At 45.5% G+C, this 59,909-nt stretch overlaps 4 protein-coding genes and 3 long non-coding RNA genes across 8 annotated transcripts; 1 reads left to right on the forward strand and 6 right to left on the reverse strand.

The window, feature by feature from the left end:
* Window positions 1-964: 964 nt before the first annotated feature.
* LOC121552328 lies at window positions 965-1,966 on the reverse strand. The gene is made up of 2 exons (XR_006659365.1): window positions 1,871-1,966; window positions 965-1,154 (listed from the first exon to the last, which is right to left on the reverse strand). It is a non-coding gene; the product is annotated as an uncharacterized LOC121552328 (long non-coding RNA).
* Window positions 1,965-3,791, reverse strand: LOC121552118 (mitoguardin 1-like). The gene is made up of 7 exons (XM_041864855.2): window positions 3,779-3,791; window positions 3,493-3,551; window positions 3,013-3,082; window positions 2,836-2,925; window positions 2,293-2,391; window positions 2,078-2,165; window positions 1,965-1,975 (listed from the first exon to the last, which is right to left on the reverse strand). Exons 3-7 carry the CDS (start codon window positions 3,016-3,018, stop codon window positions 1,965-1,967), a joined length of 294 nt encoding a protein of 97 aa, XP_041720789.2. The 5' UTR covers window positions 3,019-3,082; window positions 3,493-3,551; window positions 3,779-3,791.
* A 168-nt stretch (window positions 3,792-3,959) lies between these two features.
* On the reverse strand, window positions 3,960-6,183 carry LOC121552117. Its single transcript, XM_041864854.1, has 11 exons — window positions 6,152-6,183; window positions 5,953-6,033; window positions 5,753-5,839; window positions 5,473-5,550; window positions 5,270-5,356; window positions 5,090-5,188; window positions 4,851-4,955; window positions 4,502-4,600; window positions 4,332-4,379; window positions 4,129-4,209; window positions 3,960-4,013 (listed from the first exon to the last, which is right to left on the reverse strand). The coding sequence occupies exons 2-11, from the start codon at window positions 6,013-6,015 to the stop codon at window positions 3,960-3,962; spliced, it is 801 nt and encodes a 266-aa protein (XP_041720788.1). The 5' UTR covers window positions 6,016-6,033; window positions 6,152-6,183.
* Window positions 6,184-6,187: 4 nt separating this feature from the next.
* Window positions 6,188-6,659, reverse strand: LOC123486373. Its single transcript, XR_006659366.1, has 3 exons — window positions 6,616-6,659; window positions 6,397-6,495; window positions 6,188-6,229 (listed from the first exon to the last, which is right to left on the reverse strand). It is a non-coding gene; the product is annotated as an uncharacterized LOC123486373 (long non-coding RNA).
* A 626-nt stretch (window positions 6,660-7,285) lies between these two features.
* Window positions 7,286-8,366, reverse strand: LOC123486374. Its single transcript, XR_006659367.1, has 4 exons — window positions 8,278-8,366; window positions 7,817-7,860; window positions 7,500-7,577; window positions 7,286-7,354 (listed from the first exon to the last, which is right to left on the reverse strand). It is a non-coding gene; the product is annotated as an uncharacterized LOC123486374 (long non-coding RNA).
* A 4,590-nt stretch (window positions 8,367-12,956) lies between these two features.
* On the reverse strand, window positions 12,957-14,303 carry LOC121552666 (E3 SUMO-protein ligase ZBED1-like). 2 transcript variants are annotated; one of them, XM_041865664.1, is made up of 4 exons: window positions 13,976-14,303; window positions 13,550-13,653; window positions 13,317-13,395; window positions 12,957-13,224 (listed from the first exon to the last, which is right to left on the reverse strand). In XM_041865664.1, the coding sequence occupies exons 1-4, from the start codon at window positions 14,274-14,276 to the stop codon at window positions 12,971-12,973; spliced, it is 738 nt and encodes a 245-aa protein (XP_041721598.1). In that variant the 5' UTR covers window positions 14,277-14,303; the 3' UTR covers window positions 12,957-12,970. The 2 variants fall into 2 exon arrangements, with proteins under 2 accessions (XP_041721598.1, XP_041721599.1); XM_041865665.2 differs by lacking the exon at window positions 13,317-13,395.
* A 33,568-nt stretch (window positions 14,304-47,871) lies between these two features.
* Window positions 47,872-55,864, forward strand: LOC121552714 (splicing factor 3B subunit 6). The gene is made up of 4 exons (XM_041865727.2): window positions 47,872-48,015; window positions 53,332-53,450; window positions 53,620-53,758; window positions 55,436-55,864. Exons 1-4 carry the CDS (start codon window positions 47,986-47,988, stop codon window positions 55,523-55,525), a joined length of 378 nt encoding a protein of 125 aa, XP_041721661.1. The 5' UTR covers window positions 47,872-47,985; the 3' UTR covers window positions 55,526-55,864.
* Window positions 55,865-59,909: the final 4,045 nt, after the last annotated feature.

The raw sequence follows: 59,909 nt of genomic DNA on the forward strand, positions 1-59,909 counted from the left end.
AGAACGATACGATCCGAAACGATTCAGTGACTTGAAATCGATTCAGTAACCTTTTAGCCAAAAAATTCAACCAGTGTGACTGAAATAAATACCTGGATACTGGACAGTGCAGGTGAAGTTTCCTAGATTCCTGTTTCTTGTAAGGACCGCAATGGTGGCTTGATAATTTCTCGCTCGTCGGCTTCTCCTCTGTCATCCGCCATGCTATGCTTTGTTGTCTTGGCGCTTTGCGCTGCTGCTGGCGCAATGACATCACGGATAGGCAGACTGAATCGAGTAATGTTTAAAGCCTTTATCATTAAAAGTGCTAAGAAAAAACATCCATATAAAGTCTGACGTGCTTAAATCCAATGGGTTATTTCCTAGTATCGATACAATCGATTTATTACATTTTAAAACGATGTTAGATCGATATATGTTGTCCAAAAGGCCAACTCGCGAGCACAGATCGATGTAGTTGGATCATAGGAATATAAATCGATACATCGATGTAGTAGATGGATCGTTACACCCCTAGTAAAAACACTCCAGTGCGCAAAATAGGGGCACTGGAAAATACAAGGCACACAGGGAATATTCCCGGCGATACAAAATACATGGAGCTCCACCGAGCTTCTCTCTCCTCCACAATAAACAATCACACACAAAGACAAGGGGGCAGAGGGAACACTTATACAGGTACTAATGAGGGGATATGAACCAGGTGTGTGTAATAAACAAGACAAAACAAATGGAATGATGAGATGAGGAGCGGCAGTGGCTAGAAGGCCGGTGACGACAAACGCCGAAGCCTGCCCGAACAAGGAGAGGGGCAGCCTCGGAGGAAGTCGTGACAGATACTGTATATTTTTGAAAGAATACTATATTTCCCTTGACAGAGTAATGCTGAATGTAAAAAATGGCTCAACTTACCCCACTCTCCCCTACACATGATGTAACATTTGTTTACGATTGACAGATAATGTTTAAATGCAAAACACTTTATTTTGTGATGGGGCCCTCAGCTCAGTTTGGGAACCTTAATCCAGGCTGGACAGCAGGAACTCAACCTGTATTTCTAGATTCCCCATCACCTCCCCCGAGAGCCTCTCTGGGCTTTCATAGATTGACTCATTGAGGTTGAAGATGGATTCTAGCCATGCCTTCATCTGGCCCTGTTGACAACAGACACATCATCAACTATTATAGAGAGAGAGAGAGAGAGAGAGAGAGAGAGAGAGAGAGAGAGAGAGAGAGAGAGAGAGAGAGAGAGAGAGAGAGAGAGAGAGAGAGAGAGAGAGAGAGAGAGAGAGAGAGAGAGAGAGAGAGAGAGAGAGAGAGAGAGAGAGAGAGAGAGAGAGAGAGAGAGAGAGAGAGAGAGAGAGAGAGAGAGAGAGAGAGAGAGAGAGAGAGAGAGAGAGAGAGAGAGAGAGAGAGAGAGAGAGAGAGAGAGAGAGAGAGAGAGAGAGAGAGAGAGAGAGAGAGAGAGAGAGAGAGAGAGAGAGAGAGAGAGAGAGAGAGAGAGAGAGAGAGAGAGAGAGAGAGAGAGAGAGAGAGAGAGAGAGAGAGAGAGAGAGAGAGAGAGAGAGAGAGAGAGAGAGAGAGAGAGAGAGAGAGAGAGAGAGAGAGAGAGAGAGAGAGAGAGAGAGAGAGAGAGAGAGAGAGAGAGAGAGAGAGAGAGAGAGAGAGAGAGAGAGAGAGAGAGAGAGAGAGAGAGAGAGAGAGAGAGAGAGAGAGAGAGAGAGAGAGAGAGAGAGAGAGAGAGAGAGAGAGAGAGAGAGAGAGAGAGAGAGAGAGAGAGAGAGAGAGAGAGAGAGAGAGAGAGAGAGAGAGAGAGAGAGAGAGAGAGAGAGAGAGAGAGAGAGAGAGAGAGAGAGAGAGAGAAATGTACCTTAACGAGGAGGTAGAAGTTCCCAGCAGCTTCTGTCCAGGCTCCTCCAGGAGGGTGAATCCTCATTATGACTTCCAGGAGCAGATAAAGGAAGCTACCAGGCTTCTGGAGAAGGAACAGGGGACATGACTGAGTGTCTACAGATCTGATATGACAACAGTGTGTATAGCATAGATAAACAACAGGATGTTCCATTCTTAGGGCCACTTACAGATATAGGAAGAAATGTCTTTCCTTCTAGAAGGATTAGTAGAACGAATTCATAAAAAACATCTGCGAAGTTGATGCGGTCGATCTGAAGTCAAACAAATAGGATAATTACATAATCTTCATTGACAAGCACTTTAGAAAGTCTCATTGAGTAGATGTTAGATGAGAAGACGGTGCCTGCAGCTAACGCTCAAGCTTGTATGTAGACCTACTCCTACGAGAGCCATCTCCTGCTCTAGTTGCTCCCTGTTTGCTGGCTCATTAATGAAGTTCACCAGTAGGTCGTAGGCCTGCTGAAACTGCCTCACATCCTCAAAACAAAACAATCATAAAATTCCTTAAAACTTAGATCATAAACTCAAAGATTCAGGTCTGTAATTCAAAGGGCCTCCGATTGTTTGGCTAGTATGACGTTGAAACTTTTCAACTAAACCCTATGAATCACTGTTGCCTAAAGGTAACCCACTGTGCAAGAACTGGTTGAATCAATGTTGTATCAATAAAAAATGTCAATGTGATGATGTTGAATCAAAGTGGGAAACTGATTGGATTTGAAAGAAGTCATCAACGTAAGGGAATTTCGTCTTTTAACCTAAATCCAATTACGTTAATTTTTGGGGGATTTCACATTGAATTCACATTAGTTGACAACTCAACCAAATGTAAATCAAAACGAGACGTTGAAATGACATCTGTGCCCAGTGGGAACTATATATCTGGTCTGATGAACGTTGCACAATTATGTAATTGGTTACCTGCTGGTTGAGCTCGGATAGTCCACTCAACACCATCCTCCCAGCGTGGGTGAGGTAATTGAGGGAGGTACTGTCTGAGGATGTCAGAGCCTGTGAGAACAAGACAGTACATTTACAAATAGTCCAGAAATGTTCATGAAGTGAAATACAAAAGGTGCTAAATTCACATTTTCTCACCTCCATAGCACGTCTGATACCGGCCAGCCTCAGAGAGAAGTTGGTTGTCCCTTGGTTTTCAAAGTAACGCCTGTAAATAGAAATGTTCAATAACAAATGTTCAACCTAAGAAGCTAAAACATCAGTGCCATGAAATTAAGAAATAATTTTATGTTAGCCTATATTATAACTGCAGGATTCAGAAAGACCATACCAATGTAGGATCTTAATTTGATCACTCTTTTGTTGCTGAGAATTTTCCTGCACGGCAGGAAATGCAAACTTGTAGCGTATTTGGAATTTTCAAGTTTGTAATTTCCACTTTGAAATTTTAGACTCGATTTGCCCTAACGAAAAATGTATCCTGTTGCTGCAGGATTATTTTCCTGCTGTAGCAAACTGTCTCAAATTAAGATCCTACATCTGTATAACTACAATATTGGGCAGATTATTTCAAAGCAAAGGTTTTTACTATAGATGAACACATGAAAGCGAACCCACCGCAACTGGGGCACATCTGCAGCATTATTTTGCTCCTCCACAAACTCCTCCTCAAACTCCTAAAACAGACATCACATTAACTTAAACTCTACTAAACTGCATTTCACCTGCAACATCAACTGAAGCAGACAAAACATTCAGTGACATCATAACAATACTTTCATCTTGACCTAACAACTTGACCCTTGACAGACAACACAAACCTATCGATACCAAAACAATGACACACACCTGTACACACAAGTACAAATGAAATAAGAATTATTGACTGTAGAAAGAGTTTTACCTGAGGAGTGCTGTCAGGGTCTGGTCCTGGTCCTGGGTGGAGTGGTAAGGTGGAGGGGGACTGGGAGGGGAATCGGAAGGGAAAGGGGGAGGCGGAGAATTCTGGGGGAACTGGTGAGAGGAGCCAGAGGACGGCTCATGAGGGGTGGTGATGATGTCAGAGGTGGAGAACTGATATGCCATCATCTCATCCCCCTCTCCTGGTACCCCTCCACTGTGGTGGAGATATCCACCTGCTGTTTAACACACAACATGTGACACTGTCAGCCCAACACTGAAAACCACCATATTGAAAACCCCTCAACCAAACACTGAAATAAATCATAACACAGAGAAACAACGGGGGTGTACCTGGGCATCCTCATAATAGGTGAACTCAGACCTCCTCTTGACAAGGCAGGACATGAGTCCATGGATCCTTCTACCAAGGAACTAAAAATGAGGCAAGAGATTAGAACGTGTAATTTCATTTTCTGTCAACATGTATTTATTCAAATAGGTAAATGGACATTTGCCACTTTACATTTTTTCTGTGAAAAATTGCCTGACTGTACCTTAATACCAGTCAGCTTCTTGTTGGTGAGGACCACCTGGACGAGACCCTTTAAAAGAGACAGAGAAACATTACATTTCATCCAGGAAATATAAGTAGACCTATAGCATGTGCGTCATTTGACACAAATCAGGTGCATTTGAGACGAAAGACCAGTTGAGAATCTCTCACCCATGGGTCCAGGATTTTTTCCTGGATGACTCTGCTCCACCACAGCTGCTTCTCCACTCCCCTCACAATGCACAGGTGATGCATGTCCTCTTCATTTTGCTATAAAGAAAAAACTCCTTCAGTCTCCAGACCTCTCTCTATATGTTAGCTGTAGATGTCTATAACATTTGGCAGGCGATTTCAGTTCTGAGTATAATCCCTGGCAGTGATATAGAGCCCACATGATGTTCGTACGACAAGTTTCCCCTAGGTTTCAATTAGGGACAGACATACAAAAGAAAACCCAGAGACAATTGGGAGTTCAAATACACAGGTGTGTTCATAAATGTTAAGAATATGTCTGAAGTACCTGCACTCGTCCATAATGGATATTCCAGTAATGGAAATGAAACGAACCCCAGTTCCCAACCAGCTGCAACTTCTCATAGGGAAAACCAGAGTCTTCCCTATTTGGCTGAAAAACAAAGACATCCCCTAATTATACAGATTGCTCTGTGATTAATAAGACACACAATTGTGGAGATAGAGGACATGGTAATGTGTACTATTACTAATCAGCTATGACTGTCTAATAATGTGATTGACTACCTGTGAATGGCTATCTGAAGGTGCTGACAGTTCGTCAAGCACTAGCCTCCCAGCTTCAGTGAGGTGAATGGTAGGCTCCTCAATAACCAATTTGGAAGTCTGTGAAAAAAAGGGAACAGGGTAAAGTAAATTCTCCCCTATAAGATCAGATGAGCTTTGGTTAATAATGTGTTTGGTTACCTGTGTGTTTAACACTGCAAGCTCTGTTACCAGCATTCTCCCAGCACGAGTGAGGTAGTAGACTGGTTTGGCCTTGGAGAAGACAGGCTATGAAGACAAGGGAATATGTTTTTTCATTATGTGGTTTTATAGAAAACTAGTGACTTGATGTTAATCTTTAATATCCTCTAAAGACCAGAGAGTATCAGAATGGATAGACTCACAAAGATAGGAACACACAAGGGTCCAGACCAAGGGATTAAAGCCAGACAGGACCGGTGCCCAACCTCCTCATCCACATACTAAGGAACAAGACAGGATTAAATTAAGAGTCAGTTTGAATTAAGAGTCAGTTTTAGCCTATAGGACTGACAGACTGGAATAGGGAGGATCGCAAGAGGAGGCCACTGCATGATAGATTCTAAGACAATTGGCAGTTGAAATACACATGTCTGTGTTCAAAGGTTAAGGAAACATCTGAGGTACCTGCCTATGAATGGTTACCTGTTCATTTTGAGAGGACAGTTCCTCCCATACCATCCTCCTAGCAGGAGTGAAACTGATGATAATGGGCTGCTCCATTGTGAAAATCTGAGAAAATGAGGGAACAGCTTTAAAGATATCAAAGTATTCTACTAGTGGATACTGAAGGTAATTATCCCTATTAGATCAGATGAGTAATGGTTAATAATCTGAATGGTTACCTGTGTGTTTAACATTGCCATCTCTCTCACCAGCATCCTCCCAGCGTGGGTAAGATAATACATTGGCTGCAGTTTGACAGGCTATAAAAAAAGGGAATATGTTTACAGAAATGTATTTCCTGAAGTTTCTTTTAGAAAAAGTTATGTTTATGTTTAAGCCCCCCTAAAGACCAGAGAGTATCAGAATGGATGGACTTACAGCGTTTGAAACCCACAGAGGTCCAGACCAAGGGATTAAAGCCAGACAGGGCTGCTGCCGAACCTCCTCATCCACGTACTAAGGAACAAGACAGGATCAATTTAAGAGTCAGTTTGAATGATAGACTGGTACTGTATAGGAGTAAAATATTGGCATAGGGAAGATTGCAAGAGGAGGCCACTGCAATGATAATAGTTGAAATACACAGGTCTGAGATATAAATGTTAAGAACATGTCTGAAGTACCTGCAGATGAATGGCTACCTCTTCAAGCTGAGAGGACAGTTCATCCAATACCATCATGCCAGCACGAGAGATGAAAATGTGCTGCTCAATCTTGCAAATCTGTAAGAAAATGAGGGAACAGTTTTAAGGGCATCAAAGTATCCCACTACCATTGTAGATACTGAAGGTAATCCTGCCAATTAGATAAAATGAGTTTTGTCCAATAATCTGCATGGTTACCTGTGTGTTTAACACTGCCAGCTCTCTCACCAGCATCCGTCCAGCATGGGTAAGGTAATAAGTTGGCTGCAGTGTTACAGACTATTACAAAAATAGGGAATATGTTTACAGAAATGTATTTTCATATTGTTCTACAGAAAGCATCATGTTTATGTTTAAGTTACATAAACCAGTCTAAAGACCAAAGAGTATCAGAATGGATGGACTTACAGAGCTGGGAACCCACAGAGGACAAGACCAAGGGATTAAAGCCAGACAGGTCCGCTGCCCAACCTCCTCATCCACATACTAAGGAACAAGACAGGATCAAATTAAAAGTCAGTTTGAATGATAGACAGGTAGCCTATAGGTCTGACAGACTGCTATAGGGAGGATCACAAGAGGAGGCTACTGCATGATAGATTCTGAGACACTACACAGGTCTGTGTTGAAAGGTTAAGGAAACATCTGAGGTACCTGCATATGAATGGCTACCTGTTCATTTTGAGAGGACAGTTCATTCCATACAATCCTCCTAGCAGGAGTGAAACAGATGAAAATGGGCTGCTCCACTGTTAATATCTGTGAGAAAATGAGGGAACGAACATCAAAGTATTTCACTACCGTAGTGGATACTGAAGGTAATCCTGCCTATTAGATCAGATGAGCTTTGTCCAATAATCTGCATGGTTACCTGCATGTTTAACACTGCCAGCTCTCTCACCAGCATCCTCCCAGCATGGGTAAGGTAATATGTTGGCTGCAGTTATAAAAAATAGGGAATATGTTTACAGAAATGTATTTCCATATTGTTCTTCAGAAAACGTCATGTTTATGTTTAAAGTACATAAACCAGTTTTAAGACCAGAGAGAAGACCAAAGAGTATCAGAATGGATGGACTTACAGAGCTGGGAACCCACAGAGGTCCAGACCAAGGGACTAAAGCCAGACAGGGCCGGTGCCCAACCTCCTCAACCACATACTATGGAAGAAAATCAGGATCAATTTATGAGTCAGTAAAATGACAGTTTGAATGACAGATTGTTATTGAACCAATCCTGCTAATGAAGCAGTATTGTTATAACCTGGGTGCCAGTCTGTTTCAGCTCTCTGTCCACTCCTTATGGGATTGTGATGCCAATATCATATTGCCACGATGGAATTGGCAAGAGAGCAGAAAGACTGGCACCCAAGCTATTGATAGGCCTGCAGCATTCTTACCTGAACAAGGACTGGGTCCTCCTGGTCCAGGGTGGGCTCATTATCTTTATGAAAAACAATAAAGGATTGTTTTCTCTAAGTTTAAGAAATACTAGCTACAAGACACCAGACATCTGTCCATGTAGTTAGGCTGATCATATATTTAATTGTGTTTTATATTGTATGACATCAAATGTATTTATGTGTCTGCATAATGTACCAACATGTTCAATTAAACCTAAAGCAACGGTTTGGTTTCAAAGGAGCAAGTTTGTTTGTTGTTGTTAATCTAGGGCTACACTGTAAAAAATGTCATCACCATGATTGCTACCTAAATGACACCCTATTCCCTATTTAGTGCACTACTTTTGACCAGCCCCTTTTAACCATAGAACTATGGGTCCTGGTCAAAATAAGAAATAGGGTATTGGGTGGCATTTGGGACTATTACTATTTAGACATTGTCAAATATGTAAACTTACCCTCCTCAACCGTGACAACACGGTCCACGCTCTCCACGGTGGCCAGTGCATCCTCACCGATACCGTAATATTTGCTATATGTGGTCCTCTGTAGCGCAGCTGGTAGAGCACGGCGCTTGTAACGCCAAGGTAGTGGGTTCGATCCCCGGGACCACCCATACACAAAAAAAATGTATGCACGCATGACTGTAAGTCGCTTTGGATAAAAGCGTCTGCTAAATGGCTTATTATTATTACAAAAGTCGACTGCCGAACCGGTCGCAAACAACAGGTCAGCTGCACACAGAATCGACCTCTCGCGGAGGAATCTCAGCGGGGTCGCTATCAACAAACGACTGAACATAGACCTACTCATTATCGCTCTACATACTGCAGTGATTTTGACTGAGTTCAAAACCATCTGACAATTCTTTCTTAGAATTACAGGGTTTTATAGGGACCATTAATACGTCAAAGTATTCCATAAGTCATGGTTGGCTATGTCACAATGGGATAAACATGTTTATCAAACTGATTAAAAACACTCAACAGTGACATCAATTAAATTGAATTTTGAGCATGATTTGGGAGTTTATACAATTGTAAACTATGAAACCATTGTTTAGAGAACAGTAGGAGTATAACCATTTAGAAAATACTGTATCTATGGCTCTGAGTAGGAGTAGAAGGGACAGCGTCACAATGCGCTCGCCATGGTTCTGAAAAAAGAACGTTGCTGCGTTCATCAGCTCTGTGATGTTCTAGGCGGAGACACTCACTGAACCACTCACTTTCACGTTCAAGGTGTCAAAGCGTTCAACCAACATGCATTGGACTAAAACATCATTCAAATAGTTACTAAAAAGCCTACAGATATGTTTTACATTATTATTTTAAATCTCCTGCATAAATCAGCTGAGATAGCCTACTCTTCTCATCTCTTCGCCCTCCTGCCCTGGTGGTTATATCTGAGCGTTTTGATAACTGATTGATAATTTGGATTATTCATATCCAAAGTGAAATGCTGATTGTGTCATATTTATAATGTAGGCCTAGTAGCCCACGTTTCATGACATAACCCTAATCCTAAAATATACTAAAATTGAAACCCTGGGCGAGCACACAAGCTCTGGCTGTACAGAAAATGGCAGACAATAGAAATCGAATGCGTATGTTACGGCTGGTTAGTGTTTTAATTACGAAGGACTCCCACAAATCTATTGTCTATCTAAAAAACTGTAGGCTGCATATTGGTGGTCAAAGTGGTCGAAACGGTGTAGTGATCCTCGCTAATACAGTGAGCCACATTACAATTCTGACCAAGTGGGTTAAATCTGTTGGAGCGATGCGTAGGGTGTGTGCCTTTCACGCATGTAACCTGGGTTCGCTTCCCCGCCCCTTGTTTGCTACACTATTTTAGGAAAGGGACATCTTCATGACCAACAATCTTACTCTAAAAACGTTTGTGAAAAAAGTTTGGTCAGTCTGTGAAAGTTAGAAAAGGTTGGTTAGTCTGTGAAAGTTAGAAACTTCCAGCAGGAATTGACAGTCATCAGTCAAGGTGGTTGGATTATATAGCTACAGTGGTGCTATGGTTCCAAAAGTGCTGGTGATAAAATTAACATTACTGGCATACACATTTCAAAACAAAAGCCTATGATCAGGTATGGAGTTTTGGAAATGTTGTTAAACCCAACAGTCTATACTCTATAGCACAAAATGTGATGTCCCCAATGATAAAATTGCATGTTACTCTAATTGTGAGATGTGTTACAGTTTACAATAGGCTACTTGGGTCTACTATACCTTCATCCTTTATTAAAGCATTCGGTTGCTAGCATTATCTCCACAAGCAAGGGTATCCTGGGGAAAGACAAATCTTCTCCTCCCAGTAGACTAACTGGATCAAAGCCAGTAGCCTCCAACATTACTGCTAGATAGCCATGTAAACACGAACCTCAGTGGCAGAGCTAAAGCTCATCTGAGATCTTGCATAGGCTGCTGTTTACCATAATCAGGATATTTTTTTACAAACCTTGGCGATACTTTCTTTGTTCTCGATTCGGAAGAAACTTGTCTCTTATGAACATCTGTGTGCAGTTGCAGGTGGAACTCCAAAAAACAGAGAATATTCAGAAAAATATTAAATCCACTTTTTGTATTGAGCGATAAATATCGCTTTCATATGTGTAGATCTTTCTTTTGGTCGCACTGTGGGAAGTGCTGTCATTAAGGCTACTTCTACAAGCGGCAGCAGCCGCTTCGCATAGAAACGACTAGTTACTGCAACGGTGTTGGGAAATGTGAGATGTGCACAGCTAAAATGCCGAGGACTGTGCAAAAGGTGGATTTAATAATTTTTTTGTCGAATTTTCTCTAGTTTTTGGAGTATGCTACCTGTAACTGCACACAGACATTCATAAGAGACACATTTCTTCCTAGGTTAGGGGTCTATAATTGTAAAATAAATGTGTTTGATTGAATAACTAGCCTAATCTAACTATCGTGGTCATACATCTGGACTCTTCATCATCATCATCAACACTTTGAATTACTAAGGAATATTCCTATAGCAACTGGTTGCTAGGGGAAACGAGACACTAGCATTATCCTCTTGTTGTGAGACTGAGAGGGAGGATTGGAGAAGTGCACGAGGAGGGGTGGGAAGCAGAGAAGACTGAGCATGGTTGAAATTCCGGAGCATGGTTGAAATTCCACCAAATGGATAAGAAGAGGCAGACAAAGTTTGACACATTTATGTTTTCAGTGGTTGACCGACACGAATGAACGAGTAAACCTTGTTTTAGCCTAGTGAAGTATCACAAATTAATACCTCAGTATTAATTATCCACTGCACGGAATCTCCATGAGGGCACAAGTCTGCATGACGATTTTCGCGTAAAGAGAGGCAGAGCGGGAGAGCTGACTTGTCGCCTGGCAGGTATGTTCTGCTATTTTGAATAAAGCTAGCCATACAGCTAATATAAGTTTTAGGCTATTATTAATTTCGTATAGCTAACTAAATAAATGAAGCTATCTAACAGCAATGCTGTTGTGGGCTTACACATGTAATAATTACAACCAGGAGCCTATAATGGAGGAAGTCAGCTTTTCAGTCAGTCCTATCATTTATATTGAAAATAGGTTATTATAACACAAGGTAAACACACATTTACAATAATTGTTAGGTCTATGTTATTAGCCAAACATTTACTGATACAAGCACAGAAACATTCATAGCCAGAGGCAACCTAGGCTACACTGCAATTAACACTATACTTATTATACACGCTATGTTCTACAGTGCTGATTCTAAGAACAGGGTTAATTCCCATAAAGTATTAGTATCTCTGTCTCTATCACATACATGCATGGCCAAGGAAGATAGGTTGCATAAACAGATACAAATATAGAGCGATAAGGCGCAAGGGGGACAGGGGAAGAGAATAAACAGTGAGAGGGAAAGAATTGGTGAGTACGCTCTGTCCTGCAAATGCCAGAGCACATCAGCGCCGGAGCTACATCTAGTTTGATGTAAGGAAGTAGCCTACTCGATTGCCTATCCAGGGGCCTTGTATGTGATCAGACCTGTTGAAGGTGGGGTTCGTGTGTGAATGTGAGTATGAAAGTGTGAGTATGTATAGCTGTAAGTATGAGAACGTATCAGTGTAAACTAGGGGTGTAACGATTCGTTTTAACAACGATTCGATTTGTATCACGATTCGTGGTTGTCGATACGATTCAAGGACGATATTGGTTCATTTAGAACGATACGATCCAAAACGATTCAGTGATTTGAAATCGATTCAGTAACCTTTTAGCCAAAAATTCAACCAGTGTGACTGAAATAAATACCTGGATACTGGACAGTGCAGGTGAAGTTTCCTAGATTCCTGTTTCTTGTAATGGAATCAGGTATCAATTAATTATGAATATAAATAAACAAGTAAACAACAATGAATGGCAAATGCATTCACATTTTATTTGAATAAAGTGCAAACAACACTTTAGGTTGAATTAACAGGAAGTTAAAATTGTCTGATCTCATTTTCAATATTCAATACATTTTCAATAAAAGTACAGTAAGTGCAACCAACATTTCAACAGTAGGTTTACCTGCTACTTCTGCTTTTGTTTTTCAACATAAAAAATATTACAATATTAATATAAAAAATAAAGTGCAACCAACATCTCTTCAGGTTGAATTAACAGTAGGTTTACCTGCTACTTCTGCTTTTGTTTTTCAACATAAAAATATTACAATATTAATATCAAAAATAAAGTGCAACCAACATCTCTTCAGGTTGAATAAAGAGTAGGTTTACCTGCTACTTCTGCTTTTGTTTTTCAACATTACAATACAAATACAGTATTAATATAAAAAATAAAGTGCAACCAACATCTCTTCAGGTTGAATTAACAGTAGGTTTACCTGCTACTTCTGCTTTTGTTTTTCAACATTACAATACAAATACAGTATTAATATCAAAAATAAAGTGCAACCAACATTTCTTCAGGTTGAATGAGCAGTGGATGAACCTGCTACTACTCTCATTTTAATAAACAAACAATATTCAACAAAAGATCAAGTGTAACCTACTAGGCTACTCTTCAATGACTACAGATTTTTTTTCAAAAATATCAACTGATCAACATGATCTGGCTGCAGAACACTTCTCTGTGCGTTCACTATGTCGCCAGCAGTACTAAAAACTCATTCTGCTGGCACACTGGTGCCTGGAATGCACAGGTACCGTTTAGCAAGGGTGGAAAGTACAGGTAGCTCTTTCTCCTGAGATCTCCACCACTTCATGGCATTTTCAGTCAAAGGCAACGCATCTTTTGCTCGGTACTTTAACACCTCTGCTCTGGCTGTCTCGCTTGTGGATTTTCTTTCTCTTTGGGTGAAGGAATCGCCAAACAGCGCATCTAAGGCTTTCTTCTTACAAGGAGGTGACTCATTTGGAGCTACAATATAATAAATATATTTCAAAATATAGTCATGTTTCTCATTAATACAAAACAACAACAATCTTTTATTGGTATCACATGAAACACACCTGTGGTCTCTTCATTGAATCCTGACAGCTTTGTGCTTGAGCTTCCCTCGTCTTCCTCCTGATTTCCCATTGCTTGCATCTATTGATGTAAGAATGTGTGAACTGTTCAAATTTCTGCTCTGTAATACTGCACACATAAATTTAGAGGAAGATAAAGAACAGATGAGATTTGAGAGAGGACAAATGAAAGGGGAGAAGAGAAAAGAGCAGAGGAAAGAGGAGAGAAGAGTTACCTGGTGGGACACTTCTGCCTCAAAAACCAGTTTTGTGTAGACCTGTTCTCTGTCCTCTTTTTCCAGGTAGGGCAGTTCTTTAAATCGCGGGTCCAACGCTGATGCTGTTTAAAGAACAAGAATATTGCATTCATTGCATTATTAAATTAAGTTGACCTGAAATTGCAAGTGATGACCACCTCCTCATACACAAAATAATCAGAAGATTAAACTTTAGTATGTTTAAAAGAAATGTGGCACAGTGATGATGTAAAGCCACCATGAACTAAGAATTGTATTGCAGATATCTTGTTTACTTTTCCATATGAAAAAACTACTCAAATTCAAACTTGAAAACGCAAAGGTGTGGCATTTTACAAATTAATACAGTCTAATAACCTAAAATATTAACCAAGTTGATTTTAATTAAGACTCCAAATTAATTACCTATGTTGAGAGCATCTTGGGTGCCTCTGTAGCGTGTGGAGAGGTCACTGGCCATCACCCTCTTAATCTCTGCAACCAGGGTTGAGTCGTCTTCGCATGGCTGTAGGTGTTTCAGCAGTTTTGCTTGAAGAGGAGCGATTACAGAGAGAGTTGGCTGGTCTTCTTCACACATCACAGTGGTTGCCATTTTGACAGGACCCATCAACTGAACAATGTCATCCATGTTGGCAATATCACTCTCACTCAGCGTGCCTACATCTGTGACCCCCTTTCGTAGATCCTTGGACATCAGAGTTGCCATTATAGCTGGCTGTTGTTCCAAAAAACGTTCAAGTATTTCGAATGAACTGTTCCATCTGGTGATTATGTCTTGGATCAGTTTATGTTTTGGTAAATCCATCAGAGTTTGTTTTTCCTGTAGGGCGTGACATGCAATCGTGCTGCGGTGAAAATATCCAACCATTTTTCGCACTTTCCCCAACAACCTGGAAGCACGGTCCACCCCCAAACCCTTCTGCGAGGTAAGGTTGAGTGTATGTGCGAAGCAGGTAATGTGTGGACTGAACTGGGCTTCTGCACCGGCCACAATCATATTCCTGGCGTTATCTGTGACGATGGCAGGATTCTTGTCGTAGATTTTCCACTCCATGCAGGCTTCACGCAGTAACGCGCCAATATTTTTACCAGTATGGGCTTCATTTAAAACTCTGGTTAGCAGAACAAAGGTCTTCATTTTCCACTCCGGATCAATGTGATGAGAGGTAATTGTCACATACCCTTGATTTGAGCATGACGTCCAGCCATCTGTCGTTATCGCTACTCGTTCAGCTTGAGAAAGCGACAGCTTCACATCATTCTTAGTACTTTCGTACAATGCAGGAATAACCTTTTCTGAGAAGTGTGGTCGGCTTGGTATTGTGTACCTTGGCTCCAATGTTTGAATCATTTCACGGAATCCCGGATTTTCAACCACACTGTAGGGTCGCATGTCTTTGCAGATAAACTTGGCAATTGTTGCTGTGATGTTTTTCGCCCGAGCTGAGTTTTGGCCTAGTCTCTGACTAAACATGCAGGCGAGACCTGAGGCTTCTGTAGAGTTGACTTTACCTTTCGCTGCTGTAGCAGCGGGAACGCTGCAAGAGGTGCCTGGACGGTCGGTGTTGTGTGAAATCCCATGGCGCCTTAGTAGGTGGTTGGAGAGATTTGTCGGGTTGCCGTTGTACTTTACTTGACCTTTACATATCCTACAAACAGCGAGCGACTTATTTAGAACATCTCCGTCTTTGCAAAAGCCAAAGTGTTTCCATACACTGGACCGCAATGGTGGCTTGATAATTTCTCGCTCGTCGGCTTCTCCTCTGTAGTCCGCCATGCTATGTTTGGTTGTCTTTGCGCCTTTGCGCTGCTGTTGGCGCGATGATGTCACGGATAGGCAGACTGAATCGAGTAATGTTTAAAGCCTTTATCATTAAAAGTGCTAAGAAAAAACATCCATATAAAGTCTGACGTGCTTAAATCCAATGGGTTATTTCCTAGTATCGATACAATCGATTTATTACATTTTAAAACGATGTTAGATCGATATATGTTGTCCAAAAGGCCAACTCGCCGAGCACAGATCGATGTAGTTGGATCATAGGAATATAAATCGATACATCGATGTAGTAGATGGATCGTTACACCCCTACTAAACAATAAAGAAAACAATTAAGAAAAACCATTGAATGAGTAGGTGTGTCCAAACTTTTGACTGTTAGTGTATCTTATCTATGCTTTGATTATGCCCTGTGGTATGGGGTGGTGACAGATATTAGGGGCGAAGTGCAAAAAAAGTTTTGCTGTAGCCTTTTTTTTCATCCAGTCACAAAAAGTACCCAATTGTCATACTTCAGTAAAAGTAAAGATACCTTCATAGAAAATGACTCAAGTAAAAGTGAAAGTCACCCAGTACAGGTGTGGCTGTTCTGCTGCAGTCCACAAGTTTCCACTGAGCTGTCCATTGTCCTGCTTCTGGGGACAGCATTGCTGTCCATGGCACATCATATTTCAAGGACTCCAGAGCCCATTTCATCGCCAAACACTCTTTTTCCACTGTTGCATATTTGGTTTCACGGTGAATCAACTCACGGCTAATGTACAGCAATGGATGTTCCTCTCTATTAACTTCCTGCGAGAGTACAACTCCAATTTCAGTGTCCGATGCATCTGTCTATACAATCAGAGACTCTGAGAAATCCAGCGAATACAACACAGCGGCAGTGCATGAGGCCATTTTCAGTTTTTGAAATGCCTCTTTAGCCGCAGGGTTCCACTGTACCATGGCAGGTTGGGCATTCCGGGTCAGGTCACACAGGGGTCCTAAAATGATTGCATAATCCTGGATGAAACGTCTGTAATAACCGGTTATTCCCAGGAAAGCACGTACCTGTTTCTTATTTACTGGTCGAAGCCAATTCTGGATCGCAGCGACCTTCTTCTCTTGTGGCTTGATCAACCCTCGCCCTATGGAATAGCCCAGATACTTTTCTTCACTTACCTCCAGCGTGCATTTCTTTGGGTTGGCCATTAGTCCTGCTTGCCGAAGGGCGTCGATGACCGCTGTTAATCGGATTAGGTGCTCCTCCCAAGTGTGGCTGTGGATTATCATATCGTCCAGATATGCTGCAGCATAGGATGGATGAGGGCGCAGAATGCGGTCCATCAGCCTTTAGAACGTGGCAGGGGCTCCATGAAGACCAAAGGGCAGTTGCACATATTGGAACAGGCCGTCTGGAGTAGAGAATGCAGTCTTCTCACGAGCTGCAGTGGTCAGAGGAACCTGCCAATACCCCTTGGTTAGGTCAAGTTTACTGATAAACCATGCATCTCAGTCTCTCTATCATCTAATCTATTTTCGGCATGAGATAAGCATCAAATTCCGAAATGGCATTCAACTTATGGAAGTCATTACAGAATGGACTATCTGGTTTCGACACCAGGACTATTGGGCTGGACCACGCACTGTGTGATTCTTCAATGACTTCCAGCTCCAACATCTTCCTCACTTTTTCTTTTATTGCCGCTCCCTTCGCCTCTGGTGCCCGATAAGGTTTTTGATGGACCCGTATCCCCGGAGGCGTGATGATGTAATGTTGGATGTGATGGGTGTGTCCTGGTAAGGAAGAAAACACATCTTTATTTTTCATAATCATCTCATGTAACTCCTGGGTCTGGGAAGGCGAAACATCTCCGACGGCAGTGTCTTCCAGCAGGTTCTCTGAAGAAGAGGAAGTGGCCGAAAATACTGAAGTCTGTATGTTTGTTCCCCCTACAGTGCTTCTTGACTTACCCAAATTTTTAACAGGTTAACATGATACACCGGTTCTGGCTTCCTTCTCCCTGGCTGACGGATGAGGTAGTTCACGGGCCCCATTTTCTGCAACACCTCATACAGACCCCGCCATGTGGCCAGGAATTTACATTCCGTCGTGGGTACTAACACCATAACCCGATCCCCTGGGGTGAACTCTCGGGGTTGAGCGGGATGATTATACATTTACATTTACGTCATTTAGCAGACACTCTTATCCAGAGCTACTTACAAATTGGTGCATTCACCTTATGATAGCCAGTGGGACAACCACTTTACAATATTTATATATATATATATTTTTTTGTTTGTTTGTTTGTTTTTTGTTTTTGTTTTTTTCTCTTTGGGGTGGGGTAAGGGGAGGTAGAATGATTACTTTATCCTATCCCAGGTATTCCTTAAAGAGGTGTGGTTTCAAGTGTCTCCGGAAGGTGGTGAGTGACTCCGCTGTCCTGGCGTCGTGAGGGAGCTTGTTCCACCATTGGGGTGCCAGAGCAGCGAACAGTTTTGACTGGGCTGAGCGGGAACTGTGCTTCCGCAGAGATAGGGGGGCCAGCAGGCCAGAGGTGGATGAACGCAATGCCCTCGTTTGGGTGTAGGGACTGATCAGAGCCTGAAGGTACGGAGGTGCTGTTCCCTTCACAGCTCCGTAGGCAAGCACCATGGTCTTGTAGCAGATGCGAGCTTCAACTGGAAGCCAGTGGAGTGTGTGGAGGAGCGGGGTGATGTGAGAGAACTTGGGAAGGTTGAACACCAGACGGGCTGCAGCGTTCTGGATGAGTTGTAGGGGTTTAATGGCACAGGCAGGGAGCCCAGCCAACAGCGAGTTGCAGTAATCCAGACGGGAGATGACAAGTGCCTGGATTAGGACCTGTGCCGCTTCCTGTGTAAGGCAGGGTCGTACTCTGCGAATGTTGTAGAGCACGAACCTACAGGATCGGGTCACCGCCTTGATGTTAGCGGAGAATGACAGGGTGTTGTCCAGGGTCACACCAAGGCTCTTTGCACTCTGGGAGGAGGACACAAATGAGTTGTCAACCATAATGGCGAGATCATGGAATGGGCAGTACTTCCCCGGGAGGAAGAGCAGCTCCGTCTTGCCGAGGTTCAGCTTGAGGTGGTGATCCGTCATCCACACTGATATGTCTGCCAGACATGCAGAGATGCGATTCGCCACCTGGTTATCAGAAGGGGGAAAGGAGAAGATTAATTGTGTGTTGTCTGCGTAGGAGAGGCCATGTGAGGATATGACAGAGCCAAGTGACTTGGTGTATAGCGAGAATAGGAGAGGGCCTAGAACTGAGCCCTGGGGGATACCAGTGGTGAGAGCACGTGGTGCGGAGACAGATTCTCGCCACGCCACCTGGTAGAAGCGACCTGTCAGGTAGGACGCAATCCAAGAGTGAGCCGCTCCGGAGATGCCCAACTCGGAGAGGGTGGAGAGGAGGATCTGATGGTTCACAGTATCAAAGGCAGCAGATAGGTCTAGAAGGACGAGAGCAGAGGAGAGAGAGTTAGCTTTAGCAGTGCGGAGAGCCTCCGTGACACAGAGAAGAGCAGTCTCAGTTGAATGACCAGTCTTGAAACCTGACTGGTTTGGATCAAGAAGGTCATTCTGAGAGAGATAGCAAGAGAGTTGGCTAAAGATGGCATGCTCAAGAGTTTTGGAGAGAAAAGAAAAAAGGGATACTGGTCTGTAGTTGTTGACATCGGAGGGATCGAGTGTAGGTTTTTTGAGAAGGGGTGCAACTCTCGCTCTCTTGAAAACGGAAGGGACATAGCCAGCGGTCAAGGATGAGTTGAGGAGCGAGGTGAGGTAAGGGAGAAGGTCTCCGGAAATGGTCTGGAGAAGAGAGGAGGGGATAGGGTCAACCGGGAAGGTTGTTGGGCGGCCGGCCGTCACAAGTCGCAAGATTTCATCTGGAGAGAGAGGGGAGAAAGAAGTCAAAGCATAGGGTAGGGCAGTGTGAGCAGGACCAGCAGTGTCATTTGACTTAACAAACGAGGATCGGATGTCGTCAACCTTCTTTTCAAAATGATTGACGAAGTCATCCACAGAGAGGGAGGGGGGGAGGGGGAGGAGGATTCAGCAGGGAGGAGAAGGTGGCAAAGAGCTTCCTAGGTTTAGAGGCAGATGCTTGGAATTTAGAGTGGTATAAAGTGGCTTTAGCAGCAGAAACAGAAGAAGAAAATGTAGAGAGGATGGAGTGAAAAGATGCCAGGTCCGCAGGGAGTCTAGTTTTCCTCCATTTGCGCTCGTCTGCCCGGAGCCCTGTTCTATGAGCTCGCAATGAGTCATCAAGCCATGGAGCAGGAGGGGAGGACCGAGCCGGCCGGGAGGATAGGGGACATAGAGAGTCAAAGGATGCAGAAAGGGAGGAGAGGAGGGTTGAGGAGGCAGAATCAGGAGATTGGAGGGAGAAGAATTGAGCAGCGGGGAAGAGATGATAGGATGGAAGAGGAGAGAGTAGCGGGAGAGAGAGAGTGAAGGTTGCGACGGCGCATTAACATCTGAGTAGGGGCAGAGTGAGTAGTGTTGGAGGAGAGCGAGAGAGAAAAGGATACAGAGTAGTGGTCGGAGACTTGGAGGGGAGTTGCAGTGAGATTAGTAGAAGAACAGCATCTAGTAAAGATTAGGTCAAGCGTATTGCCTGCCTTGTGAGTAGGGGGGGACGGTGAGAGGGTGAGGTCAAAAGAGGAGAGGAGTGGAAAGAAGGAGGCAGAGAAAAATGAGTCAAAGGTAGACGTAGGGAGGTTAAAGTCACCCAAAAGTCTGAGGGGTGAGCCATCCTCAGGAAAGGAACTTATCAAGGCATCAAGCTCATTGATGAACTCTCCAAGGGAACCTGGAGGGCAATAAATGATGCGGATGTTAAGCTTGAATGGGCTAGTGACTGTGACAGCATGGAATTCAAATGAGGAGATAGACAGATGGGTCAGGGGAGAAAGAGAGAATGTCCACTTGGGAGAGATGAGGATTCCTGTGCCACCACCCCGCTGATCAGATGCTCTCGGGGTATGCGAGAATACATGGTCAGACGAGGAGAGAGCAGTAGGGGTAGCAGTGTTTTCTGTGGTAATCCATGTTTCCGTCAGCGCCAAGATGTCGAGGGACTGGAGGGTAGCATAGGCTGAGATGAACTCTGCCTTGTTGGCCGCAGAACAGCAGTTCCAGAGGCTGCCGGAGACCTGAAACTCCACGTGGGTCGTGCATGCAGGGACCACCAGGTTAGAGTGGCAGCAGCCACGCGGTGTGAGGCGTTTGTATAGCCTGTGCGGAGAGGAGAGAACAGGGATAGACAGACACATAGTTAACAGGCTACAGAAAATGGCTACAATAATGCAAAGGAGATCGGAATGAAATGAACTAAACATCTGGGAAAGCGAGAGAGCGGGGCCTCCCTCAGTTACGTTTCACTGAAACACTCAAATATAACTCTCCTAACTTCCACTTTAGAAATTATAATTGTTGTAAACTACAGCGGTTCAATGTTTTCTAGGAATAGACTAACTTAGTTTATTCAGCTAGCCAACTTGGTACAGTATTCTTCTGTGAAAACCGTCCAGGGCACCGAATCCTATGACGCCATAGCCAACTAGCATGCCAGCCTCCAATAACACGGTTAACACCAATACTCGGTTACAACAAACCACCAGTGTGTTAACACGCCAAGCAGATCATTTGTGTCCGTGTCTAACGTTGTGTAAAGTTTTGGGTTAGTTTTGACAGTTTGAGTGAGTCCGTCGTCAACTTATTCAGCCAGTTAGTTAGCTAGAATAGTTAGCATACTAGCTAGCCATTGCTCTCTGCCAACGAAAAACCCCTCCTCCCACAGCACGAACACACAGAGAGAGCCAAGCTAACGTTAACTAGTCACCCATGTCCCGAATTCCCCTGAACGACTCTGGTTACCAGTATGTAAAAACAAAACACAAATGTAGGTTATAACTTACCCTTAGTAGCTACTGTTAGCCAGTTAAGTGCAAAGCTAGCCACTGAATCGATTCAGCCAGTTCGTGTCTGTTCGCTAGGTCGTTCCAGCTATTGTTTAGTTAGCTATCCAGGTAGCAACAAGCTAGCTACATTTAGAGTACAGTAGCTACTAACTACCTAACGTTAACACTTCAGATAATGAGGTTAGAAAAACAGCTGAATGGTAGGCAGCTAGCTGGCATAATTACAGGTACTCTTAAGCGTGAAATAACATTGGAAACAACTATCCACAGTTGCTAATAGTTACCAGTAGCTACCCGCTAGCTAGTCCAGGTAGTGGGTTAGCTAGCCTCGTGCTTCACCGGGCTCAGCCGAATACAATACTTACCTACAATAATTACCTACAATAACCTACGATAACTACCTAGATAAACTACCTACAATACCTAACTACAATCTAAATACATGGTTTAAGCTTTACTCGACACCATATAAGCCAAGCTTACCTCCCGCCAGAGAGAGACACAACTTCACCCGATTACTCCAACATTCCATTGATACACTCGACTCTGGGCTTCTTGGGCCTGCTGTAAATGTTCCTTCACAATGGACATTACATGTTTATGCGTGCTCTCATTTCTTCTATGTTGTCACGCCCTGGCTCTGGGGACTATGTTATGTTGAGCCAGGGTGTGTAAGTCTATGTTTAATTTTCTATGTTGGGCTGAGTGACTCCCAATCAGAGGCAACGAGTGTCAGCTGGGTGTCTCTGATTGGGAGCCATATTTAACTGTTTGTCTTGCACTTTGTGTTTTGTGGTTTCTTGTTCCTTTTGGTTTGTGTATCAAAGGACTTCACGTTTCGTTCTTTGTTTTGATCGTGTGATCTAGTAATAAATATAAATATGTTCACCCGCAACGCTGCGCCTTGGTCCTCTCTGTTCGACGAGCGTGACAGAAGAAACCACCTTAACCAGACCAAGCAGCGTGTTCAGGAGCCATCGCTGGCAGATCTCCGTGGCAACCTCGACTGGATCAAGCAGCGGGACGAGGAGAGAGGATGGACGTGGGAGGAGATGATTGCGAGTCTGGCAAGAGGGAGGAGAGACCCCCAGGACATTTTTAGGGGGGGGCTCACGACGTCGGGCCAGCAGGTGTACGGGTTAGAGCGGTGCAAAGCGTTGGCAGAGAAGGCCGCCAGGTTAGGGGGGCCACTGGGCACAGAGGAGAGGGAAAGTGTGGAGGCACGGCGAGAGGTACTGGGGTGTGTTACCAGTCCGGTCCGGCCCGTTCCTGATCCCTGCGTGGGGCCAGTGGTGTGTGTCCCCAGTACGGTCCGGCCTGTTCCTGCCATTCCCACCAAGTCAGTGGTGCGCGTCGTCAGCCCAGCCCGGCCTGTTCCTGCCATTCCCACCAAGTCAGTGGTGCGCGTCGTCAGCCCGGCCCGGCCTGTTCCTGCCATTCCCACCAAGTCAGTGGTGTGCGTCGACAGCCCAGCCCGGCCTGTCCCTGCTCCACGCACAAAGCCTACGGTGTGCGTCGACAGCCCAGCCCGGCCCGTTCCTGCTCTCCGCACCAAGTCTGTGGTGCGCGTCGCCAGCCCAGTCCGGCCCATCCAAGCTTCCCGCACCAAGCCAGTGGTGTGCGTCGTCAGTCCGGCACGGCCCGTTCCTGCTCTCCGCACCAAGTCTGTGGTGCGGCGTCGCCAGCCCAGTCCGGCCCATCCAAGCTTCCCGCACCAAGCCAGTGGTGTGCGTCGTCAGCCCTGTCCGGCCCGTTCCTGCTCTCCGCACCAAGTCTGTGGTGCGCGTCGCCAGCCCGGTCCGGCCCGTCCAAGCTCCCCGCACCAAGTCAGGGGTGCGCTTCGTCAGCCCGGTCCGGCCCGTTCCTCCTCCACGCATCAAGCCAGGGGTGTGCGTCGTCAGTCCAGCACAACCCGTGCCTGGGTCATGTCCGAGCCGGATCCGCCGCCAGGCGGAGTGCCCACCCGGTCCCTCCCCTGTTGTGGTGGTTTGCGCGGCCGGAGTCCGCGCCTTTGGGGGTACTGTCACGCCCTGGCTCTGGGGACTATGTTATGTTGAGCCAGGGTGTGTAAGTCTATGTTTAATTTTCTATGTTGGGCTGAGTGACTCCCAATCAGAGGCAACGAGTGTCAGCTGGGTGTCTCTGATTGGGAGCCATATTTAACTGTTTGTCTTGCACTTTGTGTTTTGTGGTTTCTTGTTCCTTTTGGTTTGTGTATCAAAGGACTTCACGTTTCGTTCTTTGTTTTGATCGTGTGATCTAGTAATAAATATAAATATGTTCACCCGCAACGCTGCGCCTTGGTCCTCTCTGTTCGACGAGCGTGACATATGTGTTCTATGACAGTGTTGTGGGGGCTGGGCTGTTGTTCCCAGTTCTCCTTCGTCACGTCTAACAATCCCCTGGGCCTGTGGAAAAACAATAGCTCAAAGGGTGAAAAACCAGTGGATGCCTGGGGTACCTCTCTTATGGCAAACATCAAAAACGGCAGCAGCTGATCCCAGTTTCGCCCATCCCGCTCCATGTTCCATCTGAGCATAGATTTCAGGGTTCTATTAAATCTCTCGACTAGGCCGTCGGTCTGGGGTGATATACAGAAGTGCGCAGTTGTTTGATTTGAAGCAATTTACATACATTTGTCATCACCTTGGACATGAAAACCGTGCCTTGGTCCAACAGGACTTCTTGGGGTAAACCTACCCGGGAGAACATCTGTACCAGCTCTCTGGCAATGCTCTTGGTGTTGGCACTACGCAGGGGGATGGCCTCGGGATACCTGGTGGCATAATCTACCACAACTAGTATATGTTGAAAGCCTTTCACAGACCGTGGTAATGGTCCAATGAAATCCATAGCAATTCTATCGAATGGTGTGTCTATCACTGGCAACGGGAGTAATGGATTTTGTAAATCAGGAAGGTGTGAGGTTCTGTGACAGTCACGACACCCCTGGCAATACCTTACCACATCCGCATACACCCCCGGTCAGAAGAAACGTTGTAACACCCGTTCTTGTGTTTTTTCTCTCCATATGTGTCCTCCCAACAAGTGGCTATGGGCCAGGTGTCACGGTTTCGGCCGAGGCTGCCTCTCTTCCTTGCTCGGGCAGGCTTCGGCGGTCGTCGTCTCCAGAGTACTAGCTGCCACCGTTGTATGTTTCGATGTTCGTTTGGTTTTGTCTTGATGTTGTACACCTGTTTTCGTTTAGCGCTCATTAGTGTCCTATAAGTTCTCGTTGTGTTCGTCAGGTGTTGTGTGTGATTGTACTTGCTGTCGTGTTTGTGCGCTACTGTTGGTTGTCTGTGCTTCGTTGTTTTCCTCCTCTGTTAGGGAGGGTTCTTGCACATGTTAGTGCGCATTTTGTTTTACGCCTGTGTGCGTATTTTCTCGCCTCCGGGCTTTTTGGCTCGTGTTATGAGTGAGTGTTCACTAAAGTCTTTTGGACTAAGTTTCTGCGTCCTGCGCCTGATTCCTGCACCACACCCACCTACAGCACCCACTGACACCAGGCTCAGCACTGTTCACCGAAACGGGGTTGGAACCAACACAGCTCCACTGTGACGTCATTGGACTTCGTGACCTGGTATAAGATATTATTTCTCATGGGAAGATGAGGAAAAGTGAGTACATTAGCAGGATTTATGGGTATACCATCTATTACCTTGACATTCTGTCTTGCGTTCTGTAGTGTGGGGTCTTCCAGCTGAGCAGTACCAAACTTTCCCCTTAATTGTGTTAACTCAGGAGGAAAAATCTTGTTGGCATAAGAATTTCCAGGCCCCTCGCCCTGTCTTCCGGTTCCTCCTCTTCCACTGTTTCTGGACCATTTATCCCCACTGGGTTTCCTGTCTCTTTGTCGTGTTCTTTCCCTTCCTCTCCCAGGAGAATGCGAGTGTTGGCTACAAATTTGTTAATTTTCCTTTCATAGGACCGGGAGTTCTTTGGAAGCGGTTTCATTTTCTTTTCACTGGAAAATGTAAATGGTACCTGGCATGCCATATTAATGGCACAGCCATCTCCTTTGTCCTGTAGTCCTTTCCACAATTCTTGAAAATATTGACAGTCGTGACCCAGTAGCACGGGATATGGTAGATTATCAATCAACCCTAAGTTACCTCTGAACTGCCCTCTGGTGGTGTGTAATCTCTACTTCTGCAGTTGGATAAGTTTTGGTGTCCTTGTGTACACAGGTGATGTCCATGGTTGGAGCTGCAGTGCTCTGCGGCTGGGTTAGTAGTGAAGGCATGATGAGGGAGACCATGCTCCCGGAGTCTAGAAAAGCATCTACTTTTTTCCCTTGTACCTGTACCCGACTGAGATGCGGTAGGTGGCGGTGGGATTGGACATGGGCAGAAATGACATGGCAGTGGTGTAGATTGGAAATATCGACCTGCATGGGTTCCTCCTTCTTGGGATAGTTCCATGCGATGTGTCCTATTTCGCGACAGCGGTAGCACTCCCGGGTGTCGGTATCAACCCCTCTATTCCTCCTCTTTGCTTCAGGTTGGAAAACATGGTCCTGGCACCCACATTCCCCATCCGCGCTTTGGATTCTTTCTTTCCAAACCCGGGGTGGCTGCAGCTGGGATGTTTTTCTTCCTCCTTCTTTGAGGCCTCCCTTTTCATGGGTGGTTCTGTCCAGACGGCTGGGTTTGAGCAGTTCGTCATCTCTCAACGAGGTCCACCACTCCATGCGCTGTGGTGGGACTGCCCTGGCTGACAACCTTCTTTAGCTCGTAAGGAAAGCCCCGGATGTAGTGGTCAATCACTATTCTTTCCACGATGGCCCCAGTACTGAGTACCGAGCATGCAGTGGAGCAGGTAGATAGCTTCAAGTTCCTTTGTGTCCAAATCACTAAAGACTTAAAATGGTCCAAACACACACACACAGTCATGAAGAATGCCCAACAGTGCCTCTTCCCCCTCAGGAGGCTGAAAAAGTTTGGCATGGGCCCTCAAATCCTCAAAAGATTCTACAGCTGTACCATTCAGAGCATATTGACTGGCTGCATCACTGCTTGGTATTGCAATAGCAACGCCCTTAATCGCATGGCGCTACAAAGGGTTATGCGGACAGCCCAGTACATCACTGGGGCCGAGCTCCCTGCTATCCAGGACCTCTATATCAGGTGGTGTGAAAAGAAGGGCCGGAAAATTGTTAAAGACTCCAACCACCCAAGGCATAGACGATTGTGTCTGCTGCCGCATGGCAAGAGGTACCAGTGCATCAAGTCTTACACCAACAGGCTCTTGAACAGCTTCTATCCCCAAGCAATACGACTGATACAGTAAATAGCTACACAGACGCCATGCTCAGTTGGTAGAGCATGGCGCTTGCAACATCAGGGTTGTGGGTTCGATTCCCACGGGGGGGCAGTATGAAAAATGTATGCACTCACTAACTGTAAGTCGCTCTGGATAAGAGCGTCTGCTAAATGACTAAAATGTAAATGTTAACCTTGTATGTTTATTGCACTGTCTCTATGCACACTCACAGGGCCCTACACACACTGTCACTCCAACACACACACAAACACTCACACATAATATGCACATACATTTATACTGACTCTACACACCTGGACACCCACTCACATACAAACTGCTGCTACTCTGTTTATCTTACAGTATATCCTGTTCCTAGTCCCCTTACCCCTATACACATCTACCTTCATCACTCCAGTATCCCTGCACATTGTAAATATGGTAGTGGAACTGACTTTTAACAAATATTTCCTGTATATAGTATGCTTGCTTAATTATTTGTGTATTTCATATTTCTTATTCTTATTTCTCGGGTGTTTTTTTCTAGTAATACATTGTTAATGATTATTGCATTGTTGGATTTTGAGTTAGCAAGAAAGGCATTTCACTGTACTTGTGCATGTGACATTGAAACTTGAAACACTGTGCCTTTTATGCACCATGGTCCCTCAACTTCGGACACTTTGGAACTCTCCATCTTATCGCTATAAACCCACCTTACCTTCACCCATTTCCCCTATGCTACTTGCTTCACTTTTCCTGATTTGATAACATCTAGATTCAGTAACATGATTTTTTTTTGCTACCTTTTATTTCACCTGTATAATGCTGTCCTCCTGCGTATTCTGGGGTACAGACTGAATGCAGTGGTAAATGTGCTGCTCACAATTGGCAGCAGCAACATGGATCTGTTCAATTGACAAGAACGGTGTTGATATAGCTGCGTTTAGGCATGGCTTCATTGTTTGAGTCTAAGTCTGTTTCTCATTATGCTGGAGTTGACCTAGTATTTAATATAAAACCTACCTTACACATCCAGTTTTTCCATTTGTAACTCACCCACCAAAATCACAATATGCTGTTTTACAGTGGCTTGCGAAAGTATTCACCCCCTTGGCAGTTTTCCTATTTTGTTGCCTTACAACCTGGAATTAAAATGGATTTTTTGGGGGGGTTGTATCATTTGATTTACACAACATGCATACCACTTTGAAGATGCAAAATATTTTTTATTGTGAAAAAAAGAAGAAATAAGACAAAAAACAGAAAACTTGAGCGTGCATTACTATTCTGACCAGTTTCCCAGTCCCTGCCGATGAAAAAGATGGTGTTCTCGGGGTGATGAGAGGTGTTGGGTTTGCGCCAGCGTTTTCCTTGATGGCCAAAAAGCTACATTTTAGTCTCATTTGACCAGAGTACCATCTTCCATACTGTATGTTTGGGGAGTCTCCCACATGGCTTTTGGCGAACACCAAACATGTTTGCATATTTTCTTCTTTAAACAATGGCTTTTTTCTGGGCACTCTTCCGTAAAGCCCAGCTCTGTGGAGTGTATGGCTTAAAGTGGTCCTATGGACAGATACTCCAATCTCTGCTGTGGAGCTTTGCAGCTCCATCAGGGTTATGTTTGGTCTCTTTGTTGCCTCTCTGATTAATGCCCTCCTTGCCTGGTCCGTGGGTTTTGGTGGGCAGCCCTCTCTTGGCAGGTTTGTTGTGGTTCCATATTCTTTCAATTTTTGAATAATGGATTTAACGGTGCTCCGTGGGATGTTAAAATGTTTGGTTATTTTTTTATAATTTATTTTTTTATAACCCAACCCTGATCTGTACTTCTCCACAACTTTGTCCCTGACCTGTTTGGATAGCTCTTTGGTGTTCATAGTGCCTCTTGCTTGATGGTGCCCCTTGCTTAGTGGTGTTGCAGACTCTGGGGCTTTTCAGAACAGGTGTATATATACTGAGATCATGTGACAGATCATGTGACACTTAGATTGCACACAGGTGGATTTTATTTAACTAATTATGTGACTTCTGAAGGTAATTGGTTGCACCAGATCTTATTTAGGGGCTTCATAGCAAAGGGGGTGAATACATATGCACACACCACTTTTCCGTTATTTATTTCTTATAATTTTTTTTAACAAGTAAAAACGCCAAGAGGGATGAATACTTTTGCAAGGCACTGTAACAAAATTAATTGTGTGTTATTTGTGCTGGTCTAATTCCTAAAATGGAAAATAATCTGTGCATTCTCGGATAGTAATAATAGTTAATATGGTGCTCTTCGATGTCCCAGGTTTGTGGCATTGATGAATAAATCATTTAATGTTAACATATAAACATCAGAATTTAAGTCATGTATAAAAGTCATATGTATTCATTGTTTATTTAGATTTCTTTAAAACAATGTAACTGTTGCAGTTCAGGTGTTTGACGTGATTGATGGGTGACTAGGTGCATTCTTGTCAAATAAATATGCTTATTCATTCATGATTTTGGATATATTCTGCAATGAGTTAATCTGGTTTTGAATCTTCAACAGAACATGTCAACAAGTTAGTTCTGAATTGCTTTAATACAGCAGTGCATTCTGACAACATGAATTGAAATAGATTCCACCTTGTTCATATAGTTGGCAGAAATTATAAGGGATTAAATAAAGACCTCCACCGGCTAAAGGAGAAGAGGATCTGGCAAAATATGGGTATGTTGCTAATATCATCTAGGTCGGTAGCTAGCTAGCCAACGTTAGCTATAGCTTCTTTGCCAAAAACTAGCCTAGTATTCATGGAACATTATAAATATCTGACTACTACTAGGATAGTATTCTGTACAAGACTAAATGCATAAATAAGACAAATATTAGTTAAAATATGGAACAGTAAATTAAAACGTTTTGGATTAAGGTAGCTAATAGCTAGCTAGCTGACAGCAAAGGTGTCAGCTAGTGATCACGTGCAGGAGTTTGGAGGGATTTGGTCTTGCATGATGTCTACTTTGACGCTAATTAGCATTTTCGAATCTGAGAGTAATACCTCGTTCAAAACAACTAGGAACTCTGAAATCTCCGACTTCAGTGCGTTCAAGACAACTTGGAACTCTGAAAAAAAATCATCCAACTTGGGACTCTGGCCTCTTTCTAGAGCTCCGACCGTATTTTTCAGAGTTCCCATTTGTCTTGATCACACCATCAATACAGACAGGGAGTAAGAGAAAGAGATATGCCCAACTCTGCCTCCCTCCAACAGGTGGCGTTTTTTCGTTGTTTCTCCCACCAAGCAAGGAGTTTTTGTATGAGGTCCATGAGAGATGGTGGTGTATAGTACTTAAGTAAACATACTTTAAAGTAAATAATAATATGCCATTTAGCAGACGCTTTTATCCAAAGCGACTTACAGTCATGCGTGCATAAATTTTTTTTGTGTATGGGTGGTCCCGGGGATCGAACCCACTTACCTTAGCGTTACAAGTGCCGTGCTCTACCAGCTGAGCTACAGAGGACCACAGAGGACCACTAAGTCATCAAAGTACTACTTAAGTAGTTTTGAGGGGTATCTGTACTTTACTTTACTATTTATATTTTTGACAACTTTTTTACATTTTACTCCACTACATTCCTAAAGAAAATAATGTACTTTTTACTCCATACATTTTCCCTGACACCCAAAAGTACTCGTTACATTTCAAATTCTTAGCAGGACAGGAAAATGGTCCAATTCACAGACTTATCAAGCGAACATCCCTGGTTATCCCTACTGTCTCTGATCTGGCAGACTCACTAAACACAAATGCTTCATTTGTAAATGATGTCTGAGTGTTGGAGTGTTCCCCTGGCTATCTGTAAATTTTAAAAACAAGAACATTGTGCGGTCTGGTTTGCTTAATATAAGGAATGTGAAATGATTTATACTTTTACTTTTGATACTTACATATACTTAAAACCAAATACTTTCAGACTTTTACTCAAGTAGTATTTTACTGGGTGACTTTCATTTTTACTTGAGTCATTTTATATTAAGGTATCTTTACTTTTACTCAAGTATGACAATTGGTTACTTTTTCCACCACTGATGAGAGAGTGTCGAATTTGGTCAACAAAATAATGAATGGCTTATTTGTTACGTGAGGTTTATTTGAGCTAATAGAAGTTTCGCATTTCTTAAATTGTTATGAGTGTACTGATATAAGTAGCACACATGACATCCCGGCAACTTTGAGAAAAAACACTTTATATCGGAGTTGTCTCAAGATAGCTATGCATATTCAAGGCACGAGGCTAGTAACATAGCATCTCTCTCCGTTGACGTTGTTGTGGAAAATAACCACTATACTTTATTACAAATAAGGTCTTACAGAGTTTTTGTTGCATCAAGAAATGACTTTATTAAAGTTTTCAACAAAGCCGATACCAGTCTGCAGAGTGGCACCCCATTCTTCCTCTCTCACATCACATTATATACCATCATCCCCAACTCTTCTAGCTCTAAATCCCTCCATCTTCAGTTTCCCGCTCTTTATCACTCCACACCCACTTCCTTTGTCCCTGAGGACGGCTGAACTATTATTCCAACCAATCACTCGCTCCCCTGTCTTGCACACACACTCATGTTTAGTTTAAACATGACAAGGCCCTACATTCTTGAATCATACACAAACCTCACCCCCTCATGCTGTAATCAATCAAGAAGATACCAAGGAGACAAAGGTCTAGCCCAAACTCTATTCAACCCTGGTGCCGCTCCCTTCACTGTGTTTGAAGAGAGAGACAAAAGGCCACAAGCTAGTTTCAGTCTCTCATCAGATAAGACAGCCATGGATTTAAGTAAGAGCAAGCAATCTGACCCTAGGGCAGATTCCCTTTCTACTCACCCACACAGTGAAATTAAATGACCCAATACAATTCCTGGCCCAGTAACAAAGAATTCTAACTTTATGCTCTTGATTAACCCAGTTGTCACGATCGTTGACACATGATGAAGCGGACCAAGGCGCAGCGTTGAAGGTGAACATAATATTTATTTAGAATGATCACACGATCAAAACAACAACGATAACGTGACGTCTACGGTATAACACAAACCAAATCAGAACAAGATCCCACAAAGAATAGCTGAAAACAGCCTACCTAAGTATGGCTCCCAATCAGAGACAACGAGCAACAGCTGCCTCTGATTGGGAACCACCCTGACCAACATAGATCTATATGATCTAGAACAAACCCAAAACATAGAAAACACAACATAGAAGCTACCCCGTGAAACTAAACATAGAAAATCCACACCCTGGCTCAACATTTCAGAGTCCCCAGAGCCAGGGCGTGACAGTACCCCCCCCAAAGGCGCGGACTCCGACCGCGCCAACAGAACACCACAGGGGAGGGACCGGGTGGGCACTCCGCCTTGGCGGCGGATCCGGCTCTGGGCATGATCCCCACTCCCTCTCTAACCCCCCACAGTACCCCTGGTCCGGTCTGGCCCTGCTGGCCGGAGCTGGACTGAACACTGGTGGAGCGGATTGCTCTAGCTCCGACGTGAAGCATCTGACCGGTGCCGGACCAGCCACCGGTGGAACAGGCACGGGCCGTGCCGGACTGACGACGCACACCACTGGCTTGGTGCGGGGAGCAGGAGCGGGCCGAGCCGGGCTGTCGAAGCGCACCCCTGACTTGGTGCGGGGAACAGGCACGGGCCGTGCCGGACTGACGACGCACACCACTGGCTTGGTGTGGGGAGCAGGAGCGGGCCGAGCCGGGCTGTCGAAGCGCACCCCTGACGTGGTGCGGGGAGCAGGAACGGGCCGAGCCGGGCTGTCGAAGCGCACCCCTGACTTGGTGCGGGGAGCAGGAACGGGCCGAGCCGGGCTGTCGAAGCGCACCCCTGACTTGGTGCGGGGAGCAGGAACGGGCCGAGCCGGGCTGTCGAAGCGCACCCCTGACTTGGTGCGGGGAGCAGGAATGGGCCGGACTGGGCTGGCGACGCGCACCGTAGACTTGGTGCGGGGAGCAGGAACGGGCCGAGCCGGGCTGTCGAAGCGCACCCCTGACTTGGTGCGGGGAGCAGGAATGGGCCGGACTGGGCTGGCGACGCGCACCGTAGACTTGGTGCGAGTGGCAGGAACAGGCCGGACCGTACTGGGAACATACACCACTGGCCCTACGTGGGGATCAGGAACAGGCCGGACCGGACTGGCAACACACGCCAGTACCTCTCGCCGTGCCTCTACAACCTCCTTCCCCCTGGTGACCAGTGACTCCCGTAACCTGGCGTCCTCCTGCTGCCCCGTCGTCCACGGCGTTAGCCCCCCTAAAAAAATTTATGGGCTTCACTCCTACCCGTGGCCAAGGCCTCCATCCCTCTTGCCAGACTCGCACTCATCTCCTCCCACGTCCATCCTCTCTCCTCGTCACGCTGCTTGATCCAGTCGAGGTGGGATCTTCTGTCACGATCGTTGACACATGATGAAGCGGACCAAGGCGCAGCGTTGAAGGTGAACATAATATTTATTTAGAATGATCACACGATCAAAACAACAACGATAACGTGACGTCTACGGTATAACACAAACCAAATCAGAACAAGATCCCACAAAGAATAGCTGAAAACAGCCTACCTAAGTATGGCTCCCAATCAGAGACAACGAGCAACAGCTGCCTCTGATTGGGAACCACCCTGACCAACATAGATCTATATGATCTAGAACAAACCCAAAACATAGAAAACACAACATAGAAGCTACCCCGTGAAACTAAACATAGAAAATCCACACCCTGGCTCAACATTTCAGAGTCCCCAGAGCCAGGGCGTGACACCAGTTCCACCTCATAGTCCATTAAACTCTACAGTTCATTAATAATAATTCACCACAACATCAACAACCCTCATCTAATATTCAACAATGAATTACAATAATGAGATGTATCCACTAATCCAAAGAAAGGATAAGAGGGAGCTAGGCAGCCCGCCGTGCCGCTTTGTGGACAACGACTGTTTCTGTATGATAAGTTGGATTAAGGAATAAAGACAGACACCAATGTTCAGTTCAATAGCCTTGTTAAGCCTTGTACAAATCCCTACGCGTGGAGTCTGGGGAACAGTCCAACTAGTCGATTACCTATCAACTAGACTCCGTAACATCATCCTTTTCAATAGAAAGTGCAAACATAACGGCATAACATTGCGTTCTTAACAGTCAAGTCATAACAATTGAAAAGCATGACATTTTCTTTTTACTTCAGCTGTCATCTTCCTTTTTTAAATTTTTTGAAATATTTTTTTTTTTAAATTAACAGACAACAAGTTAAGTCTCTTGCTTACAGAGTAAGCCTGTCCGGTGGCTTGCACAGCCGACCCACCCGTGAGTAAGTATTGGCTCTGACAGGGGTAGGATTAGGGCCACGAGCTGGAGAGTTTGGTGGGGTAGAAGCTTCACCTTCAGTTGGCTCATGTCTCAATTCTGCACCCCTTACCCTTAGGCCTGGACTGTGATCCAGCTCATCTAAGTGAGTGTATGGCATGTTCTGGTTTGTCTGCTCTGCTACGCGCAGATCCACCCGATTGCGACGATAGAGGGAGCCACCAACATCCACCAGGTAAGAACGTGGTGCAACTCTCTGTAGGCATGTGCCCAGCCTCCAAAGTCCTGTGTGGTCTCCCGGCAGCGGTTTCATCCTTATAGTTTCACCCACCTCCAGCTCTGGTAGGTCTCGAGCAGTCCGGTCGTAGAAGCACTTAGCGAGCTGCTTTCTGTGACGCAGTTTGTCCGTGACGCCAACCATGACGCAGGGCTCAAGTAGCTTGTTAGCTACGGGGATAGTAGTCTTCAGACGTCTGGACAGAAGGCGTTGTGCTGGGCTGCTGTCCATGTTTTCGGTGGGTGTGTTCCTCCACTGTAAGATCGCTTTCCATGGGTCGTTGCTGTCGCGCAAGGCCCTGCTTAACAGGTTTTTGCAATCTTGACAGCTGATTCTGCCTTGCCATTTGCTTTTGGGTGTCTTGGAGAGGAGGTCACGTGGTCAAACTCCCATTCTGAGGCGAAACGCTTGAACTGTGCAGTGAATTGTGGGCCATTGTCCGTGATTACCTTGTCAGGCTGACCTTGCCTTGCAAACTGCGCCTTGCAGCGCTTTATGACCGTCTCTGCGGACAAGTCAGGGAGCAGTTCAATTTCCCAAAAGTCAGAGTAATGATCAACGAGGAGAAGATAGTCCTTTTGTCTGTGGCTGAATAAGTCCATGCTGATGATTTGCCAGGCCCTTGTGGGCAGTTCGTGTGACATCATGGTTTCCTTTTGCTGTTCATGAGCGTACTCGTTGCATGTGGTACAGTTGCTGACAAAGTCTTTAATTTCTGCTTGCATGTTTGGCCAGTATAATGTTTCACGAGCCTGACGGTAGCATGCGTCACCTCCGACGTGACTGGAGTGTATGCGGGTAAGCATCTCTGGACGTAGTGATTTGGGAATAATGACCTTCTGACCTCTGAACAAGACGCCATTTTGCACACTGATCTCATCTCGAAAGGTCCAGTATTCTCTCACTGTGAAAGGTGTCTCCTCTTTCAGATATGGCCAACCTGCTAGAGCCATGGACTTCAGTGACTGTAGGTGTTCGTCCTTGTCAGTATGTTGCCTGATCTGGGCTAGGCGGTGATCTGTCACGTTTAAGTAGTCTGCCTGATTGATCTGTTGAACATCTTGTTGTTCCTGCTGTAGCGAGCAGATGGCCTGCCGCTGATAGGCAGTGCCTCTACCTGTACATTGTGCTGTTGCCCTGCTCAGTGTGTCGCTGATGTACATCTCAGGTCCTGGCTTGTAAATGACCTTCAGGCTGTAGTTTTGCAGAGTCAGGAGCATACTTTGAAGCCTCTTGGGCGCGTTGAGGAGAGGTTTACTGAATATGGCAATGAGTGGTTTGTGGTCAGTTTCAGCGGTGACCAGCTCTCGACCATATAAGTAGTGATGGAATCGCTGGCAGGAGAAGACGATGCTGAGGCACTCTTTCTCAATTTGTGCATAGTTTTGTTCGGTGGGGGTGAGCGCTCTCGAGGCAAACGCAACGGGCTGGCCTTCCTGCATAAGGCAGCATCCAAGTCCCCTTTGGCTAGAGTCGCTCTGGATTGTGACAGGCTTCGTGACGTCGTAGTAGCGCAACACTGGCATGGATGAAGCCAGAGATTTTATCTCCTGCACTGCGGCCTCGTGCTTGGGTAGCCAGTGCCATGGTGTGTCTTTGTCCAGCAACCGGCGCAGAGGCTCACATACTGCTGATAGGTGTGGCATGAACTTTGCAAGATAGTTTGCAAAGCCGATGAGACGCTGTACTCCTTTTGCATCAGACGGGTTTGGCATGTCGAGGATCGCTTGGACCTTGTCTGGGTCCGGCTTCAGGCCTTTTGCCGAGAGAATGTGGCCATGGAAGTGGACGTCTTTCACCTTGAACTGCAGCTTCTTCAGGCCAAGACGAAGCTTAACTGATCGGCAGCGCTCCATCAGTGCCAGGAGCTTCACATCGTGGTCGCGTTCTGCTTCTTCGTCTGTTTCACCACAGCCTACGATCAGGATATCATCGGCGATGGGTTCAATGCCCTTGAGCCCAGCCAGTAACTCGTGCTGCTTGCGTTGGTATACCTCAGGCGCCACTGAGACACCAAACGGGAGCTTGAGCCAGCGTTTCCGACCCCAGGGGGTCCAGAAGGTAGTCATGAAGCTGCTTTCTTCGTCCAGCTTGCATTGAAGGAATGCATCTCGGGCATCCACCAAGGTGAAAATCCTGGCCTTGGGAAGCTTATAGAGGACATCCTCTAGTGTCGGCATGATGTAGTGGGATCGTTTCAGTGCTTGGTTCAGATGCTTTGGGTCGATGCAGACCCTCAGCTTCTCTGGTTTTTTCACTATGACCATATTGCTGATCCAGTCAGTTGGTTCAGTCACAGATGTCATGTGGCCATCGGCCTCGTACTTGTCCAGCTGGGCCTTCACAGCCACTTTCATTGCAATGGGCACATTGCGAGGAGCACACTGGACTGGAGTAATGCTCTCATCCACTTCAAAGTGTACCTCCCCAGGCACTGATTCAACGGGCATGTTGAATACATCGTCATATCTGCTGAGTAGTTGTTCTTTGGACAGGGGTCCATGCTGGACATGATCCACAATGTGCAGGTCATTTGGTACAGTGAACTGCATCAGTCCCAGGCGTTCGCATGTAGAGCCTGAGAGGAGAGGATTTTGACTGGTTTTCACAATCTCGAACTCCAGCTTGTGTTTGCGTCCCCGAATAACACATTCGGTCTCAAAGGTGCCCATAGAGCTCATTAGTTCTCCTGAGTACAGCTTTAGTCTAGTATCGCTGGGAAATAGATGTGTGTCAGGTGCCAGATTGATTTTGTCTTTGTAGCTCATTACGTTGCATGTAGCACCCGAATCCAGTTGACATTGTTGTTGCTTGTTGTGTAATCGTAGTGTCACAAACCATTTCTTCCCTCTTGAGTGTACAGCCCCAATGGATTCATGCATGTAAATGTCACTTTCACTGTTCAGCTCTGAACATTGAGTAACATCATCAACACAGTGAATCTTGCCCTCACTCACCCTTCTTTTGCTTTTGAGACACACTTTTGCAAAGTGATTATTAGTTCCACAAGCTCTGCATGGTTTTCCATAGGCCGGGCAGTGCTCTTTGCCACGTGTGTGTGTATTCCCACAGTATTTACATGCTACGGGGCTCTCTGTGTTCACCGTTCGTGGTGAATTACTCTGCCTCGATTGGTTTTGTCTGAATGTCTGCCTAGCAACAGCGTGAACAGTATCAACGTCGGAGCGTGGGGTTTCCGTTTCCATTGCTCTCATTCTCATGTCAGTGACTTCAGCAGTGCGGCACATTTCGATGGCAGTTACTAATGTTAAGCCTCTCTCTCTCAGTAGACGCCGGCGCGTATTCTCATTTGCAATTCCCAGTACTATTTTGTCACGAATCAGTTCATCTTTCAATCCCCGTATTCACAAGTGGCGGATTTCTCTCTCAAACGGGTTACAAAGTTGTGTACTGACTCACCCTCTTCCTGTTTGCAGCTTCCGAAAACGAACCGCTCGTAAATTACGTTTCTGGCGGGTTTGAAGTAATTCCCCAATGCATCCAATATAGCCTTTGCATCACACTGTTGTCGTGCCGTGAGGGTGAGATTGTGCCGGTAGATATGCCTGCATTCGCTGCCCATTAAACTCCTCAGAGTTGCCGCTTGTACCTCGTTGGGTTTCTCATGTAGACCGGTCGCCAGCGCATAGTCCTCGAATTCATCCCTGAAGTTGTCCCAATTAGTATTCCAGTCCCCTGTGAGAACCATGTGATTTGGTGGCGGAATGTTCGCTGCCATAGCAATGGAATAGGAGATTTCTTTGTCTTCAGTCATGGAGGTAGGTAGTGATGCTAGCTAGCCAGCTAACACGAGTTGATCAGTGTTGTGAGTAGGAAACGGCTTGTGTTCGCATATGGAACGTAACTGCGCCTATACTGTACTTAGCTACAAAAATAACAAACGTGTGTTTTCCGAGCCACTTCTGATACCATGTTTCTGTATGATAAGTTGGATTAAGGAATAAAGACAGACACCAATGTTCAGTTCAATAGCCTTGTTAAGCCTTGTACAAATCCCTACGCGTGGAGTCTGGGGAACAGTCCAACTAGTCGATTACCTATCAACTAGACTCCGTAACAACGACTCCCATTGTTGGGGTGGAGAGACATCTATCTTGTCAGTACATTCATAATCTTTGATACAGAGAAGCTGCAGACAGCGGAGACGCCCTGATGACATCGAGCTACATGCCTGCCTGCCCTTGGACATGCTGACCTGACCACCACCACCGCTGACCATCTAGCTATGAGCTTCCCAATCCACTCATGACCGCGGCTGCCAACAGCTGGAGGCTCCAAGAACCACTCAAACAGACTTGATTGAGCTGATCTAGCTACTGTTGTAACCTATATTTATTTTAAAATTACTTGTTGTTGTTTATTTAGCTTAACAAGCACTTTGAGATTCTGTCTCGAATCAAAAGTGCTATAAAAGTTTAATAAATGATTATTATTATTATTATTATTATTATTATTATTATTATTATTATATGTTATGGTTGCACTCCCCTCATCTCCAAAACTGATCTGAATAGGTGAAAGCAATATTGTGGGAGTGTATTACATTGGGAGATTGCTGTCTATAATTCAATTCACTTTTCACGAGTGCAGAATACAGATGGATGGAAGTAGCCTCCCTTACTGTATGTCTCTGCTAAGAGGGGCAGGTTTTATGGCACAGCCAGGTCAGGTGGTAGTACACTCATTCAGGCTGTAACCATAGGATCACTAAGTCATCAAACATAGGCTTGAGGCTAGATATCAAAATAATATTTACAAATGCAGGCTACTGAGAATGTAGCTTAATGAGTGTGACATTTAATTTAATTAGGGGTTCAGGAGCGAAGCTGGTGAAACCCTATTGTATTTGTTGGCGTTGGTTATTATACCTCTTCTTCCGTAATAGCACATTCACATGCAAATTCCTGTGAGATGGTAAGGCTTAGGATGTGCATAACAGTAAAGGGCCACACCCTCTCATGCAATTCCATGCCAATTGGCCAGATGGTGGCGCTAAAACAAGCGATTGAAAATGCTGAATTTGAAAGGTCACACCCCTCACCCGTTTGACCTAGAGCAGAGAGGAAGAGGAAGAGAGAGGCCCAACTCGGCGGAAAATCTGTCTCCCTCCAGCAGCAGGTGGCTGTTTTTGTTTGTTTCGCCCCCAACCAGTCAAGGAGTTTTTGTATGGAGGTCAATGAGAGTGTCTAATTTGGTCAACAAAATAATGAATGGCTTGTTTGCTACGTGAGGTTTATTTGATCTAATAGAAGTTTCGTAATACTTAAGTTGTTTACGAGTGTACTGATATAAGTAGGACACATAACACCCTGGCAACTTTGAGAAAAAACACTTTATATCGGAGTTGTCTCGAGATGGCTATGCATGTTCATGGCATGAGACTAGTAGAATAGCATCTCTCTCCATTGAATACAGGCGGTGGATGTCAACAACCCTCATCGAATATTCAAAAAAGGCTTACAATAATGAGATGTATCCACCAATCCAAAGAAAGGATAGGTGGGAGCCAAACAGCCAGCTGTGCCGCTTTATGGACAACGACTCCCATTGTTAAGGCGGAGAGACATCTATCTTGTCAGTATATCCATCATCTTTGCCTAGAGTCATGAAATTAGGTACATAGGTCCCTCTCCCACAAGGAACAAATTTGCCTCAAGGACCCATAAGGGTGAACATTTTGGCATCTATGGACAAAATTATCCCAATGCAATATTTTCCAGACTAGTATCTAAAGCAATATGACCAATAAGCATTCACGTGGGCGTGGTCTGGCACATAAACGCAAATAGTGTAAATCAGTCACGGATATTCGTATTGTAACAAAACTTGGTACACATGTTCCAAACACTGTGAAGACTCAACATCTGCAAGCACAATCAGATCGACCACACGGTGGCACTATAACGGGCACCTACACTACCGGTCAAAAGTTGCTCTTCCAAATGTTCTGTGTGATCCACCATTACATATTCCCTCAAAACATGTTTAACTTTTCTAATTTTTCCTGTCCTCCATCTTCTCCTTCATCAGATCTTCCAGAAGGCTTGTGCATACCAACATTCCATATTTACTTATAATATGTTAGTTCCACTTTTCTCATTTTTGTCCTGTCCGCCATCTCACCCCCACCTCATGGCCACACCGGCAGCCAAATTCCCATTTTGGAATCCATATCCGCCCACTACTCCTGTCATCCATACGATACAGTTCCACTTACGCCATTTAGGACAGGCGCTAGTATATTTCATGAAATTCAAAATAAAATATATACACTACCGTTCAAAAGTTTTAGAACACCTATGTCACGAGTTACAAAGCCAGAACCCAGAAGCAGACCAGGACAAGGTAAGTTGAAACGAAGGTGAGTGTTTATTTACAAATTCAAGAGTGATGCTGAACAATCCAGGGAACAGAGCGGGCGGCGTTGATTAGTTGTTAGGGGTGCAGTGGTTGATCCAATCATGGCTCGGCAGCCGCCGACCACCAGGCAGAGGTTGGATGAAGGTTCCGGACGAGTGACTGCAGATGGAACAAAACGGAGGTAAGTAAACAACAAACCAACAAGGTGCAAAACAACAAAACTAACGCTAGAAGCTCTAAGACTGATACTCTGGTAAACCTACTGTTCATGGCTAACGATCCGGCAGGGAATGGATGTTAGGCCAGAGCCTAAGAAGGGTGATGATCAGGACCAGGTGTGCAGATTGCTGATGGGATGCAGGTGCGGAAATCAAGAGAGCTCCCCGGAGCGTTCCAGAACCCTCGGGAAACTGGAGATCACGAGCAGAAAAACTAGTCCACAGACCGGACCCGACTCAGACTGCCGGGATCGTTACAGTACCCCCCTCCGACGAACGCCACCGGGCGGACTCCCCGGAGCGCCAGGATGGAGGCGGTAGAAGTCACGGATGAGGTCAGCATCTAGGATCTGTCGCCGCGGAATCCAACTCCTCTCTTCAGGACCATACCCCTCCCAGTCCACGAGATACTGGGAAACCCCGGCCCCGCCGTCTGGAATCCATGATGCGTCGCACCGTGTAGGCAGGACCACCTCCGATCATCCGAGGAGGAGGAGGAGGAGGCGGAGGAGGCAACAGAGGACTGAGGAAAACAGGCTTGAGGCAGGAGACATGAAAGGTGGGATGGACTCTGAGCGTCCTCGGGAGTTTGAGTCGAACTGCCACCGGATTGATCACCTTCTCCACCACAAACGGACCAATGAACTTCGGTAACAACTTCCTAGACTCAGTCCGTAAAGGAAGATCCCGTGTGGCCAACCAGACCCTATCTCCGATGGTGTAGGTGGGAGCGGGGATCCGGCGACGATTCGCCTGGAGCTGATACCGGTCCGAAACTCTAAGGAGTGCCTTTCTGGCCCGATGCCAGGTCCGGTGGCAACGACGAATATGGGCCTGAACAGAAGGCACTGAGAGCTCCCTCTCCTGAGAAGGGAACAAGGGAGGTTGGTAGCCATACAGGCACTGGAAGGGAGACATCCCAGTGGCAGATGTAGGGAGAGTATTGTGGGCATACTCAACCCAAGGCAACTGAGAGACCCAGGAGGTGGGGTTGGAAGAGGCCAGGCAGCGTAGCGTGGATTCCATCTTCTGGTTGGCTCTCTCCGCCTGACCATTAGATTGGGGGTGAAAACCAGATGTGAGACTGACTGTAGCTCCAATGGCCAAACAGAAGGACTTCCAGACAGCAGAGGTAAACTGAGGGCCACGGTCGGAAACGATATCACTGGGCAACCCGTGGACCCTGAAAACCTCCCTAACCAGGATCTCGGACGTCTCCGAGGCAGAGGGAAGCTTGGCAATTGGCACAAAGTGGGCGAACTTGCTGAATCTGTCCACGATAGTCAGAACGACCGTGTTCCCCTCAGAAGCGGGCAACCCAGTGACAAAGTCCAGGGCCAGATGCGACCATGGTCGCCGGGGAATAGGAAGGGGGTGAAGTAGTCCAGAGCTGGGCCGATTGGTACTCTTATTCTGCGCACACACTGGACAGGCAGCAACATAACCCCGAGTATCCTCGGCCATGGCAGGCCACCAAAAACGTCTGCGAAGAAACGCCATCGTCCGAGCCACGCCAGGGTGACAAGCCATCTTGCTGGCGTGGGACCATTTGAGGACCGCAGGACGAACCGACTCAGGCACAAACAACCGACCGGGTGGACCGTTACCGGGACCGGGCTGCGTCCGAAGAGCCGCCATCACCTCCTCCTCAATCTTCCACCTAACAGCTCCCACAACGCAGTTCCGGGGGAGAATTGTCTCGGTCTTGGACCCACTCTCCTCCGTCTTGGAGAACATCCGAGACAAGGCGTCCGCCTTGCCGTTCTTAGATCCAGGTCGGAACGTCAGGGAAAAATTGAATCGTCCGAAAAACAACGACCACCTGGCCTGACGGGAGTTGAGACGTCTAGCCGATTGCACGTAAGCAAGATTCTTGTGGTCAGTCCAGACAATAAACGGCTGCTCCGCCCCCTCCAACCAGTGGCGCCACTCCTCCAAGGCAAGTTTCACCGCGAGAAGCTCCCGGTTACCCACATCGTAATTCCTCTCCGCAGGCGAAAGGCGACGAGAGTAGTAGGCGCAGGGATGGAGTTTACTGTCCGTGGAGCATCGCTGCGACAGGATGGCGCCAACTCCCACATCAGACGCGTCCACTTCAACGACGAACTGACGGGCCGTGTCCGGTTGAGAGAGAATCGGTGCGTTGGTGAATCGCCTCTTCAAATCCAGAAACGCTCGATCCGCCTCCGGATTCCACTTGAAGCTCCTGATACTGGAAGTCAAGGCCGTTAACGGAGCGGCCACACGGCTGTAATCCCGGATGAATCTGCGGTAGAAATTCGCAAACCCCAAAAATCTCTGGAGCTGCAATCTCGTACCGGGCTGGGCCCATTCCAGAACCGCTCTAACCTTCTCCTGGTCCATCCTAATCTCTCCCCTGGAGATGATGTACCCGAGAAAGGATGTCGTGTGGGCGTGAAACTCGCACTTCTCGGCCTTCACGAACAGGCGATTCTCCAACAATCGCTGCAGAACCTGCCGGACATGCTGGACGTGGTCGGAAGGTTCCTTCGAGAAGATCAGAATGTCATCCAGGTAAACAAACACAAAGAGACCGATCATATCTCTCAGGACGTCGTTCACCATACTCTGGAATACCGCTGGAGCATTGGTCAGTCCAAACGGCATCACCTGATACTCGAAGTGACCCATCGGTGTATTGAAACCCGTCAACCACTCGTCTCCCTCTCTGATCCGGGACCATGTGATACGCATTGCGTAGGTCTAGCTTGGTGAACACCGTAGCACCCTGTAAGGAGTCGAAGGCAGAACTCATCAAGGGCAGGGGATACTTGTTCTTGACCGTGATGTCATTCAACCCCCGATAATCAATACACGGTCGAAGAGAGCCATCCTTCTTACCCACAAAGAAGAATCCTGCCCCCAGGGGTGATGACGAGGGACGAACGAGACCAGCAGCTAGGGACTCCTTGATGTAGGTCTCCAAAGCCTCACGTTCAGGGCGGGAGATACTGTATAACCTTCCCTTGGGGTAGACAGCTCCAGGGAACAGGTTGATGGCACAATCATATGGTCGGTGGGGAGGGAGTGACAGAGCCTTCTGCTTACTGAACACTTCCCCCAAATCGTGATATGTCTCGGGAACCAGGGACAAATCTGGGGGTTTAGCCTCAATCACCTGACTGGGAACCGAATGGGGACAGGCAGTCTTGAGACAGTTAGCATGACAATCAAGGCTCCAACTCGTTACCTTGCCCGTCACCCAATCGAACGTGGGATTGTGTTCCTTCAGCCAGGGGTATCCAAGGACCAGAGGAACATGGGAAGACGGCAGAATGAAGAATGAAATCATCTCCGAATGATTCCCCGACAACAGCATCTTAACCGGTTCAGTCCTCATCGTGATACGTGCCAGACTACTGCCGTTCAGAGTGGTCGCTTCAATGGCTTCCGGCAATTGCTCCTTGGAAAGCCCCAGCTGTTCCACCAACTCGGCATCAAGAAAGCTTCCATCGGCACCTGAATCGATAAAAGCGTTAATCGCTAAGCTCTGATTCCTGTTCACAAGGGTAGCCGGGAAACGGGGTCTGACAGAGGTACTGAGAGGTTGAAACTGGCTCGCTAAAAGTCCTCCCAACTTTAGCGAGCCGGGCAGTTTGACGACCGCCGGGAACAAGTGGAGATGTAATGTCCCGAGCTACCACAGTAGAGGCAGCAGTTGGTCTTACGTCTATGTTGACGCTCCTCCTTGGTTAACCCGTGCCGCCCCACTTGCATGGGTTCAGAATCGGGAGACAGGACCTCTCCACTAATCCTGTGTGGTGGACGATGATCGACGTATTCTGGTCCAATCCCCGACCCGACTGGAACCTGAGAAGCTGATCGATTGGACGGACCCCATTGCTTCTCCCTCCTTCGCTCTCGGACTCGATTATCCACCCGAATAGACAAGGCTACCAAGCTGTCCAGGTCACTAGGCTCCGGATAGGAGATCAACTCATCCTTGAGCTGCTCCGACAGACCCTGGTAAAAGGCCGCTTGCAGAGACTCCTCATTCCACCCACTCTCCACAGCCAACGTCTTGAACTCGATCACGAAGTCGGCCACGCTGCGAGTTCCTTGGTGAAGCGAAAACAGGCGCCTAGCTGCGTCCCTCCCTCGGACGGAATGGTCGGAAAAGCTTCCTCATCTCGGCCGTGAACCCCTGGTATGAAGCCATGCAGGGGTCTTGTCGTTCCCAAACGGCTGAAGCCCACTCCAGCGCTCGACCACGCAGCAACTCAATCACAAAGGCTATCCTAGCCTTGTCTGTGGCATAAGAGTAGGGCTGTAGATCGAACACTAACCCACACTGCATAAGGAAAGAACGGCATCTTCCCAGCTCCCCCTCATATTTCTCCGGCGTCGGAACCTTGGGCTCACGGAAGGACACCGCTCCAGACGCGGCAGGCGAGATGGGTGAAACCGGTAGTGGATCCTCCACCGGAAACTTGCGCTGGTTCTGGACCTCCGTCAGACCGGTAGAAAGGTTCCGAACTGCCAACGCAATCTCCTGTAGCTCCGTGCTATGATGGCCCAACATCTTCTCCTGATGGGTAATGGCATGGCGAACAGAGTCCAGGTCCGCTGGGTTCATTACTGGCCGGATCGTTCTGTCACGAGTTACAAAGCCAGAACCCAGAAGCAGACCAGGACAAGGTAAGTTGAAACGAAGGTGAGTGTTTATTTACAAATTCAAGAGTGATGCTGAACAATCCAGGGAACAGAGCGGGCGGCGTTGATTAGTTGTTAGGGGTGCAGTGGTTGATCCAATCATGGCTCGGCAGCCGCCGACCACCAGGCAGAGGTTGGATGAAGGTTCCGGACGAGTGACTGCAGATGGAACAAAACGGAGGTAAGTAAACAACAAACCAACAAGGTGCAAAACAACAAAACTAACGCTAGAAGCTCTAAGACTGATACTCTGGTAAACCTACTGTTCATGGCTAACGATCCGGCAGGGAATGGATGTTAGGCCAGAGCCTAAGAAGGGTGATGATCAGGACCAGGTGTGCAGATTGCTGATGGGATGCAGGTGCGGAAATCAAGAGAGCTCCCCGGAGCGTTCCAGAACCCTCGGGAAACTGGAGATCACGAGCAGAAAAACTAGTCCACAGACCGGACCCGACTCAGACTGCCGGGATCGTTACAACCTACTCATTCAAGGATTTTTCTTTATTTTTACTATTTTCTACATTGTAGAATAATAGTGAAGACATCAAAACTATGAAATAACACATATGGAATCATGTAGTAACCAAAAAAGTGTTAAACAAATCAAAATAGATTTTACATTTTAGATTCTTCAAATAGCCACGCCTTTATCCTACTTCTTTAAGGAATACCTGAAATAGTATAACAGTAATCCTTCTACCCCCTGGTTGTCCCACTGGCTATCCTAAGTTGAATGCACCAATTTGTAAGTCGCTCTGGATAAGAGTGTCTGCTAAATGACTTAAATGTAAATGTAAATGACAGCTTTGCACACTCTTTGCATTCTCTCAACCAGCTTCATGAGATAGTCACCTGGAATGCATTTCAATTAACAGGTGTGCCTTCTTAAAAGTTAATTTTTGGAATTTCTTTCCTTCTTAATGCGTTTGAGCAAATCAGTTGTGTTCTGACAAGGTAGGGGGGTATACAGAAGATAGCCCTATTTGGTAAAATACCAAGTCCATATTATGGCAAGAACAGCTCAAATTAGCAAAGAGAAACGACAGTCCATCATTACTTTAAGACATGAAGGTCAGTCAATACGGAACATTTCAAGAACTTTGAAAGTTTCTTCAAGTGCATTCGCAAAAACCATCAAGCGCTATGATAAAACTGGCTCTCATAAGGACCGCCACAGGAATGGAAGACCCAGAGTTACCTCTGCTGCAGACAAAAAGTTAATTAGAGTTACCAGCCTCAGAAATTGCAGCCCAAATAAATGCTTCACAGAGTTCAAGTAACAGACACATCTCAACATCAATTCTTCAGAGGAGACTGTGTGAATCAGGCCTTCATGGTCGAATTGCTTCAAAGAAACCACTACTAAAGGACACCAATAATAAGAAGGGACTTGCTTGGACCAAGAAACACGAGCAATGGACATTAGACCAGTGGAAATCTGCCCTTTGGTCTGATGAGTCCAAATTGGAGATTTTTGGTTCCAACCGCCTGCCAAAGGAGTTATAGCTGGAGTCTCGTTGAATATAGATGATGAGTACCTTTGTCAGAAAATCCCAGGAGTGGTCAGTGCACGTCGCCTGATCCATATGGTAAATGGAAGGAAGGAGAAAAGCCTGTCGATATTATTGTTATTTGAGGAGACTCTACCTGAATATGTGAAGCTTGGATATGTGAGGTATGCGGTGAGAACATTTGTGTCCAAACCATTAGAGTGTGGGAATTGTAAAGGATATGGTCACGTGTCAAATGTTTGCAGCTGTAGAAGTATGATACTGAAGAATCTGTGAATTGAAAATGTTGCAACTGTGGTGGGGATCATACTCTGGACTTCCTTTAATGCCCTGTTAGGGTGAAGGAGGTCGAGGTGTCAAGGATCAGGGCTGCGCAGCGGATCTCCTATGTGGAGGCGGTGAAAAGAGTTGAAGGGACAAGAGGCAACAGTGTTGAAGATATGGCGGTGGATGCATTGCAACCAGTTTCTAGTGTTTTAAGTCAATCGAGTGATCTGGATACACTCATTGTGAAGAAGGTGGATTTTGTGGCATTTATAGCCACAGTGATTAATTGTACAGCACAAGTATTTAAGAAGTCCAAGAAGCTAGATATCATTATATCTGCAGCCAAAATGTTTTTTGGGCTCCAAGACTTCACGGCAGAAGCACTACAAGGACTATTGTCGATAGGAAATATTCCACCCGCACAGGAGGCTTCTCAGCCTGTTTTGGGACCTAACTAGAATGAGATTTTTACAGAAAAGCAGGTTGATTTGGTTTAGTTCATTTCTTTTTTGGTAGTTTGTATCATATTTTATTTATTTTTACCCAAATGTTTTCCTTTTGGGATCCTTATTATCCGCCCGCACGGTAGGTGGCAGAATGCAAATGAATTTGTTGCGAACGCCATTATACCATAGAGAAGAAGAAGAATAAGAAGAATCATCTGGAAACGGAAATACGAAAACAAGCTGTGTGGAAGACCAAAGCGGTTCGCAATATTTGTTCAATCGTAGCACATTTTCTACACAAATTATACAACCATGGCTATGCAAGCAGCTAAACGAGCTAATGTAAGTTTACATTTATCATGTTTTTGTGTTCAAATGAAAGCTACAATCAACCTAGTCAGGTTTACCATCTAGAAATACATCACTAGCGTGGTAGCTGGATGGCTAACGACGCGTACTGTTAGCTAGCTCGCTAACTTAGCTAGCTACTGTTAACGTTAGTTAGGCGGATGGCTTTATCGATTAATTTGTATTATTTTACTAAGACATTAAGTATAAAACACTAACGTTAAACTTAAACGTCATTTTGTAGGGAAATGTTAGCATGTTAGCTTGCTCATTCTCACTCAAGTCTCCAGTTAACAATGCGAGTTGGCTAACTAGTTAGCTAGTAGTAGAGCTTGCTTTCAACTGCGTAACTAAAGTTAATTTAGGGTGCGTTCGTGAATTCACTCTGGCCATCTACGACTTCAGAGCGCTCTCGTCAGTGTGCCAGAGCGCAGTTTAACCTCTTAAGGATCGGACCCTTTTTTTCAATTTTCGCCTAAAATGACATACCCAAATCTAGCTGCCTTTAGCTCAGGACCTGAAGCAAGGACATGCATATTCTTGATACCATTTGAAAGGAAACACTGAAGTTTGTGGAAATGTGAAATTAATGTAGGATAATGTAACACATTAGATCTGGTAAAAGATAATACTAACAAAAAAAACATGCGTTTTCAAAAAAGAAAATCCATCTTTGAAATGCAAGAGAAAGGCCACAATATAATATTGCAGTTTAGGCGCAATTTATATTTTGACCGCTAGATGGCATAAGTGTGTGCAAAGTTTCAGATTGATCCAGTGAAGCTTTGTAATGCTGGACTATTTTGTATCAAGTCTGCCCAAATGTGCCGAAATTGGTCAATTGATACATTTTCAACTACATAACTATAGAGAACATACATTTTGTATTACCATATTATTTTTGTAAGTTTACACACTCCCAGAAATGTCATACATGATGTATCATAGGCTTATGCACTAACTTTCACACATCTAGATGGCGGGGTGGGTGTGGAGCCAGAGATGGCAAGGGTTCAAACTGTAGAAGCAAGTTCCTACATTTGAATATAAAAATGTATTTTATCAAACAAAACTATGCTACATTTAATCTCTGGGACCCTCAGGATGACAAATCAGAGCAAGATTACTGAATGTAAGTACATTATTTACCTTCAGAGGTGAATGTCAAATTTCATTTGTCACATACACGTGTTTAGCAGATGTTATAGCAGGTGTAGTGAAATGCTTGTGCTTCTAGCTCCGACAGTGCAGTAATAGCTACCAATTTCACAACATATACCCAATACACACAAAACTAGTAAGGAATGGGAATTAAGAATATATACATATATGGACAAGCAATGACAGAGCGGCATTGACTAAGATACAGTAGAATATTATAGAATAGAATTCAGTGTGTGTGTGTGTGTGTATATATACACTGCTCAAAAAAATTAAGGGAACACTAAAATAACACATCCTAGATCTGAATGAATGAAATAATCTTATTAAATACTTTTTTCTTTACATAGTTGAATGTGCTGACAACAAAATCACACAAAAATTATCAATGGAAATCAAATTGATCAACCCATGGAGGTCTGGATTTGGAGTCACCCTCACAATTAAAGTGGAAAACCACACTACAGGCTGATCCAACTTTGATGTAATGTCCTTAAAACAAGTCAAAATGAGGCTCAGTAGTGTGTGTGGCCTCCATGTGCCTGTATGACCTCCCTACAACGCCTGGGCATGCTCCTGATGAGGTGGCGGATGGTCTCCTGAGGGATCTCCTGCCAGACCTGGACTAAAGCATCCGCCAACTCCTGGACAGTCTGTGGTGCAACGTGGCGTTGGTGGATGGAGCGAGACATGATGTCCCAGATGTGCTCAATTAGATTCAGGTCTGGGGAACGGGCGGGCCAGTCCATAGCATCAATGCCTTCCTCTTGCAGGAACTGCTGACACACTCCAGCCACATGAGGTCTAGCATTGTCTTGCATTAGGAGGAACCCAGGGCCAACCGCACCAGCATATGGTCTCACAAGGGGTCTGAGGATCTCATCTCGGTACCTAATGGCAGTCAGGCTACCTCTGGCGAGCACATGGAGGGCTGTGCGGCCCCCCGAAGAAATGCCACCCCACACCATGACTGACCCACCAAACCGGTCATGCTGGAGGATGTTGCAGGCAGCAGAACGTTCTCCACGGCGTCTCCAGACTCTGTCACATATGCTCAGTGTGAACCTGCTTTCATCTGTGAAGAGCACAGGGCGCCAGTGGCGAATTTGCCAATCTTGGTGTTCTCTGGCAAATGCCAAACGTCCTGCACGGTGTTGGGCTGTAAGCACAACCCCCACCTGTGGACGTCGGGCCCTCATACCACCCTCATGGAGTCTGTTTCTGACCGTTTGAGCAGACACATGCACATTTGTGGCCTGCTGGAGGTCATTTTGCAGGGCTCTGGCAGTGCTCCTCCTTGCACAAAGGCGGAGGTAGCAGTCCTGCTGCTGGGTTGTTGCCCTCCTACGGCCTCCTCCACATCTCCTGATGTACTGGCCTGTCTCCTTGTAGCGCCTCCATGCTCTGGACACTACGCTGACAGACACAGCAAACCTTCTTGCCACAGCTCGCATTGATGTGCCATCCTGGATGAGCTGCACTACCTGAGCCACTTGTGTGGGTTGTAGACTCCGTCTCATGCTACCACTAGAGTGAAGGCACCGCCAGCATTCAAAAGTGACCAAAACATCAGCCAGGAAGCATAGGAACTGAGAAGTGGTCTGTGGTCACCACATGCAAAACCAGTCCTTTATTGGGGGTGTCTTGCTAATTGCCTATAATTTCCACCTGTTGTCTATTCCATTTGCACAACAGCATGTGAAATGTATTGTCAGTGTTGCTTCCTAAGTGGACATTTTGATTTCACAGAAGTGTGATTGACTTGGAGTTACATTGTGTTGTTTAAGTGTTCCCTTTTTTGAGCAGTGTGTGTGTGTGTGTGTGTGTGTGTGTGTGTGTGTGTGTGTATATATATATATATATATATATATATATATATATATATATATATATATATATATATATATATATATGATGAGTAGTGCAAGATATGTAAACATTATTAAAGTGACTAGTGTTCCATTTCTTAAAGTGGCCAGTGATTTCAATAGGCAGCAGCAGCCTCTAATGTGCTAGTGATGGCTATTTAACAGTCTGATGGCCTTGAGATAGAAGCTGTTTTTCATTCTCTCGGTCCCAGCTTTGATGCACCTGTACTGACCTCGCCGTCTGGATGATAGCGGGGTTAACAGGCAGTGGCTCGGGTGGTTGATGTCATTGATGATCTTTTTGGCCTTCCTGTGACATCGGGTGTTGTATGCGTCTTGGAGGGCGGGTAGTTTGCCCCCGGTAATGCGTTCAGCAGACCGCACCACCCTCTGGAGAGCCCTGCCGTTGTGGGCAGTGCAGTTGCCGTACCAGGCGGTGATATAACCCGACAGGATGCAGTCATGGGTGAACAGGGAGTACAGGAGGGGGCTGAGCATGCACCCTTGTGGGGCCCCAGTGTTGAGGATCAGAGAAGTGGAGATGTTGTTTCCTACCTTCACCACCTGGGGGGTGGCCCATCAGGAAGTCCAGGACCCAGTTGCACAGGGCGGGGTTCAGACCCAGGGCCTCAAGCTTAATGATGAGCTTTGAGGGTACTATGGTGTTGAATGCTGAGCTATAGTCAATGAACAGCATTCTTACATAGGTATTCCTCTTGTCCAGATGGGATTGTGCAGTGTGATGGCGATTGCATCGTCTGTGGATCTATTGGTGTGGTAAGCAAATTGAAGTGGGTCTAGGGTGACAGGTAAGGTAGAGGTGATATGATCCTAGTCTCTCAAAGCACTTCATGATGACAGAGGTGAGTGCTACAGGGTGATAGTCATTTAGTTCAGTTACCTTTGCTTTCTTGCGTACAGGAACAATGGTGGCCATCTTGAAGCATGTGGGAACAGCAGACTGGGAAAGGGAGAGATTGAATATGTCCATAAACACATGCTCTGAGGACGCGGCTAGGGATGCCGTCTGGGCCTTAACATGCTTAAATGTCTTGATCACGTCGGCCATGGAGAAGGCGATACTACAGTCCTTGGTAGTGGGCCTCGTCAGAGGCACTGTGTTATCCTCAAAGCGGGCAAAGAAGGTGTTTAGCTTGTCTGGAAGCGAGAAGTCGGTGTCTGCGACATGGCTGGTTTTCTTTTTGTAGTCCGTGATTGTCTGTAGACCCTGCCACATACGTCTCGTGTCTGAGCCGTTGAATGTAATAAACCAGTTGCCGTGATACGTTTTTTGTTGTTGTGCACTCTCCTAAAACAATAGCATGGTATTTTTTCACTGTAAATCTACTGTTAATTGGAAAGTGCAGTTAGATTAACAATAATTTAAGCTTTCTGCCCGTATGACAAGTCTATGTCCTGGAAAGTTTGCTGTTACTTACAACAGTCATGCTAATCACATTAGCGCACGTTAGCTCAATAGTCCCGTATATGGGACACCGATCCCGTAGAAGTTAACTGATGAATTTACAAACGCTCAACACCCGTTGAATATGGCCTGTGTCGGTTAATGTCAGCAAAAAAGCTTAATTAAATTGTTGCCAGCAGCACAGTTAGTCAACGCTCTGGATAACCGCCTAACCAGCTCTGCAAGGGCGAGTAAAATGGTCAGAGTGAGGTGTTCTCTCATTTGTGTCTGGAAGTAGCTAGCCAACGTTAGCCAGTTAGCTTGGGTGCTTGACTGCCGTTGTGAGTTCTAACGTTAGCTAGCAAATCAGAGTTGAAACAAGCTCACTAGCAGGAATTTAGCTGGCAAGGTCATATTGAAAGCTAGCTAGCTCACTACATCATATCAAACCTGTCGTCTGGTTTGCTTGGTTAGCTAGCTAGCTAATGGCCAATGCCATGGCAAACAAGGTAGGAATGTAGCTAGCTAGCCTGTTATGCTGGTGATGATGCTAACCATTTAGCTAGCTAGCTAACATCAGCAAGCTAAATACATGGCTCTGAGTCTGGCTGGCACTGGCAGGTGTATGGGGTAAAGTTAGTTACAGCATGGTGAGAGTGAATTAAATTCTCCAACATCTTGCTAGCTAGCAACATTAGCAAAGCCAACTGCAGTCACATATTGGCTACCTATCAACGTAACATAATTTCTGGAGGGAGTGGAAACGCAATTTTAGCTAGCCCACCAAGGCCAGCCCAACCTGGGTTAACTTCAAAGTGCCAATGGAAATATGGCTCAAATGGAGCTTATCAGTTACGAATAATGTTTCCTTTGCAGATTCGATTACCACCTGAAGTCAACAGAATACTCTACATTAGAAATCTACCATACAAGATCACAGCTGAAGAAATGTACGACATCTTTGGGAAATATGGACCAATACGGCAGATTCGAACGTAAGTTGAAGATTGTGGATCTGGATGGAATTCTCACATAGACCATGGTTGATGTATTTTATAGAGTTTAGACCAATTTTAGGTATTTTCTCCTTGTTTGTAGTCTGCAGAACTATGGCAGGTATTCAACCACAGTCTCATCCTTGTCTTCTTGTGCCCTGTTCTTCAGTGGAAACACACCGGAATCAAGAGGGACAGCTTACGTGGTTTACGAGGACATCTTTGATGCCAAGAACGCCTGCGATCATCTGTCTGGATTCAACGTCTGTAACAGATATCTTGTAGTTTTATACTACAATGCAAACAGGGTACGTAGGCCTATGTATGATATCTATCAACGACCTGGCAAAGTCTCTTACCTCTGTCAATAAATAATCTCAAAGGGGTATCTAGTAGGGATTAATAACTTTCATCGCTTTGCAGATAGAGAAATTATACTGAACAAACAGTGTAGTCAATGCTGGTACATTACATATTACCCTGTAGGTGTTTGGAGGAAGAGAGTCCAGCTCTGTGATAATTTTAATTAAATATGATGTTGCCACGAGCAACAGGATGAACCACAGATATTGCAGATGTGCGCGATGCAAGACGATGCACTCACTGTAGCTCAATTGGTAGAGCATGGCGCTTGTAACGCCAGGGTAGTGGGTTCGATCCCCGGGATCACCCATGCGTAAAAATGTATGCACACATGACTGTAAGTCGCTTTGGATAAAAGCGTCTTCTAAATGGCATATTATTATTATTATTATTATTATTATTATTATTATATTATTATCTGCATGGGTGTGCTACTGCGCTTCACTCTGCTGCAATGTGAAGCTGCGGGACCAAAACATCAGACGTTTACCCTCGCTCTTCGCACTTGTTATGACCAAAGTTACAACGTCTCCGTAACGTGAGCCGCAGTTTAACAACTCACGCTGATCTATGAGACATGATATACCGCTTGCAAAAGCAGCATGTCTGCAAACCGAGGCTAGCTTGAAGCAGCGTAGTTTTGCGCTTTGAGTCTATTTTTCACGGCAGCCAGAGCGTTGCAGAGATGTAGATTCTCAGAAATAAACACATAATATCAAATGTAAATTCACAAATCTCAATAATACTAATAAGGAAAATGGCCCTTGGAAAATCCCTTTGGGGCAGTGCCTTGCCGGCGTTTTCGGGGAGGGTGGGGGCGAGCGCACCCTCTGACCAGAGCACCCACTGTGGGAGCGGCCGTTTGTATTAGTATTAAAATAGCAAAACCTTCCTACTAAAGGAAAATGGCAAAACACACCCTGGCCTGCACACATAGAAAGGTTCAGTATCGCATTTTAGGCGTGTATAAAAAAAAAGACAGTAGTTGATGCAACTACTTCAAATAATTTTTATTACAACAAACATGCACATTGGTTGCTGAGGTTGCAAGAATATTCTCCCATTATGAAGTGTGGCTGAAATGTGTTTCAGATAGCATCCCGTTATGAAATAAAGCTTATTTTTTTCAGATAGGTTATGAACTCGTAACATTCTACATTGGGGATGCTCTAGCTAGCTGTATTGATCACGTCACTTACTATACTCCCGTTTCATTGGACATTTGATACAATTAGGTCACTTACCCGTAAAATATGAACTTTGAGAAGTTAAATGTTTATGGATAAAACCAGAGAGAATTGCAGCTATTGCTTCACTGGTGTTTGTGGCCAAGCATCTCGTCACGCTCCCTGTGCAACCACGTTGACGGAGGTATGAAGGTACGCTCTCGTCACGGTGTCAATGTAGTTTCACCGCTCATAGCTGTGGAAGTCGGCCCGTAATTGCTGTTTACTATGTACATCGCTGACTCTACCTTTTTAAGGAGCTAATGTGAGGTAAATATGTAATCAATGTAATTTTTTTTGCCTGACAGGTCGGCCTGTCTGGTTATATAAACAGTGTATAGTTTTGCACTTGAGCATGTATAATTCATGGTTTCCATTTCACTCTTTCTCTCACAGGCGTTCCAGAAGATGGACACCAAGAAGAAAGAGGAGCAGCTGAAGCTTCTGAAGGAGAAATACGGCATCAACACAGATCCCCCAAAATAGACTCACCTCTTTCCATCTTCCCCATTGTCCTTTGTTGGTACAGAATGTGCATTTTGACATCTGTCACAAGTGAGAAAAATAATGTTGATGTTTGTTGCAAAATTTTGCATGCAGGTATTTTCTACTGATTGCGGTCTGTTAGATTTCATTGCATTTGGAAGGCTTGTTTGTCTTTTTACTTTGTTTGTTTCTGTGGTGCATATTGAACATATACCATCTCTGAAAAATCTTCAAAAAAATGTATGCATCAAATCTTTTCATTCAAATTCACTTTTAGATTTCAGATTCTGTCAGATGTATTTCTGTAAAATTGTCCTTTTATAAAAGCTGCTGGCCATACGTCTTGCGTGAATGCACATCCGTTATAGCACTCTTGGTGAAAAAGTAATGAGTTCCAGGTCAAAGTAGAGGCATAGGTCACAATCATTGCATACAGGCACACACGACTGTCTGCAGTTCTGTTGTATATAAATATACGCAATGTGCGGGGTCTTTCACACTACCCTGAACTAGGGATCTTTTGCAGTCAGTATTTCACAGTATAGCATCAGCCTTTATTTTCACATAACTTTGTCTCAGCTAACACATATTTGTCACTGGGACAGTTCAGCTTGCATTTAGAGAACAGATATTCTGGGAGGTGGTATATATACAGTGGGGAGAACAAGTATTTGATACACTGCCGATTTTGCAGGTTTTCCTACTTACAAAGCATGTAGAGGTCTGTAATTTTTTATCATGGGTACATTTGAACTGTGAGAGACGGAATCTATAACAAAAATCCAGAAAATCACATTTTATGATTTAAGTAATTAATTTGCATTTTATTGCATGACATAAGTATTTGATACATCAGAAAAGCAGAACTTAATATTTGGTACAGAAACCTTTGTTTGAAATTACAGAGATCATACGTTTCCTGTAGGTCTTGACCAGGTTTGCACACACTGCAGCAGGGATTTTGGCCCACTCCTCCATACAGACCTTCTCCAGATCCTTCAGGTTTCGGGGCTGTCGCTGGGCAATACGGACTTTCATCTCCCTCCAAAGATTTTCTATTGGGTTCAGGTCTGGAGACTGGCTAGGCCACTCCAGGACGTTGAGATGCTTCTTACGGAGCCACTCCTTACTTGCCCTGGCTGTGTGTTTCGGGTCGGTGTCATGCTGGGTCGTGGCAAGGTCTTCCATCTTCAATGCTCTTACTGAGGGAAGGAGGTTGTTGGCCAAGATCTCGCGATACATGGCCCCATCCATCCTCCCCTCAATACTGTCCCCTTTGCAGAAAAGCATCCCCAAAGAATTACGTTTACACCTCCATGCTTCACGGTTGGGATGGTGTTCTTGGGGTTGAACTCATCCTTCTTCTTCCTACAAACACGGCGAGTGGAGTTTAGACCAAAAAGCTCTATTTTTGTCTCATCAGACCACATGACCTTCTCCCATTCCTCCTCTGGATTGTCCAGATGGTCATTGGCAAACTTCAGACGGGCCTGGACATGCGCTGGCTTGAGCAGGGGGACCTTGCGTGCGCTGCAGGATTTTAATCCATGACGGCGTAGTGTGTTACTAATGGTTTTCTTTGAGACTGTGGTCCCAGCTCTCTTCAGGTCATTGACCAGGTCCTGCCGTGTAGTTCTGGGCTGATCCCTCACCTTCCTCATGATCATTGATGCCCCACGAGGTGAGATCTTGCATGGAGCCCCAGACCGAGGGGTGATTGACCGTCATCTTGAACTTCTTCCATTTTCGAATAATTGCGCCAACAGTTGTTGCCTTCTCACCAAGCTGCTTGCCTATTGTCCTGTAGCCCATCCCAGCCTTGTGCAGGTCTACAATTCTATCCCTGATGTCCTTACACAGCTCTCTGGTCTTGGCCATTGTGGAGAGGTTGGAGTTGAGTGTGTGGACAGGTGTCTTTTATACAGGTAACGAGTTCAAACAGGTGCAGTTAATACAGGTAATGAGTGGAGAACAGGAGGGCTTCTTAAAGAAAAAGTAACAGGTCTGTGAGAGCCGGAATTCTTACTGGTTGGTAGGTGATCAAATACTTATGTCATATCTCTCACAGTTAAAGTGTACCTATGAAAAAAATTACAGACCTCTACATGCTTTGTAAGTAGGAAAACCTGCAAAATCGTCAGTGTATCAAATACTTGTTCTCCCCACTGTGTATATATACACTGCTCAAAAAAATAAAGGGAACACTTAAACAACACAATGTAACTCCAAGTCAATCACACTTCTGTGAAATCAAACTGTCCACTTAGGAAGCAACACTGATTGACAATAAATTTCACATGCTGTTGTGCAAATAGAATAGACAACAGGTGGAAATTATAGGCAATTAGCAAGACACCCCCAATAAAGGACTGGTTTTGCATGTGGTGACCACAGACCACTTCTCAGTTCCTATGCTTCCTGGCTGATGTTTTGGTCACTTTTGAATGCTGGCGGTGCTTTCACTCTAGTGGTAGCATGAGACGGAGTCTACAACCCACACAAGTGGCTCAGGTAGTGCAGCTCATCCAGGATGGGACATCAATGCGAGCTGTGGCAAGAAGGTTTGCTGTGTCTGTCAGCGTAGTGTCCAGAGCATGGAGGCGCTACCAGGAGACAGGCCAGTACATCAGGAGATGTGGAGGAGGCTGTAGGAGGGCAACAACCCAGCAGCAGGACTGCTACCTCCGCCTTTGTGCAAGGAGGAGCACTGTCAGAGCCCTGCAAAATGACCTCCAGCAGGCCACAAATGTGCATGTGTCTGCTCAAACGGTCAGAAACAGACTCCATGAGGGTGGTATGAGGGCCCGACGTCCACAGGTGGGGGTTGTGCTTACAGCCCAACACCGTGCAGGACGTTTGGCATTTGCCAGAGAACACCAAGATTGGCAAATTCGCCACTGGCACCCTGTGCTCTTCACAGATGAAAGCAGGTTTACACTGAGCATGTGACAGACGTGACAGAGTCTAGAGACGCCGTGGAGAACGTTCTGCTGCCTGCAACATCCTCCGGCATTTCTTTGGGGTGCCGCACAGCCCTCCATGTGCTCGCCAGAGGTAGCCTGACTGCCATTAGGTACCGAGATGAGATCCTCAGACCCCTTGTGAGACCATATGCTGGTGCGGTTGGCCCTGGGTTCCTCCTAATGCAAGACAATGCAAGACAATGCTAGACCTCATGTGGCTGGAGTGTGTCAGCAGTTCCTGCAAGAGGAAGGCATTGATGCTATGGACTGGCCCGCCCGTTCCCCAGACCTGAATCCAATTGAGCACATCTGGGACATCATGTCTCGCTCCATCCACCAACGCCACGTTGCACCACAGACTGTCCAAGAGTTGGCGGATGCTTTAGTCCAGGTCTGGGAGGAGATCCCTCAGGAGACCATCCGCCACCTTATCAGGAGCATGCCCAGGCGTTGTAGGGAGGTCATACAGGCACGTGGAGGCCACACACTCTACTGAGCCTCATTTTGACTTGTTTTAAGGACATTACATCAAAGTTGGATCAGCCTGTAGTGTGGTTTTCCACTTTAATTTTGAGGGTGACTCCAAATCCAGACCTCCATGGGTTGATCAATTTGATTTCCATTGATAATTTTTGTGTGATTTTGTTGTCAGCACATTCAACTATGTAAAGAAAAAAGTATTTAATAAGATTATTTCATTCATTCAGATCTAGGATGTGTTATTTTAGTGTTCCCTTTATTTTTTTGAGCAGTGTGTATATATATATACAGGTAAAAGTCAGTAAATTAGAATATTTTGAAAAACTTGATTTATTTCAGTAATTGCATTCAAAAGGTGTAACTTGTACATTATATTTATTCATTGCACACAGACTGATGCATTCAAATGTTTATTTCATTTAATTTTGATGATTTGAAGTGGCAACAAATGAAAATCCAAAATTCCGTGTGTCACAAAATTAGAATATTGTGTAAGGGTTACATTTTGAAGACACCTGGTGCCACAAACTAATCAGCTGATTAACTCAAAACACCTGCAAAGGGCTTTAAATGGTCTCTCAGTCCAGTTCTGAAGCCTACACAAACATGGGGGAAGACTTCAGATTTGACAGCTGTCCAAAAAGGCGACCATCGACACATTGCACAAGGAGGGAAAGACACAAAAGGTTATTGCAGAAGAGGCTGGCTGTTCTCAGAGCTCTGTGTCCAAACACATTAATAGAGAGGCAAAGGGAAGGGAAAACTGTGGTCAGAAAAAAGTGTAGCGATAGGGATCACCGCGCCTAGTCAAGATTGTGAAAAAAACCCATTCAAAAAATGTGGGGGAGATTCACAAGGAGTGGACAGCTGCTGGAGTCAGGGCTTCAAGATCCACCACCAAGAGACGCTTGAAAGACATGGGTTTCAACTGCCGCATACCT

This window comes from Coregonus clupeaformis, unplaced genomic scaffold (genome assembly GCF_020615455.1).
Source record: "Coregonus clupeaformis isolate EN_2021a unplaced genomic scaffold, ASM2061545v1 scaf1182, whole genome shotgun sequence".
Lineage (NCBI taxonomy): Eukaryota > Metazoa > Chordata > Actinopteri > Salmoniformes > Salmonidae > Coregonus > Coregonus clupeaformis.

Excerpts from the sequence above, each read along its gene's own strand:
- LOC121552117 (XM_041864854.1), bottom strand. The coding sequence starts at position 6,015 with ATGTATTATCTTACCCACGCTGGGAGGATGCTGGTGAGAGAGATGGCA. Across the intron at positions 5,357-5,472 it reads CCTTGTGTGTTCCTATCTTT|CCTGTCTTCTCCAAGGCCAA; the intron begins GTGAGTCTATCC and ends TTGTCTTCATAG. Across the intron at positions 4,210-4,331 it reads AGAAGCTGACTGGTATTAAG|TTCCTTGGTAGAAGGATCCA; the intron begins GTACAGTCAGGC and ends CCTCATTTTTAG.
- LOC121552666 (XM_041865664.1), bottom strand. The coding sequence starts at position 14,276 with ATGGCAACTCTGATGTCCAAGGATCTACGAAAGGGGGTCACAGATGTA. Across the intron at positions 13,654-13,975 it reads CCAAGATGCTCTCAACATAG|CATCAGCGTTGGACCCGCGA; the intron begins GTAATTAATTTG and ends TTCTTTAAACAG. Across the intron at positions 13,225-13,316 it reads ATTCAATGAAGAGACCACAG|CTCCAAATGAGTCACCTCCT; the intron begins GTGTGTTTCATG and ends ATTATATTGTAG.
- LOC121552118 (XM_041864855.2), bottom strand. Across the intron at positions 2,392-2,835 it reads TATCCGAGCTCAACCAGCAG|GATGTGAGGCAGTTTCAGCA; the intron begins GTAACCAATTAC and ends TTTTGTTTTGAG. Across the intron at positions 2,166-2,292 it reads AGGAGATGGCTCTCGTAGGA|ATCGACCGCATCAACTTCGC; the intron begins GTAGGTCTACAT and ends GTTTGACTTCAG.
- LOC121552714 (XM_041865727.2), top strand. The coding sequence starts at position 47,986 with ATGGCTATGCAAGCAGCTAAACGAGCTAAT. Across the intron at positions 48,016-53,331 it reads AAGCAGCTAAACGAGCTAAT|ATTCGATTACCACCTGAAGT; the intron begins GTAAGTTTACAT and ends TTTCCTTTGCAG. Across the intron at positions 53,759-55,435 it reads TATACTACAATGCAAACAGG|GCGTTCCAGAAGATGGACAC; the intron begins GTACGTAGGCCT and ends TTTCTCTCACAG.